The sequence below is a fragment of the Glycine soja genome, chromosome 4, assembly GCF_004193775.1.
Source record: "Glycine soja cultivar W05 chromosome 4, ASM419377v2, whole genome shotgun sequence".
NCBI classification, from domain to species: Eukaryota; Viridiplantae; Streptophyta; class Magnoliopsida; order Fabales; family Fabaceae; genus Glycine; species Glycine soja.
The window spans coordinates 15,099,036-15,171,124 of NC_041005.1; the positions used below are offsets into that span (position 1 = coordinate 15,099,036).

The 72,089-nt window shown below is 31.2% G+C and overlaps 4 protein-coding genes across 8 annotated transcripts; 2 read left to right on the forward strand and 2 right to left on the reverse strand.

Annotated features, from left to right (window-relative positions):
• Positions 1-12,405: 12,405 nt before the first annotated feature.
• Positions 12,406-13,308, forward strand: LOC114409417 (dirigent protein 21-like). The gene has a single exon (XM_028372871.1). The coding sequence runs from the start codon at positions 12,485-12,487 to the stop codon at positions 13,064-13,066; it is 582 nt and encodes a 193-aa protein (XP_028228672.1). The 5' UTR covers positions 12,406-12,484; the 3' UTR covers positions 13,067-13,308.
• A 2,192-nt stretch (positions 13,309-15,500) lies between these two features.
• On the reverse strand, positions 15,501-21,524 carry LOC114409418 (ABSCISIC ACID-INSENSITIVE 5-like protein 2). The gene is made up of 4 exons (XM_028372872.1): positions 21,315-21,524; positions 18,403-19,326; positions 18,232-18,303; positions 15,501-15,988 (listed from the first exon to the last, which is right to left on the reverse strand). Exons 2-4 carry the CDS (start codon positions 19,198-19,200, stop codon positions 15,908-15,910), a joined length of 951 nt encoding a protein of 316 aa, XP_028228673.1. The 5' UTR covers positions 19,201-19,326; positions 21,315-21,524; the 3' UTR covers positions 15,501-15,907.
• Positions 21,525-27,998: 6,474 nt separating this feature from the next.
• LOC114409419 (protein FAR-RED ELONGATED HYPOCOTYL 3-like) lies at positions 27,999-34,950 on the forward strand. 4 transcript variants are annotated; one of them, XM_028372875.1, is made up of 10 exons: positions 27,999-28,208; positions 30,507-30,575; positions 31,306-33,514; positions 33,588-33,644; positions 33,880-33,948; positions 34,040-34,102; positions 34,185-34,253; positions 34,328-34,372; positions 34,456-34,535; positions 34,641-34,950. In XM_028372875.1, exons 3-9 carry the CDS (start codon positions 31,343-31,345, stop codon positions 34,510-34,512), a joined length of 2,532 nt encoding a protein of 843 aa, XP_028228676.1. In that variant the 5' UTR covers positions 27,999-28,208; positions 30,507-30,575; positions 31,306-31,342; the 3' UTR covers positions 34,513-34,535; positions 34,641-34,950. The 4 variants fall into 4 exon arrangements, with proteins under 4 accessions (XP_028228676.1, XP_028228677.1, XP_028228674.1 ...); XM_028372876.1 differs by having other exon boundaries at positions 30,507-30,561; XM_028372873.1 differs by lacking the exon at positions 30,507-30,575 and having other exon boundaries at positions 31,213-33,514.
• A 12,073-nt stretch (positions 34,951-47,023) lies between these two features.
• Positions 47,024-62,431, reverse strand: LOC114409420. 2 transcript variants are annotated; one of them, XM_028372877.1, is made up of 3 exons: positions 62,287-62,431; positions 62,029-62,184; positions 47,024-47,318 (listed from the first exon to the last, which is right to left on the reverse strand). In XM_028372877.1, exons 1-3 carry the CDS (start codon positions 62,333-62,335, stop codon positions 47,107-47,109), a joined length of 417 nt encoding a protein of 138 aa, XP_028228678.1. In that variant the 5' UTR covers positions 62,336-62,431; the 3' UTR covers positions 47,024-47,106. The 2 variants fall into 2 exon arrangements, 1 of the variants encoding a protein (XP_028228678.1); XR_003666083.1 differs by lacking the exon at positions 47,024-47,318 and adding an exon at positions 61,373-61,875.
• Between the last annotated feature and the right edge of the window lie 9,658 nt (positions 62,432-72,089).

Below are 72,089 nucleotides of genomic sequence, written 5' to 3' on the forward strand. Positions count from 1 at the left end.
ATCACATAAAAGATCTTTTGGATCTAAAGGTTATAGAACCCAGCACTAGTCCTCACAGAAGCCCTGCCTTCATTGTCAATAAACATTCAAAACAAAAATGAGGAAAAACTAGGATGGTCTATAATTATAAAAAGGCTTAATGATAACACTCAGATAGAGGGATATACTATTCCTTCTAAAGATTTGTTGTTAAATAGGATACAGAAGGCCAAATAGTTTTCAAAATTTGATTTAAAACCAGGACTTCACCAAGTAAAAATGCATCCTGACTCAATAAAATGGACCATTTTTTCTTTTTTAGAAGGATTATTCGGATGGAAAGTAATGTCTTTTTGATTGAAAAATGCACCACAAATTTTCTAAAGAAAAATGGATAATATTTTTGGAAATTACAAAGAATTCACATGTACATATATAGATGATGTACTTGTTTTCTCAAAAACTAAGGAAGAACACTATCTACATCTTAAACTAGTTCTTCACTTATTTGAAAAGTTTGGCTTGATTATTTCAAAGTCAAAAATGGAGATTTGTAAGACCCATATTTCTTTCCTAGGAACAGAAATAAGAAACAGAAAAATAAGGCTTCAGCCTCACATCTCCCAAAAAATTCTTGGTTTTCCAGATAAAATGGAAGACATAAAAACCCTAAGAGCCTTTCTAGGCTAGCTTAATTATGCAAGAAATTTTATTAAATACTTAGGGAAATATACAACTCCTTTCTACAATAAGACCTCCTTAACTGGACAAAGAAAATTTAATACAAAGGATATAAAATTGGTTCAGAAAATAAAAGAAATGGTTAATAATTTGTCATATTTATCTCTCCCACTAGATTCTGACTACCTACTCATAGAATATGATGGTTGTGAGTAAGGATAGGGAGCCATCCTAAAGAAAAAGAAAAATAAATATGAAAAAATTCATGATGAAGAAATCTGTAGGTATGCCTCAGGAAAATACCACACAAAACCCCAGGTGTACTCAACCTCTACAAATTATGAAGTCGATGTTATGATAAATGCCCTAGAAGGATTTAAACTCTTTATGGTCAATAAAAGCGAAATCATCATAAGAACTGATTGCAAAGCAATAGTGGCTTATGGTAGCCAACAAATAAATACCGATAAAAAACCTCACAAAAGATGGCTTTTATTTCAAGAATATGCTTATCATAACGGAATAACGATAAATTTTGAACGCATAAAAGGAGCTAAGAATGTTGCTACTGATATTCTTTCTCGTTTTGCAGGAATACATCAAGATGAAGCCCTCTAAGGTCTCCTACCAAAACATAAAACATAAAATGAAATTCGACAATCAAGAATTGTCAGTTCTTACAAATGAGTTTCACTACCTTGATAGAGAAGCCATCAATGATATATTCAATTGTCTTATTGATAATATTTGGAATATTCCAAAACACACAAACAATAATGAGCAATTTGTTTGTTTTGTAAAAAAGGGCATAATTTGTGCCCTATACAAGTTTTGTATAACAGATAACCAAGGAGTCCCTCTCCTTACAAAAGCCTCTCCTTCTGGGAAAGGTTAAACAACTTTTGTCCTGTTATCAGGACCCCATAAAGGTGTTTACACCATTTCAAAGACCTTTGCTTAGCAAAGGAGGATATTCAAAGCCTAATCTACAAAGGATTTTATTCTAGGGAAGAAGCAGAAAAAACCCTTGAATTAAATACCACTGACATTAATAAAATCAAGAAGGCCCTCGAGCCAGAAACCACAACCATAGTCATAAATGTTGACCAAACCAAAACCTCTCCCAAAACCTACAAAGAATCAGTCAGCCCAAATGTCCCCGGACCAACAAACAACTTGAACCTAGACAATTTTAAGAAAATACAAAAATTATTGTTTAGGGTACACAGCAACCAAGCCCATATTCTTGGCCTATATATACGTGTGCATGCCTATTTTAACCAAAAATTTGTATGCACCAACAAAACTCCATTTTGTGAAGATAAAATAAATTATCCATGTAAAATAAAATTTCTTTTCAGGAAAGCCAGACTAGACCTAGGCCAGTTCAAGTCTTTCAGATATGAAAACTTGGCAATCTACACAAAAAGTCTTTTGGACTATGGATGTCTAGAATCAATCTTGATCCCTCCCTCGAACAGATTTGAAGGGTTTAAACCTTCTATAAATGAAGCTATAAATCTAATACAGACAAAAATGATGGATTATATTTCCATCAAAATTGTAACTTGCTCGAGCAACTTTTCTACTAAAAATTATCCATGTCACGTTATGAAACTCCTACCAGAAGACCACAAGGATTTTCCCTGTTTGTTCAATGACGAGAACGAGACCTGGGATGTATAGGGCAACATACAATACCAATCAACCTCATGAGGGCACGAATAAAAGGGTGCCAATGGTTTTTCTCAGAAGCAGACAAACGAGATTTTGACCTGATAAGAGAGACCCATGATACAAAGCTCTTCCAACCAACATACAATGGGAAGTTTTTTATGCCCTTCCCGGTTGAACATAACAATAAATTCGTTCAATTCTTCCAAAAGGAGAAGAAGGATAAAGAGATTTATGAGGCCAGTGGTTGTCACGGACAACAAACTCCTCCATTTCCATCCACTGATCTTTCCATAGAAGACTCGTCGGATATTTTTTGCTTCGGGAACGCCTAAGAAGAAGAAAATGTTACTGTTACAAAGTCATCAAAGAGTTTATCAAAAGAAAGACACATCTTGCCAAGATACAGTTGTAAGCTGAAGTAGGAAACTTTTCTTTTACTAAGACTCTGACATTGAGTCTTTTCATAAATAGTTGTTATAAAAATAGGCCCTGTGACAAAGTAAAGGAATAGTAATTTTAATATTCTTGACTGAAGGGGCCTTTTGTTTTATTGCTTCATCTTTCTCTATAAAAAAGAGCCTCGAAGCTCAGTTGTAAACGCACAGACACTAGAAAGATAGTGAAAGAAAGAGAAGAAAAATGTTTGTAATAGTTTCTTGAGAGCAATAATATCCAGTGTTCTTCGGATCTCCCTCCCCCCCCCCCCCTCTTTTTTCTTCGATCTATTTGTAAGTATGATATCTTCTATGGCCAGTTAAATTTTTCGAAGGCACCTACAAGGGGCCTTAGTTATCTTCATTTAGAAAATGCGAATATGATTTAGAACCCAAATATTTACTTTATTTCTGCGTTTTTTATTAAGAAAACCTGGGATTTGTAAGCCTGCAAAGGTGTGCCCTTGATATTTATTTTCGAAAACAATGGAAGTCCTTTATGGTTAGGCTGGTGCTTGGAGGAAAATAAGATCCTCCTAAGACCCAAAGAGTGTGGGCTGTTACTAATCTTAAGTACTCGACTTAATATCCAGAAAACCTAAACGATTCTTCTTTGTTTTTTTTTTTAAAAAAAAAAGTTTGGGATCATCATATTCTATATTTTTCTTAAATGAAATAACTTACAATGTCCACTTGAGGAGTGTTCTCTATCCATCTAAATCGATATTTCCTTCCACTTACCGCTTACTCTTATAATTGTGTAGTTCTTTAATCGTCTTCTTTGTCTGATATAATATAATATAATCTAATTAGGAGGTTTTGTCACCTTTCCCGATCTATATTATATTTATTATTTTAAGTTTGTCTTTGTTTGTTTTTATTTCTTAATTTTTTTATTTACTTGTTTTTATTACAATATTCTCATAAGTGTTTATAAAAGAATAAAATAAGAAGAAAAAAATAAAATAAACTTCTTCCATAAGTTAAAACTAGCTTGTGCATATAATCTCTAGATTTTATTTTTCTTGTCCTACAAGTGTGTATGGAAGAACTTATCCAAATAGGACCTCTTAAAGGTGAAGGTAAAAGTTTAGACTTGAGACCATTGCTTGAAAATAGTGGTGGGAATATGCCAGGTCGGCCTACAGGGGCCTACGACCTGACCTACATAAAGCCTGACCTAAACTGACTTATTTAATTAAAAGGTTAGGCTCAGATTTTTTTAAAAGCCTATTAAATTAAATAGACCAGGCTTAGGCTTATTAAAAAGCCTTACAAGCCTGATAGACCGGCCTATATATATATATATATATATATATATATATATATATTATTTTTTGGGTACCAATATATAATATTATTTTTTGGATTGGATACAATTAATTTTTTTTTAAAACTATCAGACTTTGATTACATATTAGTGTTCCATAACTTCTATTCCTATAATCAAGAACTTTAATTACAATTTAGGTGTGAGTCATGTGCCTTTTTATATTCCTCATTATTTTGATTGACTTTCCTTTTTCTTTAACTTTCCTATTACGTTCCTACTCCATAAAATATTAAATATTTATTGTGAAAAAGGCTATTAGGCCAGGCCAGGCTTTTAAAAAGGCTAGACCGAGTCAAAATAAAAGTCTTTGATAGGCTATAGGCCAGACTCAGGCCTCAAAGATTCATCGTAGGCTAGGCTCAGGCTTTTCAAAGTCTGGCCTGACCTGGCCTATTCCCACCCCTACTTGAAAACCATAAAGTATGAGAACTTACCTTATTGTGCTTTTACGGATTCATTTGGCAATTAATATATATATATATATATATATATATAAAATTATTACATAATTAAACAAGAGGTTATTTTTCTGGTGATCTATGCTCCATGACTGTCCTTAACCAAAAAATATGTGCGACTCCTTTTTTGTTGTCATATTCGCATACACTAGCATAAATGGAAGCGGGAAACAATGATTTGTTTAAATCTATGAGGTGCTTTTTCTAAGGTTCTTTTGAATGGTTTTTAGTGTGTAAACAATTCAAATTAAACATAAATATTGGTAAATTATTATATAAACTTTTATTATAATTTTGTAAATAAAAAATTTATTATTTAATATCTAGGTAGTAGAGTTGATATTATATGTGAAAAAAATCATTTAAATTTAATTTGGTCAAGATATTAAATTAAATAATGTGTAGTTGTGTACGAAAGAAACGATAATTTGAAGAAAAAAGTATATTTATGTTAATTAAAAATATATTATGTTATTCAATATATTCTTGATCAAATAAATTAACCTATTTTATTTTTTCTTTGGTTTTATTTCTTAAATCAATTTCTATAATGAATAACTGCACCAAAAAAAGGGTAAAATAAAAAAATAGTATATAATATTAGTCATATAATATAGATGTATTCAACACGAAGTGGATGCATGCAAAAAGGAATATGAAATTTATGATAAAAAAATAACAAAAGTAAATAAAAATAAAATTAATTTAGTAAATTTTTAAAAGAAAAAAATATAATTTTTACAAGATGGTTTAATATAAAAGAAGATAAAATTTAAGTATAATATTAAATTCAATATTATTTAATTATTTTAATATCTATTGGTAATAAAAAAATTATTTAAAGTTTTATATTATTGGTGTTGCAAAATTTATTTTTAATAAAAAATTGTTTTCAAAGAGCTTGGTACACTAGGTTGAAATGACTCAACACTTCATGAAAAACTCATCCAGATTGCCTATCCTATTAGATAGGGTCCATGTTGGCATATGAAAAGCTACTCTGACATGCTCATCAGGAAATGCCACGACCGCTCTATGTGCATGCTATGGGAGGAATGATATGTAATGGAACTACTATGGTTTACTAAAATTGTTGAACATTGACTGAAATTACATTGAAATGCCACAGTCGTTGTGTGCATGGCGTGCATGTTGCGAGAGGAATGATATGTAATGGAACTACTTTGGTTTACTATGAAAATTGTTGAACATAAGTTCACTCACTAAAATTATGACTGGACCTAATCCCTCATCTCTCTTCCTTGTTTTGTGCCCTATAGGTAAACAATTCAAATTAAACACAAATGTTGATGAATTATTGAATAAAATTTTTATTATAAAAATGTTGTTATTATAATTTTGCAATAAAAATTCTACTATATAATATCTACATAGTAGAGTTGATATTAGTTGTGGAAAAAAATAATTTAAATTTAATTTGATCAAGATTTTTAAATTAAAATGTACTATTTTTTTATCATATCTATAACTTGATATATTAAAAATTTATTAAATAATGTATAGTTGTGTACGAAAGAAACGATAATTTAAAATAAAATTCATATCTAAATTGATTAAAAATATATTATCTTATTCAACATATTATTGATCAAATAAAGCAACCTATTTTATCTTTTCTTTAGTTTCATTTCTTAACTCAATTTTTATAATGAATAGTTGCACCCCAAAAAAGGTAAAATAAAAAAACATAAATAGTATATAATAGGGTAAATAACCACTTTTGTCCCTCAATATGTAATTCGCTGACAAATGCGTCCCTGAAAAATGAAAATACAAAATTTAGTCCCTGAAAGTGTAAAAAGTGCGACAAATATGTCATGCCGTTAACTTTTATCCGTCATCATTAATAAAATAGCCTACGTGGCACGGAAGGACAAATTTGTCACTGAAAGGAATGCAAACGTGGATTGTCAGCATAGAAGCATATTTGTCATAATATTTTTTTTTTGACTTTTTGTCTTCCCACTCCACTGACAAATGCATCCCTGAAAGATGAAAATACAAAATTTAATCTCTGAAAGTATAAAAAGTATGACAAATATATCTGGACGTTAATAATACATTGAGACTAATTATTATTATTATTATTATTATTATTATTATTATTATTATTATTGAGTTATAATTTACTGCTCCTATTCGTTTAATACCTATGCAATATATTTTTTAAATTTCCTTTTAATATATATATTTTTATTATTTTGATTTCCTTGTCAAACCTTAATCTTTGTTGTTAATTCTTTTTATCTTATATCTTATAATTTTATCAAATTTTTACTAAATTTATCACTTTTAATCTTTAAAATTATTCCATATCACAATTTGTTAACAGTTTGGCAAGTCCACCAAATGTCCAAGTAGTAAAACTCAGAAATACGAGTGTCGAATTTCACAGGAATTTTGTGTTGTACTTTTATTGTATACTTTTCAATTTATAAGAGAATAAATAATTAAAGAGAGGTATAGAAGAAAGAATAGTAAAAAATAACAGGAAATTATAAATAGTAGAGAGTAAAGAATTAAGTAGGGAATTCAATGGAATGCAAATGTTAGGAACTAACATGCCTTGTTTGCCTATGATGTATGATTTTTGGATTTTTCTTTATCAATTTCAGTGAACGTATCCTACCCACATCTATTCAATTACTTGTCCCTGATGCCTCATGATGACAAACCTATTTTACCTACCTATCTCCCAAATTCCTTTGCAAAGAGTCAATAGATAAAATGCATGAAGCCTTGATTCTAGATGTGTGATTGAATGCATGGGCATAAAGTTATCATCCTATGTCTAACAATGACCTCCTTATGATATCTTTTCTTTTTGTTCTATTATAAGTTATCCTTTATCGAGTGTCTAACCCCTAAAACTAATACATGCATATCTTCTTTATATTTTTATTAAGAGCTACCCTCCATCGAGCACCTAACCCCTAAAATAATGGAAAGATGAATAATGCATGGAATATAAATAGAAAAGACAATAGGATAGAAAACACCAATTGCATTGATAAATAAAGAGTACATCATACATCGCTTTGGCTTTTTAGGCCTGTCAGGCCCTAACTAGGGGTTTAGCCTCTCATGGCCATTGAGGGCCTTACACTGAAATGGTGGTATAAGAATTGGTGGATGAGAAGGGATGGAAGAAGGGAATAGAGAAAATGGTGAAAAAGAGAAGAGAATTCCCTAAGGAAGAGTTCTCAGACTTTGGGTATCAGTGAGAGTGCTCTGAGACTCAGTGTGTCCTTTTCCCCTAACTTGACTTTCTTTTTATAGTTGCTGAAGTGGACTTGGGCCTTCGTACGCGCACTTAGCACGCTCTTCTCGCTCAGCGCGAGTGCTCATTTTCATGCTTAGTGTGTGTTGTGTGCTTAGCGCGAGTGCTTGTTTGCGTGCTTAGCGCAGGCAGCACGCTGAGCGCGCCTCTGGATTGGGCCTGGTGCTGAAGCTTCACTTTTCTTCGTAATTCTTGTAATTTTTTGCATTTCATTTGACATACTGTGGCAGAGTACGTAATAAAGATTAGTAATTAATTGAAGAAACAAAAAAATTCAAGAAATAAAAGACTTTCATTTTTTTAAATGGTAACTCAATTTTTTTATATCATAAAACTAAATTATTTTATTTTATTTTGGAAAATAAGTAGTTATATTGATTAATCAAAAACTAATTAACAATTTGATAAATGGATAAATAGATAGATAATCAAAATATAAGAGTTCAAATCTTAAGTTTTATTTTACTGTTTTTTAATCTCTTTTCCATAGTTTTTCTCTTATACAATTCATTATTAACGTCCGAATATATTTGTCACACTTCTTATACTTTTGGAGACTAATTTTTGTATTTTCATCTTTCAGGGACGTATTTGTCAGCGGAGTGGAAAGATGAAAAGTCAAAAAAATACTATGACAAATATGTCTCTATGCTGGCAATTCATGTTAGCAATTATTTCAGTGACAAACTTGTCCCTCCTTGCCACGTAGACTATTTTATTAACGGTGACGGACAGAAGTTAACGGCAGGACATATTTGTCGCACTTTTTACACTTTCAGGGATTAAATTTTGTATTTTCATCTTTCAAGGACGCATTTATCATCGAATTACACATTCAAGAACAAAAGTGGTTATTTATCCTATATAATATTTGTCATGTTATATAGATGTATTCAACAGAGTGGTTGTATGCGATTAAAAAAAAACAAAGTGGGTGTATGCAAACAAAAATATGAGAATTATGATAAAAAAAATAACAAAAATAAATTAAAATAAGATTAATTTAGTAACTTTTAAAAGAAATAATATATAATTATTACAAGATGGTTGGATAAAAAAAAGATAAAATTTAAGTATAATATTAAATTCAATATTATTTGATTATTTTAATATCTATTAGTAATAGAAAAGTTTTTTAAAATTTTATTATTTACTATACGTAAAGTCAACATCAAAGAATTCAAATCAATTAGTTAAATAATGTGTGTTAGTTGTTATAAACTCCTTAACATTTAGGTTTGATTCTTATGATAATAAACAATGTTTTTTATGAAAGAAAAAAAATAGAAATATAAGTATATTGTTTTATATGAAAACAATGTCATTTTAATATTTGGTTTGTACTAGAAACGATTTATATACACCAATAGGAACAATCTATATACACCAATTATTATCCTATCATTCATTTCTCTTTTTCTACTATTTTTAAGTATTAGGTCCAAACTCTAGATGTCACAAAGTCATGTCGCAAAATTTATTTTTTAATAAAAATTGTTTTAAAGAAACTTAATACACTAAGTTGATATGACTCAACACTTCATGAAAAGCTCATGATATGGGAGAAAATGATATCTAATGTAACTACCTTGGTTTATGTTAAAATGGTGGTTGAACTTAATTGCACTGACTTAGTAGTAACATAATTGTTGTAATGAAACTACTTTGATTTACTAAAATTATTGAACATTGACTGAAATTACATTGAAATGCCACAGTTGTTGTGTGCATGGTGTGCATGTTACGGAAGAAATGATATGTAATGGAACTACTTTGGTTTACTATGAAAATTGTTGAACATAAGTGCACTCACTAAAATTATGACTGGACCTAATCCCTCGTCTCTCTTCCTTGTTTTGTGCTCTGTAGGTAAATGATTCAAATTAAACACAAATGTTGGTGAATTATTACATAAAATTTTTATTATAAAAAAGTTATTATAATTTTGCAAATAAAAATTCTACTATATAATATCTACATAGTAGAATTGATATTAGTTGTGAAAAAAAATAATTTAAATTTAATTTGATCAAGAATTTTAAATTAAAATGTACTATTTTTTTATCATATCTATAACTTGATATATTAAAAATTTATTAAATAATGTGTAGTTGTGTACGAAAGAAACAATAATTTAAAATAAAATTCATATCTAAATTGATTAAAAATATATTGTCTTATTCAACATATTCTTGATCAAATAAAGCAACCTATTTTATCTTTTCTTTAGTTTCATTTCTTAACTCAATTTTTATAATGAATAGTTGCACCCAAAAAAAGGTAAAATAAAAAACATAAATAGTATATAATATTTGTCATGTTATATAGATGTATTCAACAGAGTAGTTGTATGTGATTAAAAAAACAAAGTGGGTGTATGCAAACAGAAATATGAGATTTATGATAAAAAAATAACAAAAACAAATTAAAATAAGATTAATTTAGTAACTTTTCAAAGAAATAATATATAATTATTACAAGATGATTTGATAAAAAAAAGATAAAATTTAAGTATAATATTAAATTCAATATTATTTGATTATTTTAACATCTATTAGTAATAGAAAAGTTTTTCAAAATTTTATTATTTACTATACTTAAAGTCAACATCAAAGAATTCAAATCAATCAGTTAAATAATTTGTGTTAGTTGTTATAAATTCCTTAACATCTAGGTTTGATTCTTATGATAATAAACAATATTTTTTTATGAAAAAAATAGAAATATAAGTATATTGTTTTATATGAAAACAATGTCATTTTGATATTTGGTCTGTACTAGAAATGATCTATATACACTAATAGGAACGATCTATATACATCAATAATTATCCTATCATTCATTTCTCTTTTTGGACTATTTTTAAGTATTAGGTCCAATCTCTAGATGTCACAAAGTTGATGTCGCAAAATTTATTTTTAATAAAAATTATTTTAAAGAAACTTAATACACTAAGTTGATATGACTCAACACTTCATGAAAAGCTCATGATATGGGAGTAAATGATATTTAATGTAACTACCTTGATTTACTGTTAAAATGGTGGTTGAACTTAATTGCACTGACTTAGTAATAACATATTTGTTGAACATGATTTCTATGGGTGATGTTGAGAAAACTTACTATATTATATAGCAGATAATTTTTAGTGTCTATGCTCATGTCCAACTATTACTATTGTTATTAATATTCATTGGACGGGATGGAGACGATGTTAGGAAACAAGTATGAGGAATAACATAGAATCTCGTAGTGTTCCATTGTCATGTTTATCTTAATCATCATTTTTATATATTTTTAAAAAATAATTATATATAAACATAAGATTAAATACTTTTTTATTTTTTATTTTTAGGGTTTAATTTTGTTTTTAAAATTTAAAAAATTACTTTGATTTGTTCTCATGTTTTTATTAAATCATTTATCATATAACATTGTCAAGTTGATGTTTCAAATTAATCTTGCAATTGTTTTTCAATATAGTTATATTCACAAATACATTTCAATATGTTAACAATTTTAAATTTTTACTTCATAATTTAGTCTTTTGTAAATAATATATTAACAACAATAACCTAAGTAAAATTAAATATATATATTTAATTATTTATAAAATTTTAAAACATGAATAACCATAAATATCATTCAAGATAAATAAACCGTGTTATTTTATAAAAATATATTATATATCTCAATCATATTAATTTTTGTTCTCATAGTTCTACGTTTACAATCAAATATATACAACTATACTATATATTTAGTTTTATAACTTACAAGTGCATGAGTACGGTACTAAACTAGTTTTCATATAAATCAATGTTAATAACCCAATATAATATGTATAATTTCTAGTAGTGTCCTTGGCATGTCAATAATATATATTCTCTACACAATTTAGCTTCAAGTTACTACATATATAAGGATTTTAATCTCTAATAATTAATTATGAAAATAATAAAAATTAAAACAGGGATTTCTCTACTCCCAATAAATAACGGAGATGTGTAGACTAATGAGACTATAAACCAAAACTGAAAATATGGTTAGAATATAGGTTTTCCTTGTCGCAGATTTGTCTTCTATGTTGTTCAAGCTTCCTTTGGAACCTCCGCTATCATTGATTGACTGATATAGGTGGCAACTCGATTTCCCATTGGCAATGGTGACAATAAATGAGATGACCAGCCATGCATGCACATGCACTGGATCAGTGATTTTTTTAGACGCACCCGTGATCTCCCTGGGCGCAGTATTGCTGCAATTGTAAAAAAGAAGAACAAGGCACCTGCGACAAGTCATTATCGGGATTTAGTAATGTTCATGCATGCACGTGAAATGAGACATGGTAAGAGAAAGAGACAAAAGAGAGAAGTATTATGATGCAATAGAAAAATAAAAAGAAATGATATGAAGTGTTTAATATTGATTGGTTCAATTAATAATACGTGTAACAAATCGTTTTTTGTAGTACATAAAAAATTACATCAATTAACTGCATGGATTATTTAATCCCATTTTTACTTAAAATAAATTACACAAAATCATTTTTAATAAAGTTTTCCACAAGGTACCTATATCTTCTGCCTATATATATAGTTGTTTGCAACCATTGGCTAACATGCCGAAAAGTAGTACCAAGATGGCTTCAGTTGTGTATCTCCTCTTTGGCTTCCATCTCATTGTTATCATGTCAAGTTCCTTACCCGCAACTAGTGAAGTGTTTGCAAAACAGTATCCATCCACAGAACCCGTGGAAGAAAAACTCACCCAACTCCACTTCTATTTCCATAACAACATAACGGGGGAACACCCAACTGCTATGAAAACTGTTTTGCCTCCTAAGGGGTCCATTCATGGTTTTGGGGCTACTTACATGATGGATGACCCTCTAACTGAAGGACCAAGTCCAACTTCAAAGCTTGTGGGAAGATCTCAGGGAATATACGCTTTGGCTTCACAACATGAGCCTGGGTTGCTCATGGTGACAAATTTTCTCTTCACTTTGGGCATTTACAATGGCAGCACCCTCAGCATTCTTGGCAGAAACCCTACATTTATAAAAGTTAGAGAAATGCCAATTGTTGGGGGTACTGGGATCTTCAAATATGCAAGGGGTTCTGCTGTGCTTACGACATATGTGTATGACATCACCGGTGGTGTTGCAATTGTTGAATACAACGTGACTGTCATGCATGTTTGAGAAATAGGTTGAAGCTTTATGTAGGTTTATTTTCGGTGTTTTTAAGGTCCTTAAGAGGATATCCCTCTTGAAAAGTGAGTAGGTTTTAAATTTAAGCAGCAGCAGTCGTCGTGCATGTTGTATTAAGTAGAGGCTAGAAGGCAGGGAGACGTACACAAAACTCTCACTGTGGGAAAATATTTTATATCCGTTGGGTTAAACAAAAAAAATAAAAATGGATCAATTAATTTAGTCCCCTAAAATTATTATAATCGATCAAATAAGTTTTTGGCAATCAAAAATTGAAAAATAATCCCTTCAATTATAAATTAATTTGGTTCCTCTGTTAATAGTCATTGTAACAACTTTCCTTTTCCAGTTTTTCTAATATAAAAAATTAATATCATTTTAATAATTATTAGTGTTATTGGTTATTGCAGCTATTCTTGAAAACTTTGTATTTGTAAAGTAAGAATTTAAATAAAAAATTATTTAATTAAATTTAATGACAAACTTATAAACTTGAATAAATTAAAGTGAAATTCTGGTGCAAAGAATTTACATTTTCATTGCAAAAAAAAGTTATAGTAAAATTGAATATTAGTGTGTCGTGCATATTCTGTTTTCTATTACTTATTTGCAAAATAAATATATAAATTACTACTTGATTACAGAGTTTCAAAACCTGATCCAAGGCATCTGTCTCTTGTGTAAAAATATATATAATACAAAAAATTACTGCAAACACTAATATATATATATATATATATATATATATATATATATATATATATATATATATATATATATATAAAAGAGGGATTAACTTATTTCAAGAATATCTCTTTTAAAATTAATTCTTATCCTTATTATTCATTTTCTTAACATCTAATGATTATAATAAGTCATTAAATTTATTCGTTTGATTCAAAAAAAAATGAGAAAAAAGAGTAATTCTAAAAGAATTTAGAATTACCGTAAGACCATATATATATATATATATATAAAATTTGAATTTTATGTTATAAAACTAGTTGATCGGTTAGAACAGTGGTTCCTTGTCAATTACCAATACCATTTTTAAAACATTGCTTGATTCCATTTGCTAGTGTTTTATTTATAGTTTATAATCACATTTTAAATAATCTAAAATAATTAAAATCAATTATACTTGCCTAGTTTTAGAAGATGTCATGGATGTAGATAAGTTACAATTGTGTGTGAACTTTTTCAAGCCAAAATATAATTTTATTTATATATAGATATTGCAGCGCGAGAAGTGCACGTAGAGAGAAAATAAAATTTGGGAACAAAATTTAGAAAGCTTAAAGATTTAAAACATGTATAATGAAAATTTAGGAATTTTTTATATGTATGAAAATAACTAGTTGAAGGTTACATTAGATACTTAGGTTAATGTTAGATTTAATTAGTTAACAAAGAGATCTAGTTTAGTTGATTGAGCAAAGTATATGAAATTATAAATTTCTTGTTATCTTTCTTCAATCCTTACGAATAAAAAATAATAATTAGCTAAGGACTTGTTGGGAGTGATTATAAGTTTTTGATTTTTTTAACTCAAATTTAAAATATCTTTACATTCATTTTTAAAATCAGGAAAAAATGATTTGTGAATTTGGTTTTTAATTTAATTTAAAAAACACTTTGGGTACTTTTGACAAATGTCTCTTCCCTTATAAACTTATTTTTAAGGTCTAATTTTACCTTAATAATAACTTTTTCAAAGTTTATTTTGCAATAATACCTCTAAATAGGACATAAATTTATCTTTTAATAAGCTTATAGGCTTAATTCTTTAGATAGGTCAAATGCTTAAAATATTTAAAAAGGCAAATCAACATAAAATTTTGATACATTATAAAAAAATAGTATAACAATAAATATTAACAAAAGATTATTGCCTATATTAACTTAAATAAGACAATATATAAAGCCTATAACACTTTTTGAATGGCCTAAAACCTAGTCTTTTTAATCAAATAAGCTTTCAAAAAAGCCTTAGCCTAGGTAGTTAGTAAAAAAGGTCTGGCCTAGCTTGGCATGATGTAGGCTAGATTGTAATTCTCTGTTGAGCAGACTAACATATTTTCACCCCTAACTAAAAAACACCCCCAAACTACTGAATAAGGCGTCAAAGACATGTTTAGACTGTCAACAGAGACATGCCTTGAAGATTACTGTACTGGTTCAAACCACAAACAATTCCACCCATTTACAACTACTCAACTAATCCCAGAACATCAAGAGGTATTCTTAGGAAGAAGGTTACCCACCAAGTCAAAAAAGTGACATCAAAAGAATTCGAACTCACCCATAAAAAACAGTGAGAGTTCGTACCAAATCCTTAGCCACTTGGGTCAACCCACATTAGTATATCATGAATGCAATATTTTAAACTCTAGAACAAATTTTGTCCCTAAACGGAAAAACGAGATGGAAAAGGCTTAAAATTTTATGTATTCATAATGGTTGATGTTCATATTTCCCATTCATATCCCTTTAAGAGCAACTTTTTTTCCTCGGTAACTTGAAGAATTGCAAAGCTCAACAAGCATACCATCTCATCCTAGATTCTAGCCACTATCAAGATTTCATAATAAACTCAACCTATGATTAGAAAGGCTATATAATGAATGGTAAAACTACAATGTTCCCCAGGAAATTTTTACTACAAGGATTTCACTGAGGTGTTATAATTAGACGAGCCTAATAAGAACAACAAATAAGCTGTTGGATGCAAATGCATCAAATAGCTAGAAGTCTGTTGTTAACTGTCATTAAACTAAAGGAAGCATCCCTTGATGCCTCATATCTACAAACCTGTCCTTACAGGTACAGATGTCAGAATGAAGCTGATGATGTTCGGCGAATCTGGTATCTAGGTTCAGGAGGTGGAGCACTTGACAACATTTTCTCTAGCTCCTACAGGTTGAGGAGAAAAATCAATGAACATGTCCAATAAAAAAGGCACAAGGAAGCAAGTATGCATTAAAGACCACAATACAAAAATTCATTTCCATGATTTGAATAGGCAGAGATGATTATGGAAACCATCTACATAAATTCAACAAGGTTCATGAACAATGATTTTGTTCTAGATGAAGGATTTATATGTAGAACCTTTCAAGATCTTCTTACCAATAAATTCCATTGCAGGAGACTGAATGAGGAATGTGAAACCAACAAATAAAAGTATACAATCATACCAATCAATCCTCAAGAAACCAAAATACATGGATCAACAGAAAATAATAAGCATATAGTTCAAGATACATAACACCAATCTTGAAAATGTAACCATGTAAGATGGCAATTAATGATGATGTTTTACAATTACAACACCAACAAAGTCTTGTTCCATTAGGTGAAGTTGGCTAGACAGATCACACAATAATAATTAATAGCCATGTGAGATTAATTGCCACAAGGTACAACTAGGCAAATTTTGAAACTTGTAAACCCCTTAAGTAAGATTAATTTAGTATCTTTGTATAATTGCATCTGATAATCCAAACTGCCAAGTACCAAATCTAACACACTCCTTGGGCAAGATCCCGTTGATCCTGGGCATGTACAAAGCAAAAACACTCCTACCTTGTGCTGAAATTCAATTGGCAGCAAGGATAAAATTCCTGGCCTACTCATAAAGACTTCAATACTATATCAAGGACCAACTCTCTTAGAAGCTTAAGCTGTTAAGCAAAGGCTCGAGAATGGTTATATATCTAGCACAAGAATTGAGCCACATTTTAATTGATTGTTTCTATATATTCATCACAACAATAGAACCTGACTCAAATATTTTTTTAACAAATCTTCTTAATATATCTCTAGAAGCTAGAGCAGTGATAATAAGGGAGATGCATCAATACATGACATCAAGATAGATAGCAACCGTGATGTTGTAATAATTCTACAAAGTTCACTAATGTGATAGGACTTTGATTGTGATCCCTACTAAAAACCAAGCTTAACAAAAGGAAACTTTCTCAAACCTTCTTTCTCCAGTTTTTGCTCCTAATGGAAGCCAAGTTTTACTTTTCCATGAATTAATGTAATAGCCACTATAGAAGAAGTGTCTAGCCAAAAAAAACAAAAACTTTATCGGAGTAAAAAGAATCATCAAACTCACAATGATTCTAAAGTATCATAATTGTTATAAATCAAGATACAAATACCCATTAGAACAGATCAGGTGAAACAATATTCATAAAGTTACCCACATAAAAAAAAGTTAAGAATGAAACCAAAAATAAGTTTAGAATCAAATTTTAAAATGTACAAAGTAATATTTATTAAATGTATTGAGGATATCATGTTGATCAAATGCTCCATCCTTAAGTCATTTTAGTCTACCACAATTAATCAAGAAAGGAATTCCAATTTAAACGATACAAGTCACAAAACCCTCAATCAGTTAGCATAATGATTTGTAATGACTTAATTTATGTTATGAGCAGCAGAGGAGAACTAAACCAAGACAAAGATCACCAAATAATTTTGTTCATAAACATTAGCAAGACTAAAAAACAACAAAAATTGAACAAATTTGTCTTGAGTCTGATTATTTTGAATTACTAGTAGTGAAAATTTAAAACTCATCAAACTCAATCAAGCATAACATAATTACCATAGATTACTAATAATGTTATCAAGCTGAATGTCAACCCAAATTATATGGATAAATAATCACAATGGAAACAACAATCACCATGACCCATTATCCTTCAAAACAAGATTCTCAAATCAAAAGCTCCTTAAAAAAACAGAATACAATGTAAAGCCGAGAAGGAAATAAGGGAAGCCTTATCTCCCTTGAATGAAAATGGGGGAGAAGTGGAGAAAAAACCCCGTCAATCATGTTATTCCAGAATTCAGCCCATCAAAACATCAACATATATTAATTAAACTAATCACATCCAGCTTCACCTAAGAGTTTTATCCAATATTTAAGTTAACACACTGATAACTAGTTTAATCTTTTGAGGGGAGGGGAGGTGAGTGTAAAAAAATGTTAAAAAGAATTTCCTGTTCCAATCAAGATTGTTCAAATTTATTTGGTTATTGTACATAGTGAAAAGGAGATATTACTCAATATACTGCAAGCTTTATTAGGCACTTTGAATTAACAGAAAAAATTTTGGAACTTCAAAGCAGAAACAAACCTGCTGTCTCCTCAGCTTTTCATTTTCCTCTTCCAAACGTGAGACTTTGTGCTCCAGTTCAGTTGTGTAAGCCTGTTTATAGTTATCATTCAGGTTAAGGATATTTACTAAGGGGAACCGCTTGAAACTAAAAAACTATAACATGGCCTTCAAAAGAAAGATAACACTCACCTGTTTCCTTGCTCTTGAACGAGCAGCAGATTCCCGATTCTTGATCATCCTCTTCTGCCTCCTCTCAACAGTCTTCTCTATCATGTCCTCTGGCGTGCCCCCATTTCTCCCAGGTCTCCTAGTATCTGACAAGGTTCCCATAACAGGTGAAGAGAGTGCCACCTGACCATCTGCATACGGAACATCTGATGCAGCACCAGCTCCCATGTGTAACGGCTGCGCTATATTCTGGCCTGCTATGTAAATCCCCATTAAACCTTGTTGTGGATGTTGATATTGTGGTTGTGGATACTGTATCCAAGGACCATGCTGAGGAAACTGTGGCGCCACTACATTTGAATCAACGCCAATTGTAGCACCAGTATTCTTCCTAGTAGATGCTTCGGCTACAACCCCTGCATTTACCAAGAAATCCTCCAAAGTCATCTCTCCCAATGTAGACTGTCTCTCCTGAGACTTCTTATCCTTGTTATCTTTGCTTTGTTGTATATCCCTCCAAACCTCATCAACAGTCTTCCCGCTTAGAGCACTAGTTAATGAAAGACTAGCCTGACGCTGCAGCGCAGCTTGTCTAGTTTGAGCTGTACCCTCAATGTCCACACCAGTGGACTGGTTTGCCTCAACGGTCCACACATTTTTTAGAAGTTCGTCAAGGTTCATGCTACTCAGTGGTTTCCCTAAGTCACCTAAATGATTCTGAACTTCATCAAGTGTGAGGCTATACATTGAATTCTGCCGCACCAAAGGCTGGAGTTGGGAATGTTTTCCATTATTATCACCACCACCTTGAGACCCCATAGTTCGAATCCCCAGTAACCAATTATCAGAGTTAAGAATTCAATCTGTATTTCATAACTTTTACCACTGAAAGGGTAAAAGCAACAGATCAAAATCTTCAATCATATGCCCCAATAAAATCAGAACCTGATGAATACAAAATTTGAAATTAGCATCTCTATGGTGATCAGCTTAAAAGTTCATATGATCTGCAGTAAACTACAGCCCTTGCATACTTTCTAAGAAAAAGGAAAAGGAATGAGTCAACATGGAAGATCAAAGAAAACACTAAAAAAAACTTTGAGCCCTTTATTTCTTCTGAAAATTTAATTTGTGACATAACACAATGGCATCATACTCCATCTAATGATAAAAGAATTATGCTGTTATTATTGTAGCTGTTCATTTTCAATTGAGGGACAGAAAAATTGAATCCATAGGCATGCAGTGATAGAGCAGTAACATCCTTTGATCACAATAATTTGAAACAAAGGATTCAAACCATTACAAGAAGAGCAAAACTGTGAGAACCCATAATTTAACAGCACTTTCAATTATTTTATTTTAAGAAAACGGAAACAACAACAACGACAAAGCCTTATTTTAAGAAAACGGAAACACTAACATAATATTAAAATGACAAAACTGAGAGAGGGTGTTTGGAACCGCGTCATATCAACATGAAACGTGTCACATCAACATGAAAAACGCGTAAATCGCAATGCCAGTAGTTGTAGCTTCCACGTCATTCTTTCTCAATGTGGGCCATGGATGTAGTTCCAAACACATTATGAATTAATTTTTGTCCCTTTAATTAAATGAATGATAAAATGACAACCAGAGACAGTAAGAATCAACTTCAAAACTTAATCTTCAAGGGCAAAACAGAGGACAGGCAAACTATAAAGAAAAATGAATCCCAACAAACATGTCAGACCAAGGTTTTAAAAAACCGTCTACCACCATAATTTCAGTGGCAAGAAGCCACTGCCAACCGCTTCATGACCGAAATTGCTGCCAGGTTAGCTGCATTTGTCGGCAGTTCCCCTTAACATCAAAGAACTACACTAAACGACAACCAACCTCAACCGCCAACCGGGACCACAATTTGTAAACGCACTTAGACTCTCTATCTCTAATTCAAAATTAATCCCAGCAAACATGCCAGACCAAGGTTTCAAAAAACAGTCTACAGCCTCACTTTCAGCCACAAGAAGTCACCACCACCCGCATCATGACCGCAATAGCTGCCACATCAACTGCATTTGTGGGGAATCACAACAAAACCACCATAACTGCCAACCCGGACCACAATTAAAAACCTTGAGACCTGATCCTCTCCAGCAAATACTCTCTCCAGCCACTCTATCTCTGTTTACTTTCTCTTCATTTTTCCATTAGTTATTTTTTTCTCTATTTTTTGTGTGCCTCTAATTTTATTTTCTGTACTGGAGAGGCAGGAGGGGATCCAATACAAATTGTCAGACTAACATTTCACAGAATCACTCAGAAATTTAATTAAGCAAATGAAATTCACTCTTATTCTCATAGAAAAACAAAAAGATTCTTCCATTTCTCTCCATACAGACATCAAAAAGGGCACTAAGAACATTGATCACTTGCATGCAGGCTCAAACACACTTCTACCTCAACTAAATTCCAATTGAAACCCTAAACCCCACATTCAAAACCACAAAGGTCCTTTGGAAATTCCACTCCAAAAATGTAAATAAATAAATAAATGAGAATAAACAGACACAGAAAGATCAATTAAGAAACAAAAGACAATAAGAGCAATATATATATATATATATATATATATATATATATATATATTAAAGTATACCCAGAATTCAAAACAAACTTTTTCAATAAACAAATTGAAGAACACAGGATGGGGTTAAAAAAAAACACAAAGAACAACCTTTTGCATGCAACCAATTCAGTGGCAGAATGAGATCAAACCCAACGCAACACAACACAACAGAACCCGTTATTTGTTAGTGACAAAGTCCAATTTTTGAACATCAGAAATGGAATGATAATGAAGGGTGTGTGAGAATAAAGAGTGTGGTCTAACAAATAATTTTGCATTTGACAAAAAGAAAGAAAAAGAGTATGAAAAGGAAAAGTACCTTGTGTGTGTAAGAGAGAGAGAGACAGCGATCTGATGAGTGAAGAGAGAAATGAGATTGAGAGTGTCTGAAAAACAAAACCAAAACCTCAGAGTAATATGAATGTGTGTGTTGTGAGTGCATGTATTGTATGATGTAATGTGGTCGGAGAAAGACAATGACAATAGCCAGTTAGGTGTGAGTGAAGAGAGAGAATGACAAAACCAAATCACAAATTTCCATTTTCTCTTTTCTTTTCTACACTTAAAAACAACGTTCAGTTTCATTACTACTTTTTTTTTTTTTTCTCTCTCCAGGACAAAATAGCATGAGGGCACCCCCATCTACTAAACCATAAGCCCTACTTCACAGTCACACTAGCTTGAATTGTTTGTTTTAATTTTAATTATTTATGTTACTACTAAATATGCTCTCTATGTATATATTATGATTATCATTATGATATGATAATTTTTTATAAACTACGTAACTTTTAACAATTTTTATTTTAATTAGAAGTATATTCTTTATAAGACTTGAGTCCAATCAAACTTAAGAATATTTAATAAAAAAAAAGTGTTTATTATATTAAAAATTGTTTAATATATAATATATAAATACCTTTTAACTTATTCATATTTTATATTGATATTGAAACTCATTTTAAATTATTTTGTACTATCTTTTTTTAATTTTATTGAATGTAGTAACAATGTTCACATAAAATTTTATAATTTAAAATTATGTTTTGAACAAAAATCTCATTTTTCTTAAAAAAAATTAAACTAAGCTACCGACACAATTTACTGATTCCTGTTTGTTTTTAGACGTCATTCTCAAGTTGTTTTATGGTATTGGGTTCTTTCTGGTGAAATTTATTATTACCATTAATAAAATAAGATTTGGTTGAGACAAATGTCAACAACAAAAAAATTTCCCTCCAAAATTTATTTCTCTTTCTTTCTAATTTTTGTCTTTTTTATTTATCTCTCACACTTTCTTTTTTTCATTTCTTTTATTTTTTTACTTAAACACATTTTTTTATAATAGCTATTATTTTATTTATATTATATAATATCTATTTATCTATTTTATTTTATTACTCTTTTAATTTATAAATTGAATGATAATATTTATTTTTTTTCTTGAAATACCAATTATAATATATTATATAATATCTATCTACTCTATTATTCTAAATAAAAGAAGATTTTTCCTCTACACATGTTATTATCTCATTAAAAAAAATTTCCTCCAAAATTTAGATTTCTTTCTAACTGTTCTCTCTGTTCCTTTTTAACTTTTTTTTCTTTTTTATCCTTTTTCCTATTTCATATTTATATTTAAAAGACAAAAAAACCTTTATCATTTTATTAGCCAAAAATACCTATTCTTCTTATTATTGCATTTGTAAAAATACATTTATAACTTATAATATAATTATGATATTCTATATTATTTATGCCATATAATAAATATTTCTTTTTTAATATCTTATTATGATAAATTTAAATAATTACTTATTATTTAAAAAATTAATTATAATTTAATTAAAAAATATTTTACTTTAAATTTTTATAAAATTATTTTTATTTAGAAAACATATAAAATAATTTTAAATAGCTTCATGAATAATATTTTTTGGATTAATATTTATATTATAAGATTGAGATTTTTATAGTAAAAATTAATTTAAATCTAATTAATGTTTTATATGAATTTGAACCTAAGTTTAGAATTAAATATCTTTTAAATAAGTAAGAAATAATTGTACCATTATAATCAAATATATTTTCTATAATTGTATATTCTTACTCTTTTTGCATTTTCGATAAATTTTAAACCGTTAATTATGTTTTTAAAATATATATAATCTTTTTATATGAGACTTAAGTTTTTTTATCTTAACGGGTTGAGTTTATGTTATGAGTCATTACATTTTTATAAATTATTAAATTTAATGATATTTAAATTAATTTAAAATTAAAATTAGATAAAAAAAAGATCTACAAATATATTATTTTAAAATAGTAGTTGAACTATTTGTACTTTACAAGTTTTCGTTTCTAGTAATCCGTAAAGTAGGTTACTCTAGTAGAGAGAATCTGACAAATATAAAGGTAAGAGATAAACTTTATCTATTGTTAGAAAGATATAAATATCCATAAAAACTAGATATTATTTATTATTAGAGGAAAAATCATATCTTTTCCTACATTATCTTAAAAGGAAAATAAAGATCTTATAATTCAATTTCACATCTATAGAAGGGAATCAACAATGTTCGGGTAAATGAACTTTATTCCAACCTACTTTAAGATATATACTCTTACCTAACTTGAGTGTCAATGTGTCTTCATGGTTACATTCCACCGCTACACGAGGAGCACATGGAGGAACACCATTGTGAATAGTTTCTACCAAATCTAGTAAGAACAATAGTCAATTTTAGTGAATAAAGATGGGGATTAGGCCAATATTCATGACCTCGAATGTGGACGGGATGAGTACAAAATATTATCTCTAACATAAATCAAGGATGAAAACCAAACTAAGGATTGAAACAAGAATCAAGAATGATGTACTCTCATCCTACCTTGTTGTCATGTTTATTCATAATCATTCCTTATACATTTTTCTGAATAAGATTAAAATATCTTTTAGTGTTTTAATTATTTTAATTTTTTATTTTAATTATTTTCTAAATTTTAGAAAATACTTTTATCGATTCACATGTCTTTAGATTAATTTCTCATATAATATGCTATTATACACAAATAGTTTATCTTATCTGTTACTTATAATATACTAAATTTAAACCTTATCTATATGTTTGTTGTTACTTATAATATACTAAATTTGAACCTTATTTATCTATATGACTACCCCTATTTTACATGGTATTATGTTTTTAAATATACAAATTTGTATCATATTTGCTCCTACGAGAGACCATAAAAAAATATAATTTACTTGTCTATAAAACATACAAAAGCAGCCAATTCACCCTGTGTAAAGCCACGTGCTAGTAGTCAACCATTAAAATTAAATTTTATATATTAAATAAAATGTAAACAAAAGAATTTTAGACCATTTGTTTTGAAATTGCATGATCCTGTTGAACTGTAGGTGATTCTGTTCCAATTTTATGTTTCACTAATTGGTATCTTTATTGTAAAATTGACTAATTATTTTTTGGGTACATGGACATAAAAAAAAGTTGACTAAATTCTGTTTTGATTATTTTTAAAATGTTATTTAATTTTTTTTTCCAAATTTTACTTATTTTTTTCCTTTAAGTGCCTGTGTACTTTTCAAAAATGGATTAAATGAAAATTCATGACATTTAAAGGAGGAATTAAATGGGACATAATATTGAGTGGAATTAAAAGGTGAATAAAAATCAATATTTAACAAAAAAAATAAATGAAAAATAACCATATTGATTACGCATAAAAAACGAAAAAATCAATATTGAATGTAGTAATGTTCACATAAATTTTTATAATTTAAAATTATGTTTTGAACATAATTTTCATTTTTAAAAACTCTAGAAGTAAGCCACCGACACGATTTACTGATTTTTGTTTGTATATAGACGTCATTCCCAAAGTAGTTTTATGGGATCAGGTTCTCTGCAGTCAAATTTTCATCCAAATAAAACCAACTATTAAAATTAAATCTAATATATTAAATATATTAAATGAAATGTAAGCAAAAGAATTTTAGACAATTTGATTTGAAATTGCATGATCCTGTTGAACTGTAGGTGATCCTGTTCCTATTTTATGTTTCATTTATTGGAATCTTTATTTTAAAATTGTCTAATTATTTTTTTGGTACATGAACATAAAAAATTGACTAAACTCTGTTTTATTTTTTTTAAAATGATACTATTTAATTAAAAATGTTTTTCCGACTTTTACTTATTTTTTCCGTTAAGTACCTGTGTACTTTTCAGAAATGGATTAAATGAATATTCATGACATATAAAGGAATTAAATGGAAAATAATATTGAGTGGAATTAAAAGGTAAATAAAAACCAGCATTTAACAAACAAAATAAATGAAAAATAACCAAATTGATTACGAATAAAAAATGAAAATAAAAATATGTGACTATATCTAAAAAGAAATTATAAATTATAAATTTTTAAAAACAATATATTGAATTAGAAAATTCACAATATTTTCGCTCACTACATATATAATTTAGCCTTAAAAATTTAGGAAATTGATCCATAATGCGAAAAGTTTTAAACATAAACACTTTTGCAGAGAAAAATTCAGCTAATTTCTTCCTTTCTTACTTTTTACTGCTGTGGTTGTTTTATTATCATTATTACTGTTATTTGTCATTGATGAAGAAACAAAATAATAGTATAGTTGATAAAATAATAATTAATGTAATTTTTAGCTTTACAACAAACAAGATAAATAGAAACAAAATTTTTCCTAAAATTCGAAAATTAAAAAGGAATGGAGGTAGCATAGTTGAAAATTTTATGGTTAGGAAAACTAGATTAAAATCTTAGTCAAAAGCTACACATTTATTTGAATTTATTTAGAAATATAGTGATTTAATAAATTTAAACTAAATGAATTTCATTTAAAGATTCAGCATTCTAGATAATTTAATTTAATGTTAATTGCCGATTTCTAATACTCTTATTCTATATCATTAATTAGTGATGTTTTAACACTCGGAATCCATACCATTAATTAATGATGTAATAAATTTTGTTCAAGTTGGCTGATTTAAGTGGTAAATCAATTAATTATTTTTTCCTTTTCATCTTTATTATAAGAAATTTTGGACATCAATACGCAAATTGATAAAAATAATTAATTCAACTGATTTATTGAAATTTTAAAAGAATATTATTAATGCACCAATTTTCTCTTTATTAATAATTATTAACTTCTCATGACCTATATGAAAACATTAAAGTTTAAAACATTTTTTTCTTCTAAAGAAAATCTAAGAATATTATGCTTTATTATTAATAAAAAACAAAAATACTTAAAATATTTAATAAGAACAACATAAATTTCTTTTAAATTATTTCTTATAAAAAGGATCGGAAGAAATAGTAGAAAACAACATTTTGAATTAGACATGCACAAGAATCGGAAGAAATTAATTTATTTGACTTGGTCAACTTCAGATTTTACTAAAATTAATGGATGAGTTCTACACTAAAAAGAAAATTACCCCTTATTCAAAACGGTACAGTATAATTTTGTATAAAAATAAAAAATAAAAAATAAAAAAGAAGGGGTCAACATGTTAATGGGTTATGACCCTATGATTTTGATTCTGATACTCATCTTCCTTTTTTTGTAAAAAGGAAGCCCTGCGCAACCATTGATGCTCCATCTATGTTCTTAATGCGTCATAGGTAGGTAGCAAGCAAATATGCTCACATTAAAGTCAAAAATAGAGAAAAGAAAGAAAACCTAAGTGAAAGGAAGTTGAAAGAGAGACATCAAAGAAAATGAAATGAATCTAAAGAAATATGACGGAAAACGTTTCATAAGCATTTAATATATCTTTAAATTGAGCATAACGTTTGAATGCAGTAATATTTTTTCAAATAGAAAAGTTGATAGAAGTTAGATCTTAGATTTATTAGAGCCATATCAGGTCTCAAAGTTAAAAAATACTTATAAATATATTTATAAATTATTCATTAAGGTCCTCACATAAGTAATAAAATCAAACTCATATTTTTTTTTTTAATGGAACAGAACACTTTGAATGGAGAAAATATGTGACTCGATGCACTTTTTTGTTAACACTCAATGCATCTTTTTCTATGTTCATTTTCAATATTTTTTAATGGAACAAAACGTTTTGAATGGAGTAAAATGTGTTTTGTAGTTCACTCACTCAATCTTCGAGCAACAGTCAAAGAAAGTAAATAAAGTAAAATACTGAATTTATCAGATTTTGAAAATTTTCAATTATCAATTTAATTTAATTGTAATTGTAATTGTAATTTTCGCATATAGTATAGGAGTAGGATGATTTTGATCCTCTAATTTTTAGTTTCTCGACTCTCTTTTTTCTATTCTTATTGCTCGACTTTAGTTTTCATATTTCTAAATTGAAAAGTTTAGATTCATTTATTAACTTGACATCTAATATATGTCACAGATGCTACAGTGACCAAACAGTGCTATATTTTTTTGTTTTGTTTTGGGGGAGAGCAACATTGCAGTAATAAAACTTGGAGGAATTTTATGTTCTGTTTAATACAGAGGGAAAAATATTAAATAAATGAAAAATAAAATAGAAATTACAGGTATTTGATTGAAGAAGAAAAAAAGATAATGAGAAATAGAGATGAATAAAAATTATTTTAATTTAAATAATTTAAAATTTAAAAATTAAAAAAATCATATATTTTAGATAAAAAATAAAAAGATATAAAAATAATACATTTCAAAATCCTAAAGAGTCAAAATAAATTTTGTTAAACTTAATATAAGACGAAACTAAAATATAACTTCCAAAATTCACATAAGCCCATTCCGTGAGGTGAGCTTAATTTGCACGCGCCTTGGCATTCATTAGTGTTTTCAAGCAATAAACCGTGAGCGGGAAATGACAGGTAGAGAAAATAACAAGAATAATAATATATTGATAATTTATTGGTATTTTATTATGATAATATTAAAATTATCAAAAGGGGGCATTGGTAAGTAGAAGGTACGCGACACGTGCTGGGGGTCTGGGAGAGTAGAATTGGGAAAGGAAGAGAAGAGAGTGTGTTCGGAAACCCTAAGCTTCACGCATTTGGGGAACCTCCTTCCTCCACTCGCTCATGCTCCTCGCGTGTCTCGACCATACCCTTTTTCTCTCTTTCATTCTCAAACTCATCAACGATCATCTTCAATCTCTTCTTTCAGGTACTCTCTTTGAACACCACGCACCCTAACCCTCTTCTCGATTTCTTCTCTTTTATTTCGCGTTCCACGATCATTAATCAAATTTATGCTTATGTGTGTGTGAGACTGTGTGTGTGTGTGTGTGTGAGAGAGAGAGAGAGAGATGATGTGCACAATGAAGTAGAATTTGGATTGGAATTGGAAGTTTGTATTTTGGTGCTAGTTAGTGTCTATGTGACTCGCTTTGTTTCATTGATTTAACTGTGAAATGAAAACCGCTGGTGAGACAAGAATGAATGGATGAGTCAGTGACTGTTTTCGTTTTTGGTTTGAATTTTAGAGTTAGTTGACTTGTGTTTTCGTGTGTCTGTTTCTTTGACTTGTGGGGTATAAGAGATGAAGGGGCAGGTTGAATTGTGTTGATACTGGGGTTCTTTTTGTTTTAAAAAAAACTAAAATTGAAATGTTTTCAGAATTTTGTTGTGATTTGGTGGCTTAACATAAACCCTTCTTGAGGGTTTCTGAAATGATGTTTCAATTGCAATAGCATAGCCGGTGCGAGAAATGTTCCATCTTTTGGTTGGAGACGTACAATTTATGTTAACGTTGATCTTACAGCCTTTCGAGGTTGTTTTATTGGAGTCCTGACTTTGCTTGGATTTGTATACTATTTTCCACGAGTTTTTGCATGCTATGCATATTTTAGCACTAGATGATGACTGTGGAGCTTAAGGTTTAATCACAATAATAACAAAAAGCCTTTTGCAACTTCTTGCTTCTTTGGGAGGTATGCATTATTTTCACTAGAATACTCCAAATGAGAATGTGAGGCCAACAATAGCCAATAGCCCAAACCCATCTTGTTACCATCCTTGGCAGGGGTATGTTATTTATTTGTCTTTATGTTCTTTGATTCTCTGCTTCTCCATTAATGGGGAGGGATTCAGAAGCTGTGTGATGGTCATATCTTTTTGTCTAAAGGCAGTGAATCATGAATGTATGATTCCAGTGAAGAGAGTTTCAGACGAAGGGAGGAGGCAATTGATGTGAAGGGTCTAAAAATTCCAGTCAATTTCATGTCAATTTCCAGTGCCAAAATCATATAATGTAGATATTAATTGTTTTCTGTCTTTTTCCTAAAATTTTTCTAAGGCTTCAATTCAATTTAAGAATAAAGAACAAGTGAACTGCTTTTTCATAATTGGTGCAGCCCATAATGCTGGGTAATATTCAGCTGACTGAACCTTAGAACTTATAAAGTAGATTTACCAACATAAGCACCAGCAATAGGCTAGAAGAGAAATGTCATCTCAAGGGTTTCTCTCTACCCATTTTTGTGGCATATGGCTGTGTTTATGGCCTTTCTTTGCTGCTTTCCTCATGGCTCGTGTAAAAGGTTTATCTATTATCAATGTGGGAAGATTGGATAGATTTGTAAAGTTTCACTAACTTTTTTTCCTTTCTCCATTTCTTTTTTTCCTGTTATCAGGGCTTCTTATTCTCTCTAGATTTAGCTTCTCTCTCTCTCTCTCTTTTTCTATTTTAGCATACTTATATCTTTAAGAGAAAGGCAGTGAACAACATTTCATATAATCCATTTTGTTTAAAGCTATCTCTATAATATTAAAAGTAGGACAGTCTGGTGCTGAAAATCTCCTGCTATTGCTTTGGATAGTGTTACTGTTAAGGGAAGGGATGATCCTATTATGTTGGTCCATTGTAGACAGCCTTGCCCTGAATTTTCAAAAGGCTGAATGCATGTCCCAAACCTCCCAAAATAATTGTCTTTCTTTCTAATTTAGTCATTTTTTATATCATTATAAAAGGATAAATATGATGACCCACCCACCAAAATTAAAATTTTCTGTTGTGAAATTTAGCCCTTGTGAGTTCTAAAAGAGGTTAAAAAAAATTTAATCCTAGACTTTGATAGCAAAAAAAATTCATACGCTTTGCATGATCACTAAAACCCACTATATAACCCTTTAGCGGCAGTCAAACTACTTGTTCCAAGACACAGCTAGTAGGTGATATGGCACTGTTCTCTGCGCTTCCTAGCCTCACCTCATGCTTACACCGTACAGCACCTGGTATAATTTGCTTTATCAATTTGGGTGGGATTTAGAGTGTTTGGTAGAGAGGGGAAGGATAGAAATAGAGAAGAAATAGGGTGGGTCCTGCACCTTCTACACTCTACTTTAATTAAAATATCTCTCTGCTATTTCCATCTTCTCAACCAAACACACTCTTAAGAATTTTGTACGTCCTTCCTCCAATTTTCTTGAGGTTTATACTCGCTTTTCCACTTTCATGTTTTAGATCAATTAGTTGGTTCCTGGTGCAAAGTGCATTGTTTTAAGGATTTCCCTAAAAGGTATGCAGAGAGTGGTAAGCTCTTCTCCTTTCATGTTTTCTCCTCACCCCTTCCCCTGCCCCTCATTCTGGTTTTGGAGGATCCCTTATTCTCAAAGAGGAGTGCTAGCAACACACTCCCATTGGTTGAAATTCATGTTGGTCCCACTATTTTGAGAATGGGGCCCACTAAATGGGGATTGGGGTCACATATTTAGTGGGATCCACATAAATTTCACACAATGAAAGAGTGTGTTAAAAATAGAGTATTAGAGAATGTTTTGCTAGCATTTCTCATCCGCAAATTAGATCACTATTTATCCAATCTTTGCTTTGTCTAACTTATGAAATTGTGTGGAGAAAATGACTTGATTTCTGTGGCAGCCTTCATTTGCTGTTTGCAAGATCCTAACTGGAGAATTTTGGGCCCTCTATAGATTGTCATGCATCTCTCCCCTAAATTAGGAGCATTGGTTGGTTACTGATTGGTGTTTCAAAATCTGTACAAATTTTCATTATCTATGATTCTTTTCTGGCTATAATGAAGTTATACTGTCAGTTCTCTTATACATGAGTTAACTGCTTTGTGCCTTAGAACCAGCAGAATTATGTTTTTTCGCCTTTGAAGTTAAAATTTCTTGTCATGATCTATATTGCTTTCTTTTGTTCCTAGAAAATACAAAATCACATAGGGAGGCACTGTATATGTTATTGAGGAGGGACTAGTTTACTTGATGGCTTGACATGTCTTTTCTATATAATTCAGTACCCTTTAAACCATCAAGCAGAAAGCTGTTTTCATCATGGATATAGATCTTCGGTTACCTTCTGGTGAACATGATAAGGAGGATGAAGAAACAACTACAATTGATAACATGTTGGACAGTGAAGAAAAATTGCATAATGGAGGTATAGATGGCAGAAATATAGTTGATACTGGAATTGAGGTACATGCTCTAAATGGTGGAGATTTGAATTCACCCACAGTTGATATTGTAATGTTTAAGGAAGATACAAATCTTGAGCCACTTTCTGGCATGGAATTTGAGTCTCACGGGGAAGCTTATTCTTTTTACCAAGAATATGCTCGGTCGATGGGATTCAACACTGCAATACAAAATAGTCGTCGTTCAAAAACATCAAGAGAATTTATAGATGCGAAGTTTGCTTGTTCTCGATATGGAACAAAACGAGAGTATGACAAATCATTTAATCGACCACGTGCACGACAGAACAAGCAAGATTCTGAAAATTCAACTGGTCGAAGATCTTGTTCAAAGACTGATTGTAAAGCAAGCATGCATGTAAAAAGAAGGTCAGATGGAAAATGGGTTATACATAGCTTTGTGAAGGAGCATAATCATGAGCTTTTACCAGCCCAAGCAGTTAGTGAACAAACAAGACGAATGTATGCTGCGATGGCTAGGCAGTTTGCCGAATACAAAACCGTGGTTGGTCTCAAGAATGAGAAGAATCCATTTGATAAAGGTCGGAATTTGGGCCTGGAGTCAGGGGAGGCTAGACTCATGCTTGATTTTTTCATACAGATGCAAAATATGAATTCTAACTTCTTTTATGCAGTAGATCTTGGTGAAGATCAACGTCTGAAAAATCTTTTATGGATTGACGCTAAAAGTAGGAATGACTATATCAACTTTTGTGATGTAGTGTCGTTTGATACCGCCTATGTTAGAAACAAATATAAGATGCCGCTTGCACTTTTTGTTGGAGTGAACCAGCACTACCAATTTACATTACTTGGATGTGCCCTGATATCAGATGAAAGTGCTGCCACTTTTTCTTGGCTATTTCGGACGTGGCTGAAAGGAGTTGGTGGTCAAATTCCAAAAGTGATCATTACTGACCATGACAAGACATTGAAGTCAGTTATTTCAGATATCTTTCCTAATTCCAGTCATTGTGTTTGCCTATGGCATATATTAGGGAAGGTATCTGAAAATTTATCTCCTGTAATTAAAAAGCATGAGAATTTTATGGCAAAATTTGAAAAATGCATTTATAGGTCCTTGACCAGTGATGATTTTGAGAAGAGATGGTGGAAAATTGTTGATAAGTTTGAACTTCGAGAGGATGAATGCATGCAGTCATTGTATGAAGATCGTAAGTTATGGGCACCAACATTCATGAAAGATGTTTTCTTAGGTGGTATGTCTACTGTCCAGCGATCTGAAAGTGTAAATTCCTTCTTTGACAAATATGTTCATAAGAAGACCTCTGTCCAAGATTTTGTCAAACAGTATGAAGCAATCTTGCAAGACAGGTATGAAGAGGAAGCAAAAGCAGATTCTGATACATGGAATAAAGTGGCAACCTTAAAAACTCCTTCTCCATTGGAGAAGAGTGTTGCAGGGATTTTCTCGCATGCTGTATTCAAGAAGATTCAAACTGAGGTTGTAGGTGCAGTTGCTTGCCATCCTAAAGCTGACAGGCAGGATGATACAACCATTGTTCACAGGGTTCATGATATGGAAACAAATAAAGACTTCTTTGTTGTGGTGAATCAAGTTAAATCTGAGTTGTCCTGTATATGTCGGTTATTTGAATATAGAGGCTATCTTTGTAGACATGCGTTGTTTGTTCTTCAATATTCTGGCCAGTCAGTGTTCCCATCTCAATATATTTTGAAACGGTGGACAAAAGATGCAAAGGTCAGGAATATAATGGGAGAAGAATCGGAACACATGCTAACTAGGGTGCAACGTTACAATGATTTATGTCAGCGAGCACTAAAACTTAGTGAAGAGGGATCATTGTCTCAAGAGAGTTATGGTATTGCATTCCATGCGCTACATGAAGCTCACAAAAGTTGTGTGAGTGTTAACAATTCTAGTAAGAGTAGTCCTACAGAAGCTGGCACACCAGGGGCTCATGGTCAGCTTTCCACTGAAGAAGATACCCAAAGTAGAAATATGGGCAAGTCAAACAAAAAGAAGCATCCAACTAAAAAGAAAAAGGTTTGTTGTTTATAAGAACTTGAATTTTACACTCTTGTGTTTTTGCTATCGTGACCTCCTCTTTGACCTGCAGGTGAACTCTGAAGCAGAAGTGATAACAGTTGGGGCATTAGACAACTTGCAACAAATGGTTTGTCCTCCTACAATATTAGTTAACCCGTAGAGAGTGTTTGATCTTATAGTCTTGGGGATAAAAAACTTGTAGATGAAATCTAGGCTTGATGTCAGGATTTATGAATTTATGTGAACATAGAGGGAAAAAGTTATGAAACATTACATGGGAATTCAAACTTAGTTAAATGAATACATGTGTCTGCTTTATTGAAGTAAACTGCAGTTCAGTTAAAAGGAACCTTTTTTTGTAGGACAAATTCAGCACAAGAGCAGTAACCCTTGAAGGTTATTATGGCACACAGCAGAGCGTGCAAGGGATGGTATGAATATGATATACCATAGTTCTAATATTTTATAATATACGTCCGTTTAGTGAGTAAACTTTATACATTTTTTTATTTGATGGTGCAGTTGAACTTGATGGGACCAACACGTGATGATTACTACGGGAATCAACAGACACTTCAGGGGCTGGTGCGTAGAAGAAATTGTGATTAATTTTTCTTATATATTTTTGACAGTGTAGTAATATAGAAACTGAGTTCTACATTTGCAGGGACCAATAAGTTCAATACCAACCAGTCACGATGGTTATTATGGTACACATCAGGGCATGCCGGGTCTGGTATGATTCACTAAAACTAATGATGATTCTCTCTCGTAAAGTTTGATGAATTCTTATACGGTCCAAACATGCAGGCACAACTAGATTTTTTGCGAACTGGTTTCACATATGGCATTCGGGTTAGTATGGTAATTCAAAACTTTTCTAGTTACTATTGTCTTTCTGAAAGAGCACTTCTGTAGTAATGGCTTCATTGTGGCAGGATGATCCTAACGTGAGAGCAACACAGTTGCATGAGGATCCATCTAGACATGCATGAGTGTCACTATCCTTTATAACGAGGTAGTTGATATTTTGAGTCAACCCCAATATTTTGTTGTGATGAAATGAGTAAATTTGTTGAACATGAATGTTTGAAGTTGTGATTCGAATCGTTTGTATTTATAGGGCTGGGGAAACGAGAGCTATAAGCTGATTATCTGGCGTTGAGAATGGAATACCTCGTGCCCGTTTGAGGTTACAATGGAAAACCTCCAAAATCCAGTATTTGTAATATAATACTGTTATATTAATAATATTATATAGGATTACTGCAATTAACCTCTATTATAAATATTAATAGATGTTGTAAGGCTTTAGCGTTCAACCTCTTTTGGAGATTGTTGTATTATATATTTTATTCTTTAGGCTACTTGAGAAATTGTAATTATGAAATATTAGTGATGAAGTATTCGTATGCTCATTTCCATTAGTGCAACAAACGAGTACAATCTTACATTTATAATTTCCTTTTTTCCTTTTGTTACTCTCGATCTTCTGTTTGCAAAATTAAAGTTAATTGGAGATTTGAGGGGGAAATCAACTATGTGCCAAATGACAAATTTGCCCAATTGAAGTTTGTAGTTGTCAAATTCGGATTGCCTTCACTTGGCATTTGGCACACATTTATCCTCATTTCCGCTATTATCTTTATTTTATTTTAAAAATTCAAAAACACTCCAATTCTAACCTTCCCCCAAACACCAACAACCACCCTAACCCTTGTACCCACCGGCGTTTGCGCATGCCAACGCCACCTTGACCCATTCCGGTGGGTGACCCCATCCCCTACAAACCACCATACCGCGACGAGACGACGATGAACCACCACATTTCATCGACGAGCCACCACACCTCCAGCCTCACTTCGCCAGCAATGCCTCTATTTTTGGTTTTTTCTTTTCAGATCTCGTTGTGATAGTGTATGGTGGCGTTATGCGTGTAGGTTATAGTTTTTTTTTTTTTTTTCCAGATCTGGCTGCGGGGAAGAAATGGTGCACCACGTTGACAACCCACCGCACCACCTGCCTCGCTTTCGCCAACAATGGTTGTTTATCGTTTTTTTTTTTTTACAGATCTAGAATTTGCAGTGTTAAGATGAAATAATTAAACTGTTTTTTTTGTCGAGTTTGCAAACAGAAGGGGAAATACTTTAGATTTGGGGTTCTTCATGTAGAGGAAAAGGGCTTGGAAGGATTCGGATGCCATTTTCGCAATTTCTCCTTATCTTAGATTATGGAATTTTATTTTTTTTTTTGTAATTAAAAAGTAGCAATCTATAATAGTTGAAGCAAGTCTGTCTTCGTTCAAGTTTCCTTTCTTTCTTTCATTTGGACGGTCGCCGGAATGGGAGAAGATGGTGGTGGTGCGCTCCAGCAACGGTGCGTACAGGGGATTAGGGTGACTGTTGGTGTTTGTGGGGTTAGAGTGTTTATTAATTTTTAAAATAAAATAAATACAGTGATGATTTTTAACGATCAGTATATTAAATTAATTATTTTAAAATTTAAAATACTATGAGTTAAACGTTTTAAACAGAAAACCAAAAAATATATTTTAAGAATATAAAGAATTAAAATAATTTTTTAAAAATTCAATGTAACAAAACAAAATTAAAATATAACTTAATTGATTAAAAGGGACATTAAGCCCACGGAATAATATTATGTTAAAAAAATTATTTTATTTTTTCAAAAAATAAGACTTGATTATAATACAGGTTTCTTAATTATAATTAAAAGTTCAATTGAATATTTTAATTATTAAAAAATTTAATTAGGTTTTTAAATTTTTTAAAAAATACTACAATCAATCTGATTTTTTACATTAGTACCGCTAGGTTGATTGACAGAAATTATGTAAATAAATATGGTTATACCGATTGTGTCTTTTACAAGGTTGTTTGAAAATTGATGTAAAAATATCTTTTAGATCAATTGCAAATCTTAATGACGACGCCAATTTTACAATGTATTCATGCAAAAAAAAAAAAATAATCTTATTTTACACCGACTATATTAAAATTATGTATAAAAATGTCTATTTCTATGACGGAAAGGATATAATTGGAATTTTTTTAAATAATTAAAAAATTTGATTGAACTTTGTAATAATTGAAAGATTTAGTTGTACTTTATAATAGTTGAGGGACCTAATTAAGCTTTTAATTATAAGTAAGAGCCAATTGTATAATTAAGTCAGAAAATAATTATAAATCTAAAAATATTAAAGAAGCAGTGAAAGAGGTAGAAATTGATTATATTCTAAAATGATATCAAAAAGTGATATTGTTAAAATAATTTACACTGTTAACTAATTCAAAAACATTGTTGATATAAATTTTAAGTTATTATAAAAGTTTACAAACTTTATGATTAAATAATAATATAAAATTATTTATAATATATTGAGATGTTATAAAAGAATTACTAGGTTCGTTCTAACAATAGAGTTTGGGATGAGTTTATCAATTTAAATATCACTGTAATTATGATATATTTTTAAAAAAATATTAGAAGACAAATGATTATAAAATAAAGTTGAAAAAGAGAATGAAGGTAGTATTTAATATATTATTAATTTACTATTTATTAGACTTTGACCTGTGCAATGTACGGGTAAACAGAGAATTTACGTATTTTTATTTGAATTTAATTAGTTTATTTAACTATAAAAATGGACATAAACACCCGTAAAAAATGAATTTTTTTTACTTGTTTTTACTTTGTATTTAACATATGTCACAATTTATATCTTAAATGTATTTACTTTTATTTAATGGAACTAAATAATTAAAAAATTATTAAGAAAATATTTAAAATATGTAAACCCACAATAGAATTAATAGAGCACGTGTAATATTTAACTTCTACATAAACATACATAATTAAATTGAATTGTATATTTATTGTCCTTATTCACTCAATGTAATTATCCCATATATGGAAATAAATATAAACAATTGTCAAAGAATGTGACAAATTTGACTTCAATTTTTTTTTTATCTAATTAACATCACAATTTTATCTTTAGATAAAATGATTATGTGCTGACATTGTAAAAAGTTTAACATAGTTATTCGATCATAACTCATCATATATGATAAGTTTGTTAACTTTTAAAATATAAATCTTAAAATAATTCAAACCGTGATTTATGATTGAATGATAATATAGAATTGTTATATATTAGCAGTGGATAAACATTAAAATCTTATCATAAATGTACTTACCTTTATTTAATGAAAATGAGTTATTAAACAATTTCTACTAAAAAAATATTTGAAATATGAAAAATCACAACAAAATTAATATATAAAGCATAATGTTTAAGGTGTGCTATTTGCTCAATGTGATTGGTCCAAGTATGAAAATAGACATTAACAATTGACAAATAGTGTAACAAATTTTACTTAAACTTTTATGTTATAAAATAGGCAAACCTCATGAAGTAAATCTCATATATGTTATAAAGTTATCACATTTTTTGATATAAAAATAAATATAAACATCATCCATGTAAAATTTGTATACCGTAAATTTAAATATGAATATCTAAGTTGTTTGAATAAAAAAAATAATGATTATAAAAAAAATCACCCAATAAATTTGCCTTAATATGAATACCCATGAAATGTATGGATATAAATATGGATTAACACAATATAAATAAAATATATCACAATTTACAAAATAAAATTTTATACTTTCAAATTAAAAAAATGAATAATGCTTTCATTTAAAAAGAAATTTAAAGATTATTTTATAAAAATTATATAAATTAAATTTAAATATAAATATCTAAAAATATTTTAACATTCAAAAAATAAATTGCTTTAAAATATTTAATCGTCACAATGAATTTATCCTAATATAATTATTTATATAAATATAAATATAGATTAACACAATATAAATACAATACTATTGTGTAACTTTTTTATATAACAAAGTTGCTTGTTAAAATATTAAAAACAAACATGTAATTTTTTTAGTGAAAACTAATAAGCAATGTATTAGAACGAAATGAGCAAAATTAAATCCGAAGTTTATAGGCTAATTTAAATTTTCAATTAAAAAAGCAATAAAAAATTTAGTTCCTTTTGCAAAAGGCATATATTTGTTCACAATTTTCAAACTCCATTTCAACGTTCATTCACACCTACTATAATTTTGAGAGGAGGGAAAAAGAGAAGAAAAAATAAAAAAGATGTTCTCAATAATACAAAGGTTTCATATGGATAGTGCTTCATATGTAAAATTACATGTTCTTAATCGTGTTCTTAAATTCTACTTAACAATTTTTATTAATTCAGAGAGAAAAAAATTAAAATTAAAATATATTAACCTCAAAATTTACATGAGATTAAAGAGAAGCAAAATGAACCAAAGAAGAGAAACTAAGAAAAACACTAAAAATACAACAAATTTCGTCACATATATATAAAGATAAAGATATAAACGTATAAATAAATAATTATTTTCTTATAAATTATATTAACTATTGTATTTAAAAAATATTATTAAATATAATATATTTATTAAATATCATATATGTTAATTAAATGTATATTTTTCATATCAATTAATATATGTTAAAAATCATTAAAATAAAGTAATTATTATAACTTTTTTGGTACAGAATTATTATAAAATTATATATATATATATATATATATATATATATATATATATATACACACACACACACATTAAATACATATCAATTTAATTTTTTATACATAATCTTATTTTTCACAAATAATAAGATATATAGAAAATATAATTAAAACATCAAATATATCATCTTTTAAGTTATTGTATTGTTAATAGTAATATAACTCTTCAAATTCTATTATAAAAATAAATTTATACAATTTAATAATTATATTTACATACCTTTATTCAATAGTTACTAAAAATATAATTAATTAAATATATTTTCATAAATAAATATAAGTTACGTGACAATTTTACAAATATAAGAGAAATGAAAATGTAAATGTAAGTGATATCATAAATTTATAAATTAAAATATCTATGTAGAACTAATGATTAAAAAAAAAAGATAGATAAATATAGGGAAGGAATGAAAAAAGAATATAAGAGAAATGAGGTATGGAAAAATCAAAAAGTTATTTTGCATTTGTCCTTTTCTTAAGAATTATCAACAACATATATTATAAAATTATTTTGTAACTTATTATGTTTCTAATGTTATATTTGTATACACTTTTTTAATTAATTCTTCTAATACTTAAAAAGAACTAATTAATAAAAAAGAAATTATATTGAAAGTCTCAAAAATATAAAAAATTTCTTAATATTTCATTAATCTATTAAATATGAATATTATTAGAATATTTTATACAATTTATAATTATTTTTCTCTCTATCATATCTTATATTTTATTTTTGCACAAAAAAGTTAAATATATAAATTATCTCACATTTTCTTCTTTTCTTATCTCTTTTAATTGCCAAAAGAAATATATAGAAAAGAATGGAAATACAATTTCTATTTTCTTAACTTTACTAAACATGCCCACTCACTATTATAAAAGTGTTTGTTACATGGAAAATTTCCTGCAAATTTTGCAAAAATATCCGCAGGAAACATGTTACTTGCGGATTTTCCTATAGATTCAAATTCATAGGAAATTCGCTCATTGATAATGAGTTGTAGTGGATTTAAATTCAACAAGAAAGTTTCTTCTGGATTTTTCCCCAACAAATTTTGCAAGAAACTCTTTTGTTGATTTTTGTAAATGTAAGTAAATTTCTTGTAGATTCAAAGTCCGTAGAAAATCTACCTCCGAATTTAAAAGATATATTTAATTTTTATGAATATTTTAATTATATATTTAAAATATTCATATAAATTTATTCTGTGATATCTTGAAATTTTTATTGAAGACAAAATATTAACAAAATTTTAAATCATTGATAATAATAATATTAATATACCAAGTATTCTAATTTTTATGATTTCCTAAATTATAAAACAAAGATCTACAATATTGGTGTGGAAAGTTCCAGATAGCATTTCAATTTGTGTTCTTGGATTGAACATAACAAATACACATGGAGTATTATATTAAAGGAGTGTCCTTCTCCTTAGTGCCACCAAACTACACCAAAACACAACATTAGCTCAACTAACCACCATCCAAATTTGGGACACTTAAATTCTAGCTCTCTCTCTGTTGTGTGTGTGTTGGGCTATATCATGGGTAGTTGCAAGGATCCCAACAATGAAGATGATTATCCATAAAATGGTATAAATTGGTAGGGGGAGGGGAGCCTAGGGCCCATGACTAAAATGAAAGGCTCTATGAACCAAAATGGTTCATATGATTCATTAGTATCATTACTACTTTGTTTTTTATGACAATAGGATCTTGCCCTGTGTTTCATTAATTATTACTACCTAGCTTATATGATTGCTAATTAACACATGTATGCAAGGACTTTTAGGAAGTTGTTGGTGATATTTGAGAGACTTGCTAGCTGTGGAATATACATGAAGCAATTATGTGGGAAATTTGTTCACATGAGACCATGATAAAATCAACCAATTGTTCGCATGAGACCATGATAATTTGAGCTTACACATAATAATCAAAACATTCCAGATTTATTCCTTAGTTGTACTAATTAGTGTTCACTTCCAAATATATCTCATCAAATATAAAACTGAATAAAAAAATGTATAACATTAATCAGTATGGAAACTTACTAACGCATATCATATTAATGACATTTTCTCAAATGAAATCAAACCCATCAACTAGCATTAACTCATCAACATTCCTACAAGATTTACAAATATATACTGCTAACAAAACGACTAAAGAATAATTAACACAAAAAACTTTAGAAACAACCTTCATGTACTTAATTACCAACAAATAAACAACACCCTCCCCCCCACCTCCAACATGACTTAAACCCTTTTGCTTCAATTTGGCTAGAATGACCACAATTGCTAGATGTAGTTGTACTCAAAGTAATGTTCACAGAACACAAGTCTAAGAAACCCAACAAGCCCATCATGCAGTCATAGCAAGTAATGATTTTTACTAGAGAAAAAACAATTTGAAACAATTACAGGCTCATAAAAACCTCTGATTTTTCACAATGGCTCCATACAAATCATTCCTTGCATCATAATAAAAAAATGAAGAACCTATTATTAGTCAAATTCCATATGTAGATCATAAAGAATTCGCAACCAAATAAAATATGTTAAAATAACACACCTCTTCCAAAAAAATGAAATACTATCCTATCCAAGATCACTATCTTTGTCATTTTCATTGTCATAATAATGTTGGGGGTGATGAAGGTTGACGAGAAGAAGTGGCAACAAACCCCAAGTGTTCCCATTAAAGCTTGTAGTTGTTTCTTGGTGTCACTCAACTCTTCTATCATTTCTAACTTATCTTGCTCTTGTTTTTGCAATGATTAATTTAATGTATGGATTTGATATTTGATGGTTGACTTGAAGACATAAGTAATGATCTTCCACATTTCCAAGTCCAAATACTCCTCCTTGTTCCCCAATTGTATGTACCCATACGTCCAAGTCAGAAGGCAAGTGATCATTAGATGGTTGGCTATCAACTCCACCTCTCTTAAAGTGAATGTTGTAACAACCCACATTCGTTACATGTTCATTTTACTAATACATATTTAAAACTATCATATAATAATATGAAAATACCTATAATTTTGTCATTGTTCAATCCATAACACAATATACATATCAAAACATAAAGGTATTAAGCCTTAAGGCTTTACAAAACACAAATATATAAGGCATACATTACCAAAAAAGTTCTCTTTTGAAGCACATCCACAATAAACCTCAATATTATACACAAGACCTAAGCTGGTCCTCTTACTACATACAAATATACAAGAATAGATCGAAAGTAGGATTTCATTCCATCTTCAACATCCATGCCCACTTCAGTCATGAGCGGTATTAGAACTTGCAACATCACCACTACCTGTTCCTGTGCCAACCACAAATCATCACAGTCAAACAACAAAAACAAAAAGCGCAAAGGTAAACTTATTTATAAAAGTAAACATAATATATTTAAAGAGATAAGGATAGGAATATATTAACTCAAAAGAGAAATCTAATAAATTTTTTTTTCAAACAATTTCAATAACATTCATTAAACTCTCAAGCCATACTTTAATTTCATATGCAACTACACCGTGAAATGTCATGCAAACTCAAATCCTAAGAGGTTTTCACCTTTGGGCAATCAACATAGATACATCTCTTAACATAGTCTCACTCCCTGGCCATGCAGGGATGACCTACAATTGATCTTGTGGAGGAAGTGTGATTTTATCGAATATAGACAAGTGTGGGTATTGACTTACGTCTGTAGGGTTTGTAAGACCTTACATTTATAGGGATTCACCCACTTGTCTATCTTATAGGAAATTCTCATTAGCCACCATGAAAATCCCCAGTGCTAGGTTGAGAGCTCACCAAAGACCTTCAACTTAGGCAAAATTGCAAATTTGGTCCCTCAATTTATCTTCAGTTTCGGATTTGGTTCTCCAGTAATTTAATTCATGAATTTGGTCCCCCTATTTTGTAAAATTGTGCAATGTTGATTCCCCAGGCCATAATTGGACATTGACCATTAACAAGTGATGTTGACTGTCACATGTCACACTCTTATTGGATGATGACTGTCACGTGTCCTGTTCTGATTGGATGTAAACTCCATGAAAGATGAAATGCATTGTTGTTTTCATTGACCAATCAGAATAGGATACGTGACAGTCATAATCCAATAAGAATGTGACACGTGGCAATCAACATCATTTGTTAATGGTCAACGTTCAATTGTGGCTTGGGGGACCAACATTGCATGATTTTACAAAATAGGGAGACCAAATTTGTGAATTAAATTATTGGGGAACCACCAAATCCGAAACTGGAGATAAACTGGGAGACCAAAAATGCAATTTTGCCTTCAACTTATGTGCCTACCAATATGCAATATCATGTACTCCTCTACAATCTTGATACCACATGTTCCCTCTATGTTATAAATTTACCATTTTCCTCATATCATGCTTATAAACCCATCTAGCAGTTCACTAAGCCCAGGTAAGGAATTCTCACTCTAAATCCTTACCCACATCATAATATTTTTCTATATAAAAATGTGAATTTTCTAACATAGCTTTAAAACTCTAGTTGACATCTTTTAATCCTCATATGTCATGCTATGAATGAATGAACACACTTAAACAATCATATGAAGTTCATCATATCATTAATTCACCATTCATCTACTCATCAACATGTGAGTTTTGCTTACACATAGTCATCAAACTATCACAAATATTCCAAAGAAAACAAAGAGAAAAGACAATAAAAACAATCATAGCACCTGGGTCAATATATGGGCAACTTGCGAAATTGAAATTGCATGAATTAAAAGTCATACCATACATTGTTGAAAATATTGATATGTATACTTTCTAAAAATTTAATTTGGTATTTAATACCAATTTTTGTGAATACAGAATTAAACATAAAGGTATCCTGTTAGTCCCAATTTTCTTAACAATACCCTCAACGTTGGACAAGAATAAATTCTTCGATTATCAGGCTTTTTAAATGTTTTAATATAATAAATTGTAGCCTTAGATTTTTATTTTCATGTCCAATAAATGGAACTCAATTTCATTCACTATAGACAAAGTTATCGCAAAAATACCAACACTTGTTATGCCAAAAACGCACCACAACAAACATTTTGTTTTTCAACCACATACTCAAGCTCTCAGTGCCATGAATGGTATACCCAAGCATTCAAACTCAATATAAATTTCTAAAAACTGATTTTTTATGCCTTCTAACCCAACATCATACCCAAAAACATCCTTAATGAAACTTAATCTTGAAAATCCCTAAATATCTTATCTTAGGTTTCAAAAAGGGAAAAGGAAACATCAACTCACAATAATCTAATCACTCAATATTTCAACATCATAACATAATAAAATATAGGTTGAAGATTCCCTTACCCACAATTCTTGAAATCCTTGGATAAAGCTAGAGGACACTTGAGGGTTCAAGGAGAAAATGATATTTTTTCAACTTTTGCTATGAAATCAACTAGAGTAGACCTAGATTAACACCAATATGTGTTTTAATGAAATATTTATCATCCAATTAAAATTCTAGAAAAGAATCATCTCATAGCATATTTGAAAAAGGAAGGGAACTTGATCAAAGATGAAAAAAGAGTAAGAATGAGGCTTACCAACACAACAACAATTTGAAGAAGTTTTAGAGGAAGAAGAATAAGTCATTAAGTGTATGAAAATTCAAATTCTCCTCAAGAGAAAAAAGAACTTAGAGAGGAAGGTAGATGAGAAAGAAAAGAATGAGAGCAAAAGGATGTCGGTTCTACGCATGAGATGAAAAGAAGAGTTACTATTTTCCCCTTGTATCTTATACAAACACCCATTTTCTCCTTGTTTTTTAAACCAAGCTCATTTACACGGATCCTAGAACTTAGCTCAAACTCATGTAAACCCACCAAAACTTATCAAACACTAGAAACATAACATTTTAAATTATTATTATTATTATTATCAAAGAATATAATTAAAATTCAATTCCTTTTTCATTCTAATCAAACATTGTATCATATAATTTAGAAAACCACAATGTTACAAATGTGGAATTTTGAGAGGATAATTCAAATTTCTTTTTTTTCTTCAATTTTTTCATACACCATGAAAAATCCAATCAAGTTATTATCATAAAAGTTTAGTTTTAGAATGATAAGCTTGGTGAATATTTTGTAGTTAAACAAATATGTAGACCTTGGTGGGGATAAACTTCAGCTTAAATGTCTTATACATTTTACTAGAAGGAAAAAGGAATGGTTGGTGTTTAAAGTCGATTTTGAGAAGGTGTATGACTCGGTTTGTTGAGATTTTCTTGCTTACGTAATGAAGATGGAATTTTGTGAAAAGTGGATCCATTGGATCATGACATCTTTGTCATCTAGCTCGGTGTCAATGTTGGTAATTGATAACCCGATCATGGAGTTTCAACCTAAAAGGGGGCTTAGAGAAGGAGATCCATTGGTGCCTTTCTTATTCACTTGTGCAGAAGGATTGAGTGGTCTAATGAGGGAAGTGGTAAAGAAAAATATGTTTAGTGGTTATGGGGTAAGGAAAGAGAAGGTGAATATTTCTCTATTGCAATATGTAGAAGACACAATATTCTTTGGTATGCCTACTCTTTCCAATGCCCTTATTATAAAGAGCATTATGAAGTGTTATGAGCTTGTGTCAAGATTAAAGGTTAACTTTATTAAGAGTAGATATGTGAGTGTTGGGATACCAAATAGTATGGTGGAAAGGTTTATAGGTTTGCTCAATTGCAAAATTCTTGTGATAAATTTTGTACACTTGGGTATCTCGATTGGGGAAAATTTGAGGAAAGATTCAACTTGGAGGCCTATTGTGGAAAAGATTGTGTGGAAATTCATTGAGTGAAAGATTTTCATATTTCATTTGTTGGTAGAGTATGTCTAATAAACTCGGTATTATGTTATTCTTTTGCTCTTTCTTTAAGTTGCCTAGTGTTGTGGGGGAGGAGGATTATAAAGTATACAAAGGAGGTTCTTGTGTGTGTGTGTGTGTGGGGGGGGGGGTGATAAGGAGAGGGAGAAAATCAATTGTGTGAATTGGGAGACTATGTGCAAGCTTAAGGCACATGGTGGTCTAGGAATTAAGGATACTTTTATTTTTAATGAAGCATTGTTGGCTAAATGGAGATGGGCTCTATTTCATAGTAAGGGAGCACTATGGGAGAAATTTTTTAGGTCAAAATATGGTGGATGGATAGGCTTGTTGGAGGAGTTCCCTAATTCCTTAATGTCTATTTGGTGGAAGGATTTAAGGTCCATTTATGGGGATGAGGAGGAGTCCAAGTGGTTTGATAATATGATACAATGGAAGGATAGTGAGGGAAACATTACAAGATTTTGGTTTGATGCGTGGTTGCAAGGTCAAAGTCTCGTTACCATTTATGGTAGGATCTTCTCCAACTCAACACAAAAAGATGATTGCATTGGAAATATAGGTAGTTGGGAGGACGTGGTGTGCATTTGGTGATGAAAATCCTAATAAGGATCAAATTAGGGATTTTCATTATAAAAAAAAGAAAAATAAAAAGATGGATCAAGACAAGAAGTGGAAGAATAGTGCCACAATTCAAATGAATTGATGAGTTAAAGTAGATCCTCCATAAATAATGAATTTTTTTAATGAGAATCAGGGTTACAAGGAAGAACCAAGGAGAAGCACTCTCTTTATTAGCAACAATCTAAGATTTCAATTATTCTACAAAAGGTCCTTACAAAATGTTTAAGAGGTATATTCATTCCTCTCACTAAAATGAGCACTAGGACCAAGGCCCAAAACTAATACACTAAAGAAAAATACCAAATTAACTAAAATAAAACTAGTACTCACACATGAGTTCAATTACAAAATTATTAAATCCCAACAAAGGATTCTAAAAACAACTATTAATCAAAGAGTTCACTACAATTTATTATCTTTCTGTCTCCTTTTTCTTCCTTCTCCATAAGTGAGTTCATTTTCATATTAATATTCTTTTTAAGTTTCTTCAATCTTGACCTAATAACAACTCCTCCCAAGCTAAGTTCCTCATCCCTTTGTAGTCCTTCATCATTCCCTCCTTGAAAAGAATTCATCCTCAGATTTGAATCAATTGTACCTTCATCACAAAAAGATAAATCACTAACATTGAAAGTGGTACTCATACCATAATCAAGAGGCAAATCAATTTTATATGCATTGTTATTTATGCGTTCCAAAACTTAAAAAAGGCTATCTCCTCTAGCTTGAAGTTTAGACTTCCTTTGAGAAGAAAACCTATCCTTCCTTAAATGCACCCACACCTAATCATCAGGCTTAAACATCAACCTTTTCCTCCCATTGTTTGCATGTTTAGCATATTGCTCCATCTTTCTTTCAATTTGAGCCTTCACCTTCTCATTCAAGTTCCTAATATAAAGAGGCTTTGGAAAGCCCACATCAATTCAATATAGTTGAGTCAAAGATTGAAGACTTGAAAATTAGTCTTAGGTTTTTGTTTTTAATCATTTCAGAATATGAAATAGATTTTAAAAGATGTGTCATTTGTATTGGATGTTTTTAGACTAGGCATGATGGGTGATTTGGTCTTAGTTTTCTTATATCCATGCTTAGTAGAAATCAAACATGGTAGATTAATAAATTGATGTCAAAGTTTCTTAGATGCAATGAGTTCAACACAATGTAATTGATTACAAAGTTTAGTAATCAATTACAAAGTGTTAGAATAAGCAACAAAACTCACTTCTACTTGAAATTTGGCAAGAATCATCGAATTAATTGATTACTAGTTTCAGTAATTGATTACATAAGCCAGTTTCAGTAGAAGGAAGACCTTGTGGCTCGAGATAATTGATTACCACATTGAGCAATCAATTAGATTGAATTTGGAAACTTTAGGAGCTTTCTATGTGTCAAAATAATCTATCACCACATTTAATAATCAATTATTCCAAAACCACAAAAGCTTGAGAAGCTCTTTGTGAAACAAGATAATTGATTACCACATTCAGTACTCGATTACCATGTTTATGGAATTCCAGAACAAAGAGGGATTTGAACAAATTAATTGATTACCATATTTGATAATTGACTAAATCAAATTTAGCTATTAAAATTATATATACCCTCACTTGTTCTTTCTCATTAGTGACTCTTGATACGATCTTATCTTTTATAAAATACATTCTAAACGTCATCTAAGGGAATTACTCTGCATTTCTTCAAGAGATTCAAGTTGATCAAGATTCATTCATTCATCATCATGAGTTGATAATCAAAGGAAGAGATTGAAGATGTTGTGATTGGAACATCAAGGTGTATTCAATCCAATTTTGACTTCTTTCTATTTTTTTAATCTTGGTTAGGGTTACCATGGGTTTTTTGAGTTGATAGGGTTTCAACTCTTGGAATTCCTTCTTGTATGGTTCAACAAGGTTTTGGTTTTTCTCTTGTAGGGTTCAAGGGAAAAGTAGAACTTCAGAGAATTGCAAGTTCATAGTATTTGTACTTGATTCTCTAATAGACGAAGTTCTAAGGGATCTTAGAACAATTAGATGTAGGTCTTCTTGAGGACTAAACCGGTATAAATTATGTGTCTGATTCTCTCTTTCTCTAACCCTAGGTTTTGATAATCTGTATTGATATGTGTGGGCCATAAAACTCTATTTTCTAAGGTTTTTGAATATATTGGTGTCATGTGTTGTTGATCTTTCTTCATCAAGTTGAAATTCACTAGTTTTTTTTATCTTTCTCAAAATATTTTCTTTTTTTAGTCAAAAGTGGAAAACAATTTTGGACTTTATTTTGATTATAAAATATTGTCTTTTGAGAAAACCTTGATTTGTAAAGGGGTATTGATTTTAATTGAATCTAAGAAATAATTGATAAAATTTTAAAGAATCTATTCTAGATTCCTGGTTATTCCAACAATTAGATGCATCACATTCAACTTCAAAAGATTTAGCAAAATTAGGCAAAGAAAGAATAAGAGCATGTGTGAGTTTCTCTTTCAAGATATGAAAAGCTTCCTCTTGTTTACTTCCCCACTTAAATCCCACATTTTTCTTTACAATTTCATCTAAGGGAGAAGCTAGTGTGCTAAAGTCTTTCACAAAGCGCCTCTAGAAACTAGTTAACTCATGAAAACTCCTCACCCCACTCACATTCTTAGGGGTAGGCCAATCTCTAATACCTTTCACTTTCTCCTCATTGATTTGCACACCCTTAGAGCCCACAAGAAATCCTAGGAACACTACTTGATTAGTACAAAATGTGCATTTTTCCCTATTTGCATATGAGCTCTCTTTTCTAAGCACTTCCAAAACACTCCTAATATGTTCCAAGGGGTCATCAAATGTCAAACTATAGATCAAGATATCACCAAAGTACACATCCATTTACCATTAAAGTGTCTCAAAACATGGTTCATTGATCTCATGAAAGTGCTTGGTGCATTAGTTAGGCCAAAAGGCATGACCAACCACTCATAAAGTCTAAACTTAGTTTTAAAAGCGGATTTTTGCTCATCCCCTTCTCTTATTTGAATTTGGTGGTAACCACTTCTCAAATCTATTTTGGAGAAACAACAAGCACCATCAAGTTCATCCAACAAATCATTAAGTCTAAAAATAGGATGTCCATACCTCACGATGATGTTATTGACAGGCCTATAGTCTGTGCACATTCGCCATGATCTGTAACATTCCATTTTTTCATAAAATAAATTAAAAATGATTTTATTTAAAATATATAGAGTCTTTGGAAAATAATGAGGTTTTTCTAATTGAATAAATAAGAAGAAATAATTTATTAATTAAAATAATGGTTTTAAGGTAAATAAAATAAATATATGTTCTTAGAAAATAAAAAAGAGATTTTATTTATTCATTTGATAGGGAGTAAAATAAAGTTTCTTTTTTATAAAATAAAAAATAGAGTAAATAATAGGATGAGAATAGTTTAGCTATAAATAAAGACATATTAGGTCAGTTTTACATTTATGATACATTTCTACGCTCTCTCTTTCTCTCAAATTTGTTTTCCTTCTTCTTTTTCTAAAACCCTCTCTTTTTCCCGCATACATTCAAACATGTCCCAGTAAAACTACGATCTCGAACTCTTTAATCGTTGGATCATAATTAAATTTGAACACTAGGTGTGAAACTTATTTTCTCACACCTTGAATGTTGAAATTTGCAAAATAATGTCTTTGGTGAGAGAAATGGCCTTTGCACAGAGCTCTTTTTTTTTCCACATACAACCAAACTTGTCACAGTAAAAATAAGAACCCAGACTCGTTAACTGTTGGATCATCGTCAAATTTGAACACCAAGTTTGGAACTCACTTGCGCACATCCCCACCGTTGGGATTTTAGAAATAATGTTTATAGTGAGAAAAATGTCCCTCGCATGGAGACAGTGAAGAGGCTCCAATCTCTTCTCCTTCTCTCTAACACTTAGAAACCCTAGCAGAACAACCAGAGGAGAAGCTTGAGAAATCTTAGCAAATCGCTAGAGATGCCACTATCGCTGCTGGACTACACATGTGAACCCTCTTAGAGGTAAGAGATGAGTTTATCACAATTGAGGTTAAAATGAACATGTGTAGGGATCTTTAGAGGATCAAATTGGGATTTATTTTGGGATGGTTACTGTATTGTAATTCTACCTTTATGATTATAATTATGAGATTATTATGTTTGACAGGCCAATTGATGCTTTGATGCGAATTGGTTGATAAAATTGAGTGCTCTTGGTGTTTTCGTATTTTTGACCTATGATTTTGATTCATTTGATTTTGATATGATTATGTGAAATTGTTTAAGGGGTTTAATCATATGAACATAACATATTAATATTATTACTGTGTGACATGTATATGATGCATGAGACGTTATAATGTATTGTCTTTGGATTATGGGAGTGTGATGAATTATGTGTAAGTGACAAGTTGAGTATGTGTTAAATTGTGAGATCACACATGTATTGAGATGTTATATGCATTGAGTTGTGAGTTATGAACTGTACAATCACATGACTGTAAGATCCTGTAAGGGAGACAAGTTAATGCCAACGAGTATTGTGATGAGATCCACTGTGGGAACCCGATGAGTTTAATCACTTTAAGGCACGACGAGTTAAAATTATTTTGAGAATAATTGAGGAATCGTGTGTTTTGTACAGTGACAAGTTGAGTATGTGTTAAATTGTGTATGTGTTAAATTGTGAGATCGCACATGTATTGAGATGTTATATTGTGTATGTGTTAAATTGTGTAAGTGACAAGTTGAGTATGTGTTTAATTGTGAGATCGCACATGTATTGAGATGTTATATGCATTGAGTTGTGAGTTATGAACTGTACAATCACATGACTGTAAGATCCTTTAAGGGAGACAAGTTAATGCCAACGAGTATTGTGATGAGATCCACTGTGGGAACCCGATGAGTTTAATCACTTTAATGCACGACGAGTTAAAATTATTTTGAGAATAATTGAGGAATCGTGTGTTTTGTACAGTTCATAGATAAAATCTGTGTGCTAAAATGTTTTTTGGGTTGGACTTGAATTAGGAGGGAGAGGCCTTAATGGACTCTTTGGAGTCTAGGCCTTAGGGTTAAATACACCCGATTTGAGTGTTCCTTTAAGCCTGTGCCGACTCGCAAAACAGCGTGACCTTGACTGGTCTCCCTATGATTTTACCTAGTGAGAGTAACCTGACTTACCAGTGTGTGATTTATCTTGTCATGTACTCCTAGGCTTCCGACGAGGTTTTTCACTGACATGGTATCACATTGCATATAAGATTAAGTCTTGGTATATCTGTTGCATAATGCTTGTATATTGATCGATATTGATTAGTAGAGTGATATTGTGGTTTGATCCTTGAGTACGTGAATGATGTGAAAATGAATGAGACGTGTTGTGTTGAGATGTGATACTACGCGACAAGTGGTGGAATGACGTGAGCTGTGTTTAAGTAAGTTGTATTTCATTTATATATATGTATATCTACATGTTGTCTTGTTTTTCTTTATTAGTTAGGAATGTGATAATTCACTCCTTGTGTGCTGTTTGTGTTTGGATCTTGTGATGATCTCGAACCTTGTGTTCGTGGAAGCATATGACTAGGTGGATTGGTTTAAGGAACCTTATGCTGGAGGATGTCAGGACACAATGCTCTGATAGGATGTGACATTGGGGTATGGGTTTTTGCATTAATTGCATGAAGTTTTGGAGATGTAGTTTTTATCATTTTGTTTCACATGCTAAGTCTTTAGTTTTTCCCTTGGAGTTTTGTTTGGTGATTAATGAAAATGTGAACCTTTTACTCACATTGATTTACTTACAATTTAATTGAATAAAATTGGTTTAATTAGATTCCGCATTTTATGTGTTTTTTTATTTATATGCATGTTGGGGTAAAGGGTGTTATAAGCTTTCTCTTATCCATCCTTCTTCCACAAACCCTTCCACTTGCCTTTGAATTTCCTTTGTTTCCTTTAAATTGCTTCTATATGCTGGTTTATTTGGTAAAGAAGCTCTGGGGATGGGATCAATCTGATGTTCAATTCTTCTTAGAGGAGGTAGTCCATGAGGTATGTCTTTGGGAAAAACATCCCCAAACTCCTTTGACAATTTTTTCACACCTAGAGGCAAAACAATCTCACTAGAAAACAAACACATATGTTTAGGCATAAGCAAATAAAATGGTTTGTCTTGCTAGAATCACTCTTTTTTTACCTCTTTTGGTGTTATGAACAAACTTTCTTTTACTTCAATTTTATTTTCACTCTTTTTTTCTTTTTTTATCACTCTTTTCTCTCTTTTCATGTATTTCGTTCTTCTCACTTTCTTTACTCTCCTGCTCTATTTTTAATCTCATTTTGATTTGATCCTCATATATGTTACTTGGAGACAAAGGTTAGAGAATCACCTTACACCCCTTGTGTACACAAGTGAATTCATTGGATACATAATTATGTACAACTTCTCTATCATATTGCCAAGTCCTACCAAGTAGAATTTGGCTAACCTCCATTGGAGCAACATCACACAAAACCTCATCAACATATTTACCAATGGAGAATGTAAGCAAAACTTGTTTTTCTACAATCAACTCTCCATTCTCACTCAACCAAATTGCAATTTGTAACACTTGGGGTGAAGAGGGAGGGGGGGGGGGGGGGTAAAGCCAAGATTTTCTATCAACCTTCTACTAGAAACACTTGTACAACTTCTCCCATCTACGATCAGAGAATAAACTTTTCCCTCTACTAAGCACGTAGAATGGAAAATATTCTCTCCTTGTGTTTTATCCATTTCTTTACACGTGCTTCCCCATTTCCCAACACCACCATTGTCTTCTTGTTAGGGCATTGAGAAGAAATATGATTCTTCCCAAACATTTAAAACACTTGATAGAACTACTCTTAAAAGAAGTGGAAGTAGTATTTGAATGTGTTACTATTAGAAGGCTTCACTTATTGAGAATGAGATGATGATTCCTCCTTCTTGGATTGGTCCTTCCAAGTTGAAGTGTTGTACGAAGACTTCTTGTATATTTGCTTTTTCTTCAATTATTGTTCCACTTTTATGGCTCTATGTATGAGCTCATCAATGCTATTGTAGGTTTGATGCTCCACCACATCTTAGATGTCTCTATTCAAACCATGTAATAATCTAGCCGTGGTAGTTTCTTGAGTTTCTTCAATTTCATCTCTTATCAAAGAAATCTCCGTCTCTTTGTAATACTCATCCACACTTATATTTCCTTGATAAAACTTTTGCAACTTGTTGTGCAACTCTCTTCTATAATGAGAAGTACAAACCTTTCTTTCAAAACCCTCTTCATCTCTAACCTAGTTGTCACTCTAGGTCTTCTCAACCAATCCACATCAACTTGAAGTTGGTTCCACCACACAAGAGCATATAACCTTCAAAATCTATACTTACCAATCTTATCTTCTTTTCTTCACTATAGTTGTGGCAATTGAAAATTTGATCAACCTTTATTTCTTAATCTAGGCACACCTCCGAGTCACAAGTACCTTGGAACTTTGGAATTTTAACCTTCACATCATCCATAGCATCCATATTTCTCTTATCTTTATGACTCCTTTCTCCTTCGTAACCATCATCACTACCTTATGAAGATGGAGGTGACCTATGATGTCTGATTGAACATTTGTAGTTTAGTATTTTTTTTTATTCTTCTTAGCTCAATTGAAAAATTTTTGACCTTTATTTTATCACTTTAACTTAGTTTTGATCTTTGGCAAATGATTAAGCTTAATGGATAATTGTGGCTTATTTTCAGATTTTTGTGCTTACTTAACCTATATTCCTTGTGTAGGGTCTATAGGATACTATAGAACTCTAAATAGAGTGTGTGAGTAGTCCCTGGAAAGCTAAGAAAAAGTTATTCAATTTTTTCACAAATAAGCTTGGGTCAATTTTTCCATTACGAGGGTCAAATTGAACTTGGAAGTCAGAACCTCTACACTTGAATAATTGGGCTGCGAATTTGGGCTTTGCTTTGTGTAATTAGTTTAATTAGGTAGATTAAATGGGCCTAATCAAGGCCCATCCCTTTCTTTTGAGTAGTAAATGTATATATTAGTGAAAGTTAGTTATTTAGTGAGTTAGTTACTTCATTTTGTCCAAAAACAGATTTAGTTACTTGTTGTGCAAGTTTTAGAAAAATTCTTTTATCTTTTTTTTCCCTCTCAATCATTCTTCATTTTTCTCCCTCTTTTCGCTTCTTCTCTTCCTTTTTTCTTGCAAAAATTTTGTGGATTTTCCACTGGCGATGATCATGGAAGGCTAAACACTTAATCAATCCAAGGATCCACTCCAAGCAAGGCTAAATTTGAGTTCTGGTTTAGTATTTCTAATTTGTGTGAATGTTCATATTTTTCTTCAATCCTATTTTCGAGTTTCATGATTATGAATATTCTTAGGATTGAAAACAAATTAGTTTAGGGATTCCTTTCCCAATTTCAACTTTAATCATAGATTGTTTGGATGATATTCCAACCTAATTTGTGATCTCAATGAGTTTAGGGATTAATTTGATTGAAACAACTCTAATGACATTGATTGAACTCTCACAACATGATCATTCTCTACAAAACTATGATAATTCATTTGCATTGGTTTGATGAATTTGATTGATGATTTCGAATTTGTTTTACAACTTGTTTGTGCAATTCTATTTGTGTTCTACAACTAAACTCTATTTCAGTTTAAATTTTGTATTTATGTTCTGTGTTTTCATATTTCTTTCTAGTGCCTACCAACTATTCATTGAAATTCTCCTTGATGATTATAAGTGAATTAAAGTAGGAACCAAATTGAATCATATCTCTGAGTCGATCTAGGTTAATCCTTTATTGCAAAATTTCCTAGTTTTATTTGTTTTGAATCGATTTGGCAGTCGTTATCAATGTCTCTTCCTCTCCATGCCTTCCAATCAACTCTTGAGTACTCCTTTTCATATCATCAAACCTTTCTCCCATCCTCTTTTCAATATGTCTTTGCATCTTCTCCATTTGTTGGGTCAAGGATGTCATTAATTTGGTTGTCTTAGGATAAGGTGGATCATTATCATTTTCAGATGACATACCTATAAGAAGATATTAGTCACAAAATATAGAAAAATAAGACCTCACCACTCACTGAGTGTTTTACTCAAGAGACACTCGTGTATCATACTTTCAAGGATTTTCTATAATGTTCACTTTTGCTTACAAAGAACCTCCAATTCAATATCCAAAAAAGTATTCAATGTGAATATGTCACAAATGGAAGCTTAACTCAATAAGGTCAAGAAAAAGAAAACTATAAGACAAAACTAAGAAAATTTAAAGACACAATAAAACTTAAAAGAAGTGAAAGGGACAACTCAAAAATAGAATGTCAAGAAAAGACAAGACTAGAAGACACAAGAGTAAATAAAAACATAAACTAAGTGTAACGTCCTGAACTTTCGATAACTAAAAATAGATGTTTGATGTATTTTTTGTGTTATTCAATTACTTTATTAATTTGGATGAGTTGAGGTATTATATGAATTAGCCATGTGTGATTTGCTTGATGTGAATGTTGAATTATGTGGATTTTTATAGACTTAAGTTGAAATTATGAGATTTCAAGTTTTACCTAAACTTGTTTTGGTAAAACTATAATCTTGAATTCGTTAACCGTTGGATCGTCTTGAAATTTAAATGTAGGCTGACAACCCAATTCTCATTTTGACCGTTGGGATTTTGAAAATAACATTTGGAGTGCAATTTGTTGGAGCAGCATTCGCCTAGGCGAGTAGAATTTCGTCTAGGCGAGTCTGAGTTGGATCAGCTCGCCCAGGCAAGCATGATTTCGCTTGGATGAGTCTTGAAGGATACAAATACGTCCAAGCAGTGTAAAACAACCACTTTACCTCCATCTTCTTCCCCTAAACCCTCTCCCAACACCCCTAGCCTCCTCCTCCGCCACCACTAACCACTTTGTGTAAGAACAAGTGTATTTAAGAGATAAAATGAAGTAAGGTGTATGAAAAGCAAAGAATTTGGTAATGATGTAGAATGACCTTTTATATATATGACATATTTTTTTAGATACCATTTTTTTCTATTATTTTTCTCCAATACTTTTTTTTTATATTTTCAGTCCCTCTAATTGCCGAGAATTCCTCAATTTTATAATATTTGTTAAAACACCCAAACTCACTCAAATTCAATTTTTTATGAATCAAATAAAAGGATTTTGCCACAACTCTTAAAAGCAAAGATGAACACTCAAGAACCCAGTGCAAAATTTCAATCAATTTTGAAATAAACAACACATGAACTCAAGGGGGGAAATGACGCTCAGCACAAAAGTGGTGCCAATAGCAATTGATTCAAAAATCACAAATGGTCATGCACAAATTAGATTCTCCAGCACTAGACACATAAACAAGTCAAGGAATCGATAAAGTATAGCGTGCACACAGAGGAAAAAGGCGCATCACAAAAAGTAATTAACCAACCAGTAGCAACAAAATTCAAGGATTAAAAGCATGGAAAAATACCAATAGGTGGTGAACATTTAAATAAATGACATAAAGAGCAAGCAGCTCACGAATAGGTTCTTTCCTCTTTCTCCACCTATTGGTTCAGCTTTTCTTCCACAAACCAGAAAATGCACCGATTTAATTGAAAGGAAATTGAAGCAAGCAGCTCACGAATTGAAATTAGTGGCGCAATGGAAAGTACCATATTACTATCAAAATTGACGCATAAAACCGTTGCAGTGATGCCACCAAGTGACATGAACTGAATCACGTATTCAAACCCAAAGCAAAAATTGATGCTAATAATTTTCAATCATGTTAACAAACTCTGGCACAAATTTGATATTGAAATTGGCTCTTAATACCAAATGATGAAAACCCCATAAGGATAAAATTTCAGCATGGTCAAATTGGGGATTTTCTTTGAAAAAAAGGAAAAAATGGATCAAGACAAAGAAGTGGAAGAATAATGCCACAATTCAAATGAATAGTTAAGGTAGATTAACCACAAAGAATGGAATGGGAACCAGGGTTTCAAGGAAGAAACAAAGAGAAGCACTCTCCCCGTTAGCATCAAACTAAAATTTCCTCCTGAAGATGTCCATAAATGAGTTCATCTTCATATTAATGTCCTCTTGAAGTTTCCTCAACCTTGATCTAGTAACAACTCAAGGTCCTCTTCTTTTGTAGTCCTTCATCAACTTAGCTGGAGAAGAAGTTGATATGCAGAAGAAAATATGGTGGAAGAGTTTGTGAATGAACTCAATAGTGCTAGGTTACACTTAGGAAATGGAGATAGTTGGGTGTGGGTTGAAGTAACTGATCGAGCAATTAGTGAGCATGGACATCTTTGAGATTGGAAGATTAAAGTTTCAGCAAAAAATTGTTCACTTCTGCTAGAAGATAGTGAAAGATAGACTACCTACTAGAGTTAATTTAAGGGAAAAGAAGGAGGGGTCATTACATGTGCCCTTTGTGTAGAGATGCAGCAGAGCCAGTGCAGCATTTACTCTTGTCTTGGAGGCTTGAAATAAATGGTGGTGTGTGCCAATTACCAAGCTAGCTTTACTCAAGGTTATGGGGAGGATATTGTATATATATATATATATATATATATAATAAAAGATGGTGTTTAGAGGGAGATAGTTCGATGTTCGAAAAGCCATTCAATCTTCATCTTCATTATTGCAACTCAAATTTCGGACTATGCCCACAACCCACCCATAATGTAAACATAGGATCTTAAGGAAATTTCACATTGTGATGGTTGTTGTGATGACCATGGAGTGACGACACCTCAAGGAAAAAGAAGCAAATGGGCAAAGTGAGATATTGAGAGACATATTGGCCTTAAGGACATGTAGGACTTTCTTCCACTTAAATCATACATACATACTTCATTGGTGCCAATTTCTTCTTGTGTTCAAAATTTTAGGAACAATTGTAGAGTGAGTTCTCTTCTTAGAAATGAGTTATAGTATTAATCAAATTCATGTATTAGTTTTTTTGTAAGTTTAGGTATCTCTTATGCACCTATTAATATATGCATATATTTGATTGATGAAAAAAAAAAAACATGAGAACATAAAGTCATCAATAAATAAACAAATATGGATACTTGTAACAGATGAGGTAGATCTTATTGTTTTTTCTTCTCTTCTTGACTCTGCTCAAGTAACTTTGTGTGTGAAGATAATGTAAGATAGCCTTTCTTGCTATGTTTTCTGATCCCACCCATTTCATCAAGTATTGTCCCAGAGTGTAACCACAGCTGTCCAATATCCCGGAGAACCTTGTCCTGAACCCAATAGGTACCCATATTTTCCCCTGAACATCTTGGTGACATGCCCCCGCTTCTATTTGTCTAGATGTTATCCAAACTGGTTCAAGTACTTGAAGAGCATATCTTAGCATCTAAAATAAATGACCTCCAATGAATTCAGTCACATCACATATAAGGTTAATCTCTCACATGATCATGTGTCCGGAACTTGATCAGATGAAATTATGTAAAAAAAAAAAAGATAGACTCAATTAGAACTTAACAAAAAAAGAAAAAAAGATTTTTTTATTTTTTTTATTTTTATGATATATCTAGTGCTATCAAGTAAAAAACATTTAAACCTAACTTCTAATAAATTTTTCTGAATATTAATTTGTTGACTAGATTAGTACTAATTTAAAAACATTGCCAATGTCCTTCCATTTCAACTTTGACCTGCTAGGAAATGATTAAACATCAAAATTCATTTTGGCACAAATGTCCCACCTAACAAGGTCATGCCCACTTTAACCACTACGTTTGAAAAATTGGAGTTAGGATAAGATTAATTGACGTAGTGAGGAGAAATAAGACATGGAGGTGTTTAGGGAAATTTTAGTGAAAATAAAAAAGTAGGGAGGTATATTCCAATAATGAGTATATATATATATATATATATATATATATATATATTTCTTGATTGATTAATTTGAAGATATATTTATAATTGATTAATTAAAATAATGTCTTATATATTAAGCAAATTATTTTACAAGTAATAATTTTTATTTTAATATTTCTTGCAAATATAAATAGAAATTTATCCGTGGGTCTTAAATGCGAATATATGTCCACAAGAAAATAAATCCGTAGGTATTTTCAGTGTATTACTTTTTTGGCATAAAAATCCACAAGAAATTCATGTGAATTTGTTTCAACAGCAAATTTTGCTGAGATACCTTTCTACTAGTAACATTTGGGTTAAAGATTCGATTAAACAACATTAAATAAGTTTTTATTTAAAATCATAATAAAAATAGTAAGTAACATTTTTTAAATAGAAACTTTTAATTTTAAATTTATTAATAAATATATCGCAAACACTTGTTAATATAATACTGTTCTTCTTTTTTAAAAATAAAACTTATTTAAAATACAATTCTATAAAATTTGAAAAAATAGAAAGGAATTTTGTAGAAGTTGAAGTAATAAAAATAAGAATGTTAAGGGAGGTGGGAGATGTCCTATTTTTATGCTTTACTTTCATGCAATTTGTACCATGGGAATTCTCACACTTATTTAGTGGTGATACTTTTGTTGTGGGTCTCTCTAATTAGGTAATTTGTCTTTGTCACATTAATATTATGGCCTCGAGTTTTTTTTTTTTTTTTTTAAATTTCTCTCATCGATTATGTTTGGAGAAAAAATGTCATTATATACTTTATGTCATTTTAAAAAAGACACGTTTCATGCAATTATTAATGAAAAAAATATACAATTCAGTTAATATATTTTTGTTAATAAAGGAAGATCACCTGCATCTTTTTGAATAACAGGGGAAATTATTTTTGTAAATGAAAGATAAAAGAAAATTATAAAAATTATGAGATTCAACTCCAACAAAGAACTAAGATAAACAATGTAAATGAATTAGGGGAGAAATGCTTAATCACTTAGGATAAGGAGTGTAACATCTAGTATTTGAATGCTAGCTCTAACTATAAGTTGTTGTGATATTTACGTGTTTGTTTAACTATAACACATGCTTTATGTTGCCTGATTTATGAATTTGTGTTACAATGGTAATGAAGTTGTTTATATGTTGTAGTAAAAAAAGTTGCTTATATTTTATTATTAATTTATAATTTATTATCCTTAAGTTATAAAGTACTGTGTGGGATAACTTTAGTTATAGTTAGTGATTGTATAATCACGGATTGTTGCGAGTAGGATGAAATACTTTAGAGCTTGTTTGAGGTCAATGGGGTCAAATACAAAGGGTGAGATATACCTCTATCATTCCAACTTATTAAATTGTCATTGAGATTTTCGTTCAATCTCAATTATGACTTCATTAATTTAAAGTTCAAATATCACTTTTGTTTCTTTAATTATCTTATTATTTTTTTTTTCAATTTGATTATTTATCTTTTAAAAATCTCATTGTAGTCATTTATGTTTTAGAAATGATTCACTTGAATCCTTTTTGTAATGTCCATCTAATAGTGCAATAAGCACAATACAACATTCTCACGCTTTGAATCCTTACCCTCATCACAACATTAAACTTTGCAAAATGTGAATTTCCTGATCAAGTTCTAGAATTCAATTATGGCATTTTCATAATCCCATAAAATAGTAAAAATGATAATCAAAATTCATTTGGAAATCATTTATAAAGTGTTATACAACAAATCTCGTTTAAGCACCACCTAAATCCCGCTTAAGCGAGAATTTCATAGATAATTTGATATTTTTCTATCGTTCTTGCTTATGCTATGATTCTACCTGGCTTAAGCTAGAACTACATCTAGACTCACCGTTTGTCACATGTCACGCTTAAGCAAAAATAATCCCTCACTTAAGCAAAACAGGGTATGCAAATTTCGAGTTTCTATATAAACGTCTCAAATGACTACCAAATCAATCTCAATTCGAATTTTACCCCTAAATACAACATATAAACATCATTACACACCCAAAAACAACATTTCAAGCATAAAATATTCAAAAAAAGCATTCAATCAAACTAAAGCTTCCTTTATCCTACAAAGTTGAGATTTTCTTGAGGAAGAGACTAAAATAAGGAACTTGGTGATTCAAGAGAGAGCTTTTTCTCAAATTCCTCTACAGCTCCAACTAGAAACATGTCAAACAAAACCCAAAGTAAACTTAAATTAAATTTTGATCCACCAATCAAAATACCACATCAAACCCTTTTCAAGATCTCTTGAAAAGAGAAGAAATAAGAACACAGAGGACAAATGAGGAAGAAGGAAGAAGTTTACTTACTCAATGGTGATCTAAGAAGTTCTAGAGAAGAAGAACAAAGTCCCATTTTGCATGACTTCAAAGGTCTTAGCTTGAGGGAGATGAGACTTGGAAGGGAAAGAAGAATGAAGAAATTAAAGGGTGGAACTTTCCAATGAATGTTGTTTCTGCTCACAACTATTGATGATTGCACGTGTGAAAAATCATAATAAAATTAATAGAGCTAAAGTGTTGTAGGTTGAGTTTCGAGTTAATGTAACGAGGGGTGTTATAACATACCTAGGACACAAACTCTTTTTTCAATCTTCATCTTGAACCTTGACTTCATTGCTTCTTTCTTCTATTTTTTGTTGTGATTTGATTAGTTGAGAGTGTTTTTACTTGTTGGCTCTATCTTCATGAAAACCCATAGGCAGAACTTCATTAGATCGACATCTTTAATGCTTGAAAGTTTCACTGTTCATGGAGTCAAGTTATTAGTTATCTCTTTAATGCTTACAACCACCACCTTGTGTATATTTATGTTGCCAATCATGTAATAGGTTTTTACCACCACGAGCTTTAATCAAACCACATAGTATATATTTTCTTACTTTTTATTTTCAAATGATGATTTTTTTTCCATTATTTTTATATCTCTTTATTAAGTTCAAATTTCTTTTATATACAAAGTGGATATTAAACACATTTTCATTGTGTTATATTTTTAATTTTTTTTAACACAATTGAAACATGTTTATGTTGTGTTAATTTTTTCGTAAAAAATTAACACAACAAGAACATGTTTTTTTTTTTTTTTTTTGGTTTTGTATTGAGATCTAATACCCCTGATACAAAATGGAAAAACATTTATTTTGTGTGATGAACAACAAAAATGTGTTTTTGGGAGGATATTTTTGTAAGAAACATTAAACAAATGATAACTTAACTAAACGAAGGGTGTAATTAACAAAGCCCTAACAATTTTGGTAGGAGCTACGATTTTTTGTTTTCTTTTTTGATAAAAAAATAACTCTAGTTGGCCGTTTTGTTTCGGCTCTCAAAGTCTAGTAACTTGTTATTGGTATTTAACTTTTATTTTGCTATTTACACTTTACTATGTTTCTAATATACTCCTTCTACTAATTTTTTCCCCTAAAAATACCCAAAATACACTCTCTTTCATCTCTTTGCATGAGTCTCTCTTATGAAAGAATGTTTTTCTAATTTTGTTGCCCTACTGTTAACAAGCCTAAGAATTTTGGAAAAATAGAGGTGGGAGAGAAATTTCTAACTTTGAAGTTTCAATTGTTAACTAGCTTTAATCTTGTATGTAATTGACTAAAAGTGCTTTTGTGAAATGGAAATTTTCCTTGCTCGAAAATGGTTTCCTTCGATGGCGGTGGTTCTTGATGTAGTGACCATTCATATTTGTGCTGTGTCTCATTTTTCATTGTGCTTTAAATTTGGATTATGCTGTGAAGTTGTGGAATTAATTTTTTGTTTTTTTCTCCCCTGTGGGATTGTGCCTTTTGCTATGAACCGTAGAAAGATAAAAATAATTTCTCTGTTTGTCAGAAAGAAAAATTGTGATGATGTAACATGTGGTCAATGTACGCATGAAATCATGGGCGTTAGCACTCGGACAAATAAAAAAGGAAGCCAATTTTGGAAATACAAATTTGAGTATATTTTTTGGAAGTATTGGGGTATTATTGAATTGAGAGATTGCTATAATTTGATGACAAATTTCTGGAATGCATTGATTGATGACAATTCACAAATGTGAAGGGGAGTAATTTTTGAAATGGAAGAGGCATCGCTGTATGTATAGAGGAGTGTGTTTTTTGAAGAAAAAAAATGAAAGAGAAGTGTATTAAGTAATAATAAGGTGTGAAAATAGTAAAAGCCTTTAACTTTATGGCACTAGTTCAAACACTTTTATTGAATGATTCTTTGATAAGAAAAAACTCTCCCTCCCCCCCTCCCTCTCTCTCCCTCCCTCTCTCTCTCTCTATATATATATATATAAAAGAAATAGATATTTAATTCATTAAGATCAATAAAAATAGTTAGATCAGTTAATTTATCATAAATTATAACTTTATTCTAAGACTATCATTACATTAATGATTTAAGAGGTTGTGGTTTTTCAAAAGATAAATTTTCAACCAAAGAGTGTATTTTCTTTTCTAGACAACTCAATAAATGCACCCACTTTCATGAGAAAATGAGAGTCATCATTAATAGGCATCACAATTAATTAGGAGTAAAAAGGAAATTTAATAATAAAGTAGTGCTATATGTTTCTTATAATTAGGACAAAAAACTGTTGTCTTTTGTTTTTTATATATACAACTAGATGTGGTATTATATTTTAAATATTTAATCATTCATAATATTTTTATTTTAAATTTGTAAATTTTTAATCCAATCATAAATTAGTATTTATTTTTAAATATTGTTTTAATTTTTATTCTTATAACTTTTGTACTTGTTTTGTTTAAATTTTTAATCTGTCATTGTATGTTCATTTTGTGGAAGTATATTAAATATATTTTGGTTGATGTAAGAAAATTTATCTACAGTAATATTATTAAAACACACTTATATGATGGTATGAAATTTAGTTTTAATGCTTCTTTATGACCTTTTCTATTAAAAGAAAGCTTAAATAATGTTATTTTTACCATTAAACAAAATTTGTAATAATTCCTACAAACTTCTAATTTCAAAATTCAATTTCCTTTGCTATCATGAGTGCTCATTTTAGATAATTAACTTATCATCATCTTTCTGATGAATTTGACTGATCATGGCTATGAAAATCTTGAAAAAGATTTTAAAATCTCATGATCTTATTCAAAACACATTGCTTTGAACCAATTTGTCAACTAATTAATATTTTCCTTCTTTAAACAAAGTGTTTAGGACCAATTTGTCATGAAATGCTTGGCTTCATCTTCTTCACCAAAATTCTAACGTTAAGATTCTTTGTAATGGCATCTTTGGGTCCAAATATAAATCTACTTGTGTTTTCCATTCTCCTCCCATTCTCCAAATTAGAGTTCGTTCATATTCGACAATACTTAGCTGTGTTGAATGGGTGGTGGGTTGGAATCAACAAAAGGTGCTTCTTCTTCACACTACAATAACGGTCTTGTTATTTTCTGTAATTGCAAGAAAAATGTTATGATTTCAACTTCAAAAATGACCAAGAATCCATGGAGGCTATTCTACACATGCTTGCAGCCAAAGGTTTGGTGATTTTTGTCTGAATGTCATTGAATGCCTTTGTTTTAGCTTATTTTACTCTACAAATAACTAACTTTTGTTGATCTTGGAAGTAAAGATCACTACTACAAAATATAGATTTAACATCACACGATTAACATCGGTTTTTCAAAAAATCGATGTTAAGAAAAATACGGTGGCATTTTTGTAAATAAGTCGAGTTAGTTAATATCGGTTTTGTCAAAACTGATGTTAACTACTTGATGTTAACATCGGTTTTTTAAAAACCGATGTTAACATCAACTGGTTAACATCAGTTATTGAAAAACTGATGTTAACATCAACTGGTTAACATCGGTCTTTTAAAAAACTGATGTTAACCAGTTGATGTTAACATCGGTTTTCTTTATAAAACCGATATTGGGTTATAGATAAATTAAAACCCAGAAGGTTTTCCCCCCGTGCGCTAGCTCAGTCTCAGAAACAAAAGTCTCTTTCTCCCTCACCGTGAAGACCTGCCATTGTGGTCTCCTCCACACCATCGTTGTCGCTAGGGTTCGTGATCGCCGTCAGGGTTCGTGACCGTCGTTGGTCCATTGGAGTCCGACTTCAGCATTCAACACTAACACCAACACTGCAATTTCTCAGTCAGGTAATTCCTTCTCTACAATTTCTTGAAATGAGCTTTGTTAAGTTAAACCCTATATGGTTGTTTTTCATCACCCCCATACTCCATAGTTAACCCCCATGCTTCAGACTACCTTACTTTAGTTAGGGTTTATGGCAAGTAAACTTCAAACGACTGTAACTTTTGATTGGAATGTCCGTTTGAGACCCATAATATGTCAAAACGCTCGAAATTGAAGGAGGATTCCCTGGGCAAATATCGATGTTAACATCAACTGGTTAACATCGGTTATTGAAAAATCGATGTTAACATCAACTGCGTAACATCGGTCTTTTAAAAAACCAATGTTAACCAATTGATGTCAACATCGGAACCGATGTTGGGTTATAGATAAATTAAAACCCAGAAGGTTCACCCCCCACGCGCTAGCTCAGTCTCAGAAACAAAAGCCTCTTTCTCCCTCACCGTGAAGACCTGCCACTGTGGTCTCCTCCACACCATCGTCGTCGTTAGGGTTTGTGACCGCCGTCGGTCTGTTGGAGTCCGACTTTAGCATTCAACACTAACACCAACATTGCAGTTTCTCAGTCAGGTAATTCTTTCTCTGCAATTTCTTGAAATGAGCTTTGTTAAGTTAAACCCTAAATGGTTATTTTTCACCACCCCCATACTCCATAGTTAACCCTCATTCTTCAGACTACCTTACTTTAGTTAGGGTTTGTGACAAGTAAACTTCAAACGATTGTAACTTTTGATAGGAATGTCTGTTTGAGGCCCATAATATGTTAAAATGCTCAAAATTGAAGGAGGATTCCCTGGGCAAATACCCTAATGTTGAATGATCCCTTGGTCCAAATGGCTACATAAATCAATATGAATTAGAGCAATATACTACTAATATAGTACATAAACAAGTCATATCAGCATTAGGCAAAATTAATCAGCCTTCATTCCAAGAAAGAAAAAAATAGAAATCAACATAGAGACTTGAAACCATAATACCTTCTTTTCCATGTTATAAACACCTTGTTTGTCTTAGCTGCCTAACACACTTCTTAAGTGCACTGTCTAGATGGGTGACTCTATCTTCAAGTGTTGAATTTCTGAGAGTCAGTGCCTGGACTTGCTTCTTTAAACTTGTCACTTCATTTTCAGCCTTCTCCCAGCCTGTAAGTTTATAGAAATTATGCAGTTAAGAGACAATCTAAAGTTGTCACTTACATTCACAACCGTTGCAGATAGATTTTTTGACATATTCCTCAATCCATCAGTTACATCTCCATCCTTAATTATACTATCCTTTGCTCCATTTTCATCTTCCTCCAATAAACCATCAAGTCCCTTGTCTGTTGTATGTGAGGTGACTTCAGCTGATTGTGCATTGATTTATAAGGTAACTTTAGGGGACTAGTTATGTCCAATAGGAGATTCATTCAATGCCTGATGCTGTAGAGACAAGAAAAACTAGACTTATCATAAACTAGAAGAATAAACCAACAGGATAACAAAGAGATCAACTTCTAGGATTAAAAGATATGCTATTTACGCTGGTTTAAACTAATGTCTGACAGTGAAGTTAGTACTATACACATCCTTGACTATACTAAATATATACATGGGTTGCACTGTTTTTTTATCGTTTTTCTAAACCGCCTACTAAATGTTTATATTTATATTATCTAGAAAATCCTCATAATTTTCTTCACTATCCAAAGAACCAAAACAAATTGTTTTCAATGTTTCTAAAACCAAAATTCTCGAGCCTTTGTATCTAATGGCAAGGTAACTTACCCACTTGATACGTAAGAACATCATGGTAGTTTATGGCAAGGTAACTTACCCATTTGAGTGTTTAAGAAATCTTTTCGCTTAGACCAAATCTGTGAGCAATTTATGAGCATGAGTTTATGCTAGTTTGTATTTAACAACAATGCAGCTAGGAATAGAAGCAACCACAGTGTATTGCTTCTTTTGACATTGTAGAGTACGACATTAAAAACTGTTAAAGGTAGGTGGAACTGGTTAAACCAAAGTTGTGTACATGTGCAGTTTTGCAGTGGTCTCGACACTGAAATAGATGTTATGTACCAGTTGCGATAAACATGGTTTCTGCTTATGTAAAAGCTGCAAATTAGACACGATCTTCCTGTTTGATGTCTGTGCTTCTGATTCACACACTTAAGTATCTAAACCTACCTTTTATTTAGAGGTTACATTTTAGGGAGAAAATCTTTTTTATTAGTATTTATAGTACCAAATGACAAATAAAATTCCCTATTTTATAGCTATTGATTATTACTTGTTGAGATCCATTGAAATTTTACAAAAACAACTTCAATAAATAATTGCATCTTATAGATTTGTGTTGCTGTTGTTGATATTTCTGCCATTAAAAGACAACTGATATATGATATACAAATTGTTTTCATTATGAGTGAACCTTAGATTCCCGTTTGAGACTGAATGCAATGATTCTTGCGGACAGTTTGCATTAATCAATGTATTCAATCTTGAATTGTCCATTTGGACAGTTTGGGGAGATTGATATTTTTATGGTAGATTCATGCGTTAAGGTTAAAATTATTTTGTTTAATTTGATGAAATTTCGATACAATGCATTTCTAGTTGTTCTTTGAGTGCATACTTGATTATTGGGAAATTAATTTCACCGATTTCATGTTGTGTACTTGGAGACCAATGCGAAATGCTGCCGAAATTTTGTCAAATTTAACAGAATAGAATTAACCCTGACGTACGAAGCTACCATAAAATACGGTCTTCCTAAATAGGATAGGGCCACACCTGTAACAAAAAAGTGAGATTTTCATACATCGGCCAACTCACCAAGTATGACAGAGTTATAACTTAGATGGATCAAAGTTGGATGAATGAAAGTTGCATTAGCCCAGAATATGAGGAAGGTGTCGAGCAATTCTTACAATTTGCTTCAGAAAGAGGTCGACTGGATGAAGATGGAAAATATTGTTGCCCTTGCATCAATTGTTTGAATGGTAGAAGGCAAATACTAGATGACATGCGGGAACATATGTTGTGTGATGGAATTAAGAGGAATTATACGACGTGGATATGGCATGGTGAAATGACAGACATGTAGGGTAAGCCCCAATCCGAACCGTTTGATGTAGAAATGGGAGATCGCTTGGAGGACATGATTCGTGACCTTGGACAAGAGTCTTTTTTGCAAGCACATGCCCATGTGTATGAAGGATTGCAGAGTGACTCAAAGAAGCCTTTGTATTCGGGGTGCAAGAACTCCTTGACGCTGTTGTCAGCTGTCTTAAGTCTGGTTAATGTCAAGGCCAGATTTGGGTGCAGCAACAAAAGCTTCACTTCACTGCTTCAAGTAGTGCACGATCTGCTTCCAGAGGAGAACACTTTGCCTAAAAGCTACTATCAGGCCAAGAAGATACTGTGTCCGATGGGTATGGAGTATCAGAAGATTCATGCTTGCCCGAATGACTGCATATTGTACAAGCATGAATTCAAAGAAATGTCCAAATGCCCTAGGTGTGGGGCGTCACGGTACAAAGTGAAGGATGATAAGGATGATAGTTCAGATGAAAACTCAAAGAGGGGCCCTCCAGCAAAGGTGTTGTGGTATCTTCCAATCATTCCAAGGTTTAAGTGTCTCTTTGCTAATGAAGATGACGCTAAAAACCTTACCTGGCATGCAAATGGGAGAAACTCTGATGGAATGGTCCGTCATCCGGCTGACTGCTCACAGTGGAAGAAGATTGATGGTTTGTATCCAGATTTCGGGAAAGAGGCAAGAAATCTTAGGCTTGAACTAGCCAGTGATGGAATGAATCCATATGGCAATTTAAGCACTCAACACAGTTCATGGCTAGTTCTGCTAGTAATTTACAATTTGCCTCCTTAGTTGTGCATGAAGCGAAAATACATGATTTTGTCTATGATGATATCCGGCCCAAGACAACTAGGAAATGACATTGATGTTTACCTAAGTCTGTTGATTGAAGACCTGAGAAAGTTATGGGACGAGGGGGTTTTAGTGTTTGATGGGTTTCGCAAGGAGACTTTTAAAATACGTGCAATGCTTTTTTGTACCATTAATGACTTTCTAGCATATGGGAACCTCAGCAGTTACAGTGTTAAGGGTCATCATGCATACCCCATCTGTGAAGACACAAGCTACATACAACTGAGACATGGTAGAAAAACAATGTACACTAGGCATCGCCGTTTTCTACAACCTCATCACCCTTACAGGCGATTGAAAAAAGCATTTAATGGAAGTTAGGAGCATGAAACTGCGCTGATACCGTTGATTGGTGAGCAGGTCTTCTAGTGGGTAGAACACCTGAATATTATTTTTGGAAAGACTCAAAAGAAGGATAAAAGTAAGACTTGCATATTGAAGAAGAGGTCCATTTTCTTTGATCTTCCATACTGGTCTAACCTTGACATTAGGCATTGTATTGATGTTATGCATGTGGAGAAAAATGTATGTGACAATGTCATTGGGACACTCCTTAACATTCAAGGCAAGACGAAAGATGGTCTGAATACCCGTCAAGATCTAGCTGACATGGGCATACGATTGCAGTTGCATCCAAGGTCTGATGGTAAAAAAATATACTTGCCTCCAAGCTTGTCATACTTTGTCCAAAAAGGAGAAAATCAGTTTTTGCCAGTGTCTGCGCCGGGTTAAAGTCCTACAAGGATACTCTTCAAATATTAAGAGCCTTGTGCAGTTGAAGAAGCTTAACCTAGTGGGGTTAAAGTCTCATGATTGTCACATGTTGATGCAACAATTGTTAGCCGTGGCCATACGAGACATTTTGCCTAACAAAGTCAGGTTAGCCATAACTCGCCTGTGCTTTTTCTTCAATGCCATGTGTAGCAAAGTCCTTGATCCTGTCAAGTTTGATGACCTGGAAAACAAGGCTACAATTATACTGTGCCAGTTGGAGATGTATTTTCCTCCTGCTTTCTTTGACATCATGGTCCACTTAATTGTTTAACTGGTCAGAGAAATCAAATGTTGTGGTCCTGTTTATCTGTGCTAGATGTACCCGGTTGAGCGCTACATGAAGATCTTAAAAGGGTATACCAAGAATCTACATCGTCCGGAAGCATCTATTGTTGAAAGGTACATCATAGAAGAAGCCATTGAATTTTGTTCAGAGTACATTGAAAAGGCCAAAGCTGTTGGGCTTCCTGAGTCTCGCCATGATGATAGAGGGGGCAGTAAGGGTTCAAGAGGACTGCATGTTATCACTCCAAGTGTAGAAGATTTGTTACAAGCTCACTTGTATGTGTTGAACAACAGTAGTGAAGTTTTGCCATACATACTTCAGCATGAAGGTTTAGTCAAACAAAGTCATCCAAAAATGTCAAAGAACTGGGTCTTGAAAATGCATAACAAGACTTTCTCTGATTGGTTTAAAGATACAATCTTTGTTGATGAAAATGCTTCTGAAACATTAAGAAAGCTAGCTGATGGGCCTAAAAGAAATGTTATAACTTGGTAAGGATAGGACATAAACAAGTATTCCTTTTACACAAAAGCACAAGATGACAAAAGTACAATGCAAAACAGTGGGGTCACCCTAAGGGCTGAATCTCAACACTTTGCAAGTGTACATGATGACAATCCCTGTGTAGCTTCCATCCCTTACTTTGGGCTCATTGATGAAATAAGGGAGCTTAAATATGTCAAATTTACTGTTTGTGTTTTCAAATGTAAGTGGGTTGACAGCAACACCGGTGAGCTGACTGATGATGTAGGATTTACGTTGGTAGACCTAAAGAAACTAGCTTACCAGAATGACCCTTTCATCATGGCATAACAAGCTAAGCAAGTATTTTATGTGCAAGACCCTTGTGATGAAAGGTGGTCCATGGTGCTACATGGGAAAACAATTGGTGTTAATGTAGAAGATGATGATTTATACATGGACACTTATGTTAGTCCTTTGTCCATACAAATGACTCCTACTGTCGTCGGAGAAGAAGAAGCTGACGATGTTCATGCTAATCGTAATGATCATGATGAAGGAGAATTAATTAACATCGTCTAACATAATTATCTAATTATGTATTTCATTTCGGTACATTCATTTACATAACTCATTCAGTGCTTTTTGATAATGTTAACTAACTCAACTTTTTCTTTTTAAAGGACCATGGCTACTCCACCTGCCTTGCCTCCTTCTCCTCCTCCTCCCGCATACGCATCAGCGTCTCCGTCTACCTT

What these genes read in the sequence shown, in the direction of transcription:
- LOC114409418 (XM_028372872.1), bottom strand. Translation starts at nt 19,200, where the DNA reads ATGGGGTCTCAAGGTGGTGGTGATAATAATGGAAAACATTCCCAACTC. An exon ending in GTTCAAGAGCAAGGAAACAG is followed by an intron (nt 18,304 to 18,402) that starts GTGAGTGTTATC and finishes AACTATAAACAG; the next exon opens with GCTTACACAACTGAACTGGA. An exon ending in AAAAGCTGAGGAGACAGCAG is followed by an intron (nt 15,989 to 18,231) that starts GTTTGTTTCTGC and finishes CTCAACCTGTAG; the next exon opens with GAGCTAGAGAAAATGTTGTC.
- LOC114409419 (XM_028372875.1), top strand. Translation starts at nt 31,343, where the DNA reads ATGGATATAGATCTTCGGTTACCTTCTGGTGAACATGATAAGGAGGAT. An exon ending in ATCCAACTAAAAAGAAAAAG is followed by an intron (nt 33,515 to 33,587) that starts GTTTGTTGTTTA and finishes TTTGACCTGCAG; the next exon opens with GTGAACTCTGAAGCAGAAGT. An exon ending in AACAGACACTTCAGGGGCTG is followed by an intron (nt 34,103 to 34,184) that starts GTGCGTAGAAGA and finishes CTACATTTGCAG; the next exon opens with GGACCAATAAGTTCAATACC.
- LOC114409420 (XM_028372877.1), bottom strand. Translation starts at nt 62,335, where the DNA reads ATGAAGTCAAGGTTCAAGATGAAGATTGAAAAAAGAGTTTGTGTCCTA. An exon ending in AAAAAGAGTTTGTGTCCTAG is followed by an intron (nt 62,185 to 62,286) that starts GTATGTTATAAC and finishes AATCATCAATAG; the next exon opens with TTGTGAGCAGAAACAACATT. An exon ending in ACTTCTTAGATCACCATTGA is followed by an intron (nt 47,319 to 62,028) that starts GTAAGTAAACTT and finishes TTTGTGATGAAG; the next exon opens with GTACAATTGATTCAAATCTG.
- LOC114409417 (XM_028372871.1), top strand. Translation starts at nt 12,485, where the DNA reads ATGCCGAAAAGTAGTACCAAGATGGCTTCAGTTGTGTATCTCCTCTTT.